Below are 70,745 nucleotides of genomic sequence, written 5' to 3'. Positions count from 1 at the left end.
GATCTGTGCATAGTCACTGACTTCCTGGTAGCTGGAGAATTTCATACACTCCTCTACCACAAATAAAACTGTCAGTGGAGTGACAAAGATCAGAAAGCCGGGCTTCATTTATTGAAAAGAATAGCTCAGACACAGTGATCCAGAAAATTAATTTTGTAGGTGTTTGGGAACTTGGTTGTTTAATAAGAAACTGGTAAAAAGAGAACTTTTGATAAAAGCCCTGAAGCCACCAAATATTTACCGAATTTCAGTCTTATTTTGTTTCTGTCTATTTCTGAATTATCAGAGAGGAATAACTTCCATGATATAAAAGACATATCTTAAACAGGAATTAGAAACAAAACAAAGATAACAGGCTTTCCAAAAAGTAAAAGTGTCTGAATTTCAATTGCTAAAAGAGCAAAAGAGAGATTGCAGAATGTGGAGCAGCCACCCAGTCTGATCAGACCAAACCCGGCACATTTATTAGAAACCCTGTTGCATTCGATTGCCATAATTTGCTTTCTTTTGTAGTAAACTTTTGTTAGAATTGGATTCTTAACATAAAAACTGAGGGCAGCTTCAAAGTAAATATTACTAAAAGTGTTAAATGAAACATGTTTGAAAAGTTTTTCTCTATTCCTGGAATACTTTGCCGATAGGTAAAACTTTGCTGCTTTGAGGTCGGTATGTGTAAGCTTAAGTAGGAGTATTTTGAAATAGAGCCATTTATAAATTTAGTTGGGCATCAGCAAGTAAATAATGACAGAATTTTAACTCTGTGGCATCAGTGTGACTTAGCCCCATATTCAGGATGAGTACAAATGCAAGCCTGTATAATGAAAGCAGGGTAGGTAGCAAGCTCAGGGACGTGTGCCATACAAGAGACCCTTGCAAAGTGAGTTCCATCTTAGTCTGTTATAGAGGAGGGAGGGACACCATGATCTAATTTAAATCACTTAATGTATGTGGGAAGCACTCCTCCTTGTGCTTTTTAGAGTGCAAAGACTGCCAGTTACCGAAAGGCAGTGCTTGGTAAATAAACAAGAATCTCTCTCTCTGTTTATCGTGTTTTTTTCCAATATGCATTAAAAGCCTCTGTGTCTCCTGTATGCTGCAAGCTGAGGGACAGTGGAAATATTTGGGAGGAATTGCCACCACCCGCACCCCACTATTACAGTTAGAGGTGTTTTGTGTGGAGTGCTTTGTCATATCAGTGATGACAATACTGATGTGTTGTAAAAGGTTTCAAGGAGGAAAAAACTGAGTGCTGCAAATCAATGTGAGAGTTCCCCCTGCTGTCCTGCGAACTCAGCTGCTGTAACACAGTGTGGCATCTCTGGGGCAGGATGCTGTGGGGGATGGAAGTAATAATGCACTGCTGCAGTACAGCTTTGGAGATTTTCTCTTTTCTCTTCCTAGTTTGTTCCAAGAGCCAACATGTGGGTGGTAATGTATGCCACCTTTTTAAAACAGGGTAGAAAACAAAGCCTTGTTTGAGTTGCAGGGCCTCGTTTTGGTTGCAGTTGTACAAACAGTTTATGGTGAGTTGTACTCTGTTTTTAATTCTTTCTTCCAAATGAATAATGAATTTTTAAAATCTGTTTCAGCAATGCAATCAACCTCTTAAGCAATGTTCCTGTTTCTTGCTTGGATGTTCTCATTAGTCCATCATCCCAAGAGGAATCAGATATAAAATACAATGGTATGAATATGGGAGCAATTCAAATTTTACTGGATTTCATGGAGAAGAGAATAGACAAGGTATGGGCTGCAAAGAGTCTTCACAAAAGGGGTCTCCCTCATTAAAGGAAAAAGTACAGATACGTAAAACTTCTTCCAAACCTTTTGGACAGTATTTAGCACAAATATGGATGTGCTGGCTTCTAGATTATGGAAAGTCAAACTTGAGAACCAATTCCTGTGAATATCTGAAGCGTACTTGCTTGTGACAGATGTTTGGCTTTCTGTTTATATCTATGTAAACTTCACATTTTGGCTGTCATATAGGACTTCAATGAAGGGCTTAGAGGATTTGAAAAGGAAATTTTGCTCTTAAGAAATTGTTTTGTTTGTATTTGTTCTTTTTTTAGGGAAGCAGCTATAGAGAAGGTTTGACTCCAGTTCTCAGTTTATTAACTGAATGCTGCCGAACTCATAGGGATATCAGGAAGTTTATCAAAGCTCAGGTAAAGTAAAATACTCATAAAAATTCATATGTGAAGCTAACGATAAATGTTTTTGAGGTTTGTACATCAGAGCAGGACTGATACTTTGAAAACCCACAGAGTTCTCTGCAGTATTGTTTTCTGTTAGATCTCTGACGAATATCAGCTACAGAAATAATTTTCCGGTCATGTAAATCGATAGATACAGTGGCCTGAGTTCCACAATAAGTTTTGTAGAGCTGTGAAATAATAACATTAGGGGTTCTGTGACTCTTGTGTTCATGTGAGGTACCATGGATTATGTGACATAGGCACAAAGGACAGAGTGGTGCCTGTTCCCTTACATCCAGTATGTAAAAAACCCCCACATTTCAGTGCAGTTAATAAAGCTTTGCAAAGCTCTGTGGTAGCCAGTGAGTCTACAGCTATTTTCATGGGTTCTGCTTGTGCTGGAGTTTGACATCAGCAGGCGGGAGTCATTGGAACTGAAACTTGTCTGTCAGCTGTTCAGTCAGAGTAAAACTCTGTCCCTGAACAGAGGCACACTTCATCACTTGGTCTCTTACAAGAGCTGTTTAATACAGTACAGGCACTGGGTAGGCTTTTCTACAGGAAAAAAGATTTCCAAGCCATGATCTAAAGAATCTCTATGGCTTGGTGGTGGGGTGTGGTGGGTTTTGTTCTGATGCTTTTCCTGAAGTGGAATGGAGAAAAGTTAAAAGATGAGCAAGGGAGAGGCAGCTGAAACCAGCTGAGGAATATTTTTTCTTGTAAGCTACAGTATATTTTGGGTTGAATCTTAGATGCTGCTCCCAGATCAAAGTGGTGCCCAAATTAATCAGTAGAGTTTATAATGGAAAAGAGCATATTTTGCATATTTTTTCTACCTCTTTCATCTATACCAGGAAATAGGTTTTGAGGAATTTAAGAAACTCCTTTTGGGTGTTTATTGGTTTTGTTCAGAGCAGTTCTTTCTTAGGAGACTCTTCTAATCTGTTAAGTAAAAAAAAAACAACAAACCAATAAAAAATTTAAAAAAAAAAAAGAAAAGTTGCAGAGCCAAATGTTCTGAAGTTGGAAAATGAAGCTGTCTGTGTGTTTTTAGGACATCTCGGCATCTAGATGTCAGGATATAATTGCACACTGTCTCTTCCCACTGCCTCATATAGGGCACAGAAAGGATGGGTGCTGCTAACGGCATGACCGGATGTTTGATATTTTGAATTACCCTCATTGTTAAGTGTTGGCCTTGGGCTTTATTTATTGTGCACTATTCAAATCCTGATCTGAAGACAGAATGATTAATTTCCTCATGGACTGTCATGGCACTCATCACTGTGTTAGTATTCGAGTATTCTAAAAACATTAATTCATTCTTACAATGCTCTGTGAAATGGCAGTCATGGTACTATTCCCATTGGGGACAGTAAGCAGGGACAAAGTAAAATGCTTTTGCTGATTGTTTGAATACTTAGTTTGAAAAAGCCAGGGTCTGTTTTTTCCCAAGTAGTCAATACTGTAGCGTTCATATGTTTAAGCATCTGTTCCCAGTGAGTCCCATGTCAGTAGTAATTGTGCACTAATTTTGCATAAAACATGTAATTTTTACATTAGACACCTAAAAGATAAAGGACCTGCAATTTCTTCTGAGGATTAGGGACGCCTTTGGTTTCACTCCCTCATTGAAGATTCATTCTTCATTCCCACTCAAGAGCTGTAATTCTTACAGGAGACTTCAGACCATTAAATATCTTGTATTACAACCCAGATTTGTTTGCAGATCATATCATATCCCTTGACTGTGAAAAAAATTACAGTAGGTCTTGAGTGCATGTGCAGGAGGAGGTGGAAGTTAGGTTGCAAAACCAGCCATGTCTCAGGCACCTTCTGCCTTTCTTGAGGGTTGAACTTAAGAACATTAAGGACATTTAATGAGAAAACAGTGTGTTTGAGGAAATGCCAAATAGCGTTTGCTCCAAAATCTTTTTGAAATGTAGCTTCAGCTTTTAAAAGAGTGTTCTCTGGGAGCAGTACACATTTCCTCTATACATGTAGGGCTAATTTTTGAAATTCATAATTCATGGTAGTCGAACTTGCCATGTGACTTATTTTCCTGCTTTTTCACTGTAAGTATACTCATTGTTCTGCATAAACTACACATTATGTTAATATTGTAAGTTTCCTTAAGGTGAGATTTTTAAAGCTTTTACCAGACACTTGAGGAAAACAAAAAACAAAGAACATGAGGTTACTACCACCTGTTAGCCAACTATTTTGGGGCAAACATTTGTGGTCTTAAACTCCTAATAGTTGTCTGTTCTTTCTTTAAGTTTACACTTGGGACTGAGTCCTGTCTGCCCAGGATGACAGACCAGAAGGTCTGAATATGTTAAGAAGCAAGACTCATTACTAGTGCATGTAAGCATAGTTGGGTTGGGTTTTATTTTATCTTTTTGAAGGAGCAGAGCTTTTTGTATTTTCTTGTTCTGTTGGCTGTGTTTGCTCTTGCAAGGACTGGGTAGCTCATTGCCATGCATTCCATGCTGGGGTTCCTTTTTGTGTGCTGCCAGGTGCTGCCTCCGTTACGAGACGTATCAAATCGTCCCGAGGTTGGCACGACGGTGAGAAACAAGCTCGTGCGCCTTATGACACACGTCGACCTTGGAGTAAAGCAAATTGCAGCAGAATTTCTTTTTGTTCTTTGTAAAGAAAGAGGTAAACACTACTTTTTCTTCCCCCTTCTTACATAAGGTCTTGCTGTGATATATTTGCTGTAACTCTTGATTGTTGCAGTGCTATGCTGGGGGAAGTTTGTGGGTGCTGATAACTGAATGACTTTTGTGTATCACTCCTTGCAGTTGACAGCTTGCTAAAATATACAGGCTATGGTAATGCAGCGGGATTGCTGGCAGCAAGGGGACTGTTAGCAGGAGGAAGAGGAGATCATTGGTACTCAGATGATGAAGATACCGATACAGAAGAATACAAATCTGCAAAGCCCAAGTATAGTATTGTTTTCAGTTCTGTATATCCTGTTGCAACTTAGATGTTTTGACATAATTCTTTTTTGTTTGTTTCACCTTTTCCAGAGAGGCCACTTTTAGAATTACACATACTTGTATTAACTGCTGTCTCCTGCTGACTTCATTGTCTAATTATTGAGAAAACAGCCTTTAATAGTGACCATCATATAGTCAGATGGCTCTGGGGGTGGGAAATGAACCGAAAAACCCTCTATGAGAATGATTTAGCTTCAATCTGAATAATTGTCTTGAATTCAAGTGTGCAAAGAGATTTTTGAGCAAATTTTAGAAAAAAAAATTGTGGGGCATATCTCTGTAACAAAGAAAATAAAGGTGTCAAATGTGGGTGAAGATTTTAAGCAGGACTTTGTAGAAAAGGAACAAGTCAGTAGGTCTAGTTTCAGTCAGGTTGCCTGGTACTCACGTTTTCCGGAAAAGTCAAGTAGATCCCATAAGGAACTATGGAAGGAGTAAAATAACTTCTGTAGAAGTAATACATCAGGAATCCAATATATTTGTTTGAAGGATGCAGTGAGCATATAGAAGCTCTGTCTGTTGATTTTTATTAACTGTAATTGATTTGGTGTTAGAGGTTTCAGTTTGTCACGTTACATCTACAATTTGATGCCATTTTAAGCAGGTATTGAAATTGTCAATAGTGGGCATCTGAAGCATGTTATTTTTCTGCTTTACTCTGTTTCCCTTGAGCCATACATACACGATTAGGTATGTCATGACATGATTAGGTATGTCATGGGGTGGCTGTGGCTTATTGAAAGATTCTTACTGAGGAACACAAATGAAAGATGGGATTAAATCTGTGAGAAGTTACAGGATTTATATTGCTTCTGTGGTAAGAAATAGATTCTATACCAGGAGGTTTCTTTCTATTTCTTCTTGCTCTTTTGTCTCTGCACTTCTTCCAAAAGCCTAACATCCAGTTATGTGCATATGAGTGAAACTATGACATCTGTTTATTTAAAGCTGTCAGTTGATTCATGCATCTGACTTTTCTGTATCACTGTTAAAATTTGCAATTAAACTGCTTGAAAGGGTAATTTGCCCTGGAAGTGTTCTTTAAAATTTCTTCTCTGCTTTTGTTACCATTTCTGTTACTGTTTCTGTGTCGCTGTTCTCTTGGTTTAAGCATGAAAATACAACTAGCATTGTGAATACTCAAAGCAATCTTAATTTGATTTGAGCAAAAAATCACAGGAAGAGAACAATAAATAATTCAACAATGGTTCATGAATAACAAAATGTAACTAGAGCCTCTACTTTTAAAATTAAGCCTGTGCAGAATTAGTTCCAAACATGTATCTGTCATCCTGTTCCCCACCTGTTCCCCACCTGCTGATGACATTGTGATGATTACCTTCCATTTTGCCTTTACTTCCAAACCAAACCGCTTGTGTATCGATTATTATGTAAGGAGTGCTGGTGGACTGTGTATTTCTGGGTAGCTGACCAGAAATTAACACAGTGAATCAACAAGAAGATAATGTCAGGATTCACAAGAAAAGGCTACAGAAAATGTGTAAATCTGAAGGCTGACTATTTATGGTAAAAACTACCATGTGCAGTTCAGACTTAGTTCAGTTTTAGTCTTGGTGGTTTCTGGTAGTGTGTTCCTCTTTCCTCCTATGAAGACAATAGACAATTTACTTATTTCTATAGAAACGTTAACTGTATTGTTTTTCCACCTCCAGCATTAACCTCATCACTGGTCACTTAGAAGAGCCCATGCCCAATCCGATGGATGAAATGACAGAAGAACAAAAAGAGTATGAAGCTATGAAGCTTGTCAACATGTTTGATAAACTTTCCAGGTATTGTACTCTACCTGCTTTTGAGGGACACAGCTCATATCCTGGCTCTTTACTAAGGTCTAGTGCTTCGAAATAGTCCTATAATCAACTTCTTTGTCAGATTAAGACCACGTTAACTGCAGGGAAAAATGCTCAGCACTTCAAAGAACAGAGAGATATGTAGCAGGACTTCAGATGAAAGCTCTTTTGGAAAGGATTGGACAGCATGAGAAAGATCTGGTGGTGAGGGAACCTGCTTCCTAAATAATGTTAATAACAAGAAGAATTTCACCTTTTAAAGTGGGGGAAGCAATCCAGGCCCTAGACAAGCGTACTTGTATCCAAGTCAATGAGCAGCATCTCGTGGTGACTGCTTATGTCTGCTGCTTATATGAAGAACAAATACAATGTGAAAATAGTTGTTACCAGAAGCAATGGATTATATAAATGGAGCAATGAAAAGGGAATTTACAATTAAGAATTATTGTGCATTTGTTAATGCACAAGGCTCGGATTACACATGAGCCTTGTACAATTTGTTTTAAATGCCTGAGGTAATGCTAGAAGAGAAAAGGGTATTAATGTGACAGAAAGGTGTACATTATTGGTACAGAAAACTGATTTTTATTTCCTAACTTTCTACATACAAGAAGGGAACAGACCTGTGCTGTTAGCTATAGCTATGTTTTCTCTTTGACTCAAGATGTCTAGAACTTGCTGGTTTTTCTTCCCCCGTCCTTGCAGCCTTATTGGAGCGATCGCTTAGAGCTTTTCTGTGTAAGCCAAGTTTTATGTTCTCAAGGAACACATGATGTAATACTGATATTTACCACTGAACTGAGCTGTAGGAAGTTAGGTAAATATATGTGGGCCATTGTTCGAGCATGGGAAACCTCAGCACCTAGAAAAGTGTTTGTGTGTTATGAGAGTCAGTTGATATTCAGATAACAAGTTGTGCTGAGTGAAATTCAGCAAAGCCAAATATTTTTACACCTCTAATGAAGATGGGGTGTGCAGCAAAGGGTAAGGAGAATCTGGATTTTATGCTAGTTGCCAAGACAATTATAGGCAGGAGAGAAGGCAGGGAAGGATCACCAAACAACTGATCTGAGACTGTCAGTGACGTAATTGGATACTTTTTCATGTTATTTGCATGTTACAATCTTTTCAATAGAAAAAGAAAAATGCAGTGCACATGTGATCTTAATTGAGCTGCTGTGTAAAGTGCAATGAATGCTGTATGAGCTAGAGAATTAAGATGCTGAGCATTAGGGGTACCACAATAAAATGACTAAATGGCCTAAAAGTTTTTTAAAAGGAAGATTGAGACGGGAGATAAACCAAGACTGAAGACAAGTCAGTTGCTCCCACCACAGCAGTTACACAAAAAGTCCAGTGGCCTCACTGAGCATAAGAGCCTTTTCAGTTTGGAGGACTGGAGACACCTGCTGCGTTGCCAGCTACAAACTGACAGTCACTAAGCAGCTGGTGCCCTGTGTCACTACTTATCCTCTCCGCCAGTAGCATTGCTGGGGAGTGAATGGAATAGAAAAACTTTGGAAGTAAGTTACCTTGGGCCTTCTGTGTCAGTTACACCCACCTGCAGTTCCTTCTGTGGTGCTCAGGCTGCAAACTCCTCTGGGCTGGGACTCTTTGTTGAAGGCCTTTGTGTGGTTTGTAGTACAGCGATTGCTGTAGGACAGTGTTGTTGATGTGACCCCTTTAGGAGCTGTGATAACGTGAATAAAATCACTTGACTGTTCTTCCCACCCTTTTTGTTTTACTGAAAATTGAGAGCGGGGGAAATGCTGGCAGGAAAGGAAAAGAAACTGAGACTTGGTTTAGGGAGCCTGTGGGATGCTTTTAATGAATGTAACTGAGTGCAATTGTGGGTTTTGCAGATGTTACATGAAATGGGAAGTGGCCAGCCTTGTATACAACAAAGAGTAACATGCTGAATAGTAGTGGGAGTCCCTCCATGTTTTTGGAGTTCAACATTTCTGCCTCCAGCTTGAGCTTTTCGGTGCTGAGAGCTTTGAGAGGCTTAAAGCTGCCAGTGAATGTACTTGGTTTGCAACCTACCAATTTAAACTAGAGGTTGTTTTGATTGAGTCTTCAGTTGATTCTGGGTTTTGAATTTTGCTTTGAGGCAGACTGCTGGTGGCAGGTTCCCTACCGTAGGAGGGGATATATACCATGGAAGTTGGACACAGAACCAACAGCTCCTTCTCATCTTGATTGAGTTTATGTAAATTTGTGTCACTTGAACAAGAGCTGAGAGTGAGTGTGCATGAAGCACAGCAAAACTGATTTGGTTAGTACACTTGTGTTGTCCCAGGAAAGGAAGCTAAGCTCTAAAGAGCTAGCATGAGTGTACTGGAGAAAGGTGTGGGGATTAAAGAAAAAAGGTGAAGGACTGACAAACTTGCCTCCCTTCCTGATCGATGAGGATAATCGGGCCGGTCTGTCACTGGCATGTTCTAGATTTGGCTTTGACTGGCTCCCTGTTGCTTGTGAAAAGTTACCTGGTGATGGAATGAACTTGGAAAACAAATTTGCAAAATAATACTGCTTCAGTGAGAAGTTACAGCCTTCACTGATGGCTGCCAACATTTCACACTGTACCCTTTGCACAGGTTTTTTGAAACTGGAAGGAATACAGTGACATTTTCTCCCTTGGTCCAGAAGATGTCAGTGGATTTTAGCGCTCCAGTTTTCTCTTTATTTATTATTCTTCAGTGCTGATGCACCGAAGAACCGACACTGCTGTGAGGTGACATAAAACTGATCCACACTTTTGGTCATTTCAGGTCTTACTTCCAAAAGTTTTCTTCTCTCTTAGGTTGTTGATGTTTAGGCTTGTTCATGGAGTAATTGACCGCTGATGAGAATAAATTAAAATTAATCACCTAGTTTTGTTTTTATCAAAAAGTATGAAGGAAAGCTGAGTGTTGTTTGTGAACGTAGATTTGGGTTCTACAAAGGCTTTTATAGAAAGTAATAGTATGCTCAAATTTGGCTGGATGAGGTTACTTTTTAAAAACATCATATATATTTTTATGTATATATATATATATATACACACACACACACAAACACAAAAATCAGAAGTGTAAATGAAGATGAAAAATCTTGATTACTACAGCTCCTAGGAAATATAGATGTTATTTAAGTAGTTTGCTAGAGACCTGAACTTGGCTCTGAAGTAATTCTATGGACTTTGCCTGCAGTAGGGGTTGATAACTACGTAGTTGATCAATTGCAGATTGGTGACTGTAAATCAGTGTTCTCTCTGTGATGCACATATCTGAGCTTTGAAAAACTCCCCAAATCTGAAAAAAGATTTAACCTTTCATTTTTGCAAAATATCAAGTTAGCCACCTTTAAATCATCATTGTGTGTTATTCTGTCTGGGTTTATATCATAGTTTATTGGAAACAGTCTGTGTTAATTAAAATGTCTGGAAAAAATGCCAACATTTTTTTCTATTATAAATGATAGGTAGAATTGTATATTAATTGACTAATTTAAAATGTCAGAATGCTTTTTTCCAAGCCAACCTTGTATTTATAGCAAGAATCCTTTTGCTGATGAAATGGTCTCCAATTATCACAGCTTGGGTTTTGTTATACATTGAACAGAAGTCAACAAAACGAGTATGTAAGAGAACCTGTCTAAATAAGCAACCATACTCATTAAAAACACAAAATTAATCATAGGATGAATGAAGAAGGCAATGTTACATAGATTTTTTTTTTCCCCCTCCTCTTTCTAATCATAGAACAAAACAATGTTACATGAAAGGATCGGAACTATTATGTAGTATTCAATTATAGGGAGGTGAATAGGTCCCGTTCTATCAAAGGAGCGGGCTGGTGTTTGCATGATGGCTGTTTCATTACAGGCACTGTCATTAGGGCCCTGTGTCAATACTGCCTTCTAGCACATAGAGCAGGCAAGAAAGAGTTACCCTTCCAAACAAGGGAGTGATTTTTGAGTCGTTATCAAGCTAAATGGCAAGCAGGAAGCCAGAACTTCTATAGATACATTTGAAGGGACTCTTGGGAGATCTGGAAGTGGGAGAAGAGAATGCATTTTACCAACTGTGTCATTATGGCGTGTTTCTAAGTACCCTTGAATAGAATGCTTTGTTTGCATTAGAAAAATAAATGTTGCAAGAAGGTGTATTTGAGTATATGTGAGGTCACATAAGGATGTTCACATAGGTATAAATATGCACATGGTGTGTTTGTATATACCTCAGAAGTATTCCCACTGCCACCTGCTGGGCTGAAGCGATCCCTCTTCTGCCCTATAGATGGACCATAAACATCCAGTTTCTGGGTAGTGAACCATCTTCTGAGGCAATCCGTGCCAGTTTCCTGTGCTTCCCTTGCCACAGTGTGACACTAGGCACATCCTCAGCTAGGATGAGTTTTCAAAGCTCAGCTGAGGTCTCTAAGCAGTCAGTGCTATGTGGGCGCATAGCTGAGGCTGGCAGAGCTGAGACCCTTCACACCAGGTAAGGATCAGCTCTGTGTGCTGCTGAAGTTAACTGAGAGATGCCCCTTGCAAACTCACCCAGAGTTCTGTAACTTAGCAGATCATTGATCCAAACTTCTGAAGCTAGCTTTGTAAGCAGCCCAGATCTTTTCATCTGTCTCACTCTGTAATTTTTCCTCTTTGAAAAACAGGACTAAGCTTGTACAGTGTTCAGTCATGTCTTCACTGGTAAAAGGATGCCATTTTAGGGCTAGATTATTGTTAGGAAGAAAATAGGCTGACCCCTGTTTCTCCTCCTGCCTCTTCTTCATGTGCCCTAGAATATTTCTGTCTTCATACGGTTCAGCTAATTTAGGTAGCAGCTGTCTGAGGAAGGATGTATGGGGCTCAGTCTCTAGGGCTTGAGAAAGAACAGCAAACTTGTAACAACCATCATTCACCCCATTCAAGGACTTGCAAAGCAGGAAGCTCATGCAGGAGGGAAAGGTAATTGATAAACATCCTTGTTACTCTGTAAATGTGAGATCAGCCCAGGTCATGGTTGAAGACCAGAGAGGAGGAAATGCATTGGGAATGAACCTCAAATGCAGTACAGCACAGACTGTGATGGGGCACTCTGACACCAGTACAATGAGCTGAGAAACAGGCTTCAGAGCATCAGGAAAGAAGACACAGATGCAACTTCAGTGACTCAGACTTTGACACCACATTCTCATGCAAAACTTGGTGCATTTATCCCTAAAAGACCCCCCAAAAAAACCCACAGACCAAGACTTGTGTCCACAGATGTGTCTTATCTCTTGCATCTGCTCTTCAGTGTCTCTGCAGATGATTCACCCTGAAAGAAAATGTTTCTGTAAAGTTCTGGAGTGTGTGTAGCAGGATGTAGAAGTCAGGCATGAAAGGGAAGTTGCAGAGAAAGAGCTATTTCTTTATAATTGTCAAACGATGAGAGAGAACTTCTTGAGAATATTTCCAGATACCTTGTAAGTACCCTCATGTGAGGAGAGGGAGGTTCACACAGAAGGGCACCTTGCACCTTTGTTTTCCTGTGCCTTTCTTTCCTCTTCCTTGAACTGTTTCTTTATCCTTTATCCTTTTACTAATCATTGTAACTTATTTATTAATAATGAATTTTAAATAGCAAGTGAATGTGGTGATTCTACAACTTCTGGCTGCAATGTTAAATGTTGCAACCTAAGATTTTCTGTTGTGAGGGCAGCTTAGAGTTCTCAGCTTAGAGGGCAAGCAAGGGTGGGTTTTTTTCTTTCTGACTATGTTTTTACTTTTCAGACTTAAAAAATAGGAGCAGGGGCTTACTCTGTAGGTTGTTCTCAAAAATGACTATACTAGATCACTACAGAGGCTTGAACCTGATTAAGTGGCACTGAAGAATTGTTGTGAGACTGATGACAGAATTCAAAGGACACTTGTTTTATATTGTGGTGTTTAAAACTTAAAAGCCAAGGTTTTTTCCTGTAAAAAATGTCTTCGCTATTAGACACAACTCCAAAGCACTCCGGCTTTGCCTTTGGGGGACCCCTACAGCAGGCAGGGAGAGTTCTGGTCCTGCTAGGACACTAGATCTGCAGTCGTCGTTCTTTGAGCCTCTTGAGTCTGTGTTTGAGAATTCTTTTGATCTCTCCTTGCACACATCTCCAGCAGATACTTCAGATACTTGGGCAGAATCTGCATCCTAAGATCACACTGACGGCAAGTCCTCTTCCTTCAGGCAGGCCTGCAGTACAGCAAGCTGTCTCCCAGGCTGTTTAAAGACAGAGCCCACCCTCACACACAGGCAGACCCCAGACTCTGCTCTTTGGGTATAGTCATGACAAACCTCCTTCCCTGGCCCCAGTGTCCCACCCAGACCCAATCAGCCAGATCACCACTGTTTCTCCATATCCAGTTTCTCTGGTGCGTTGCCATGCGGTGGGCAGTGGGATCCATGAGCTCATCACCGCAGCACCCGGCGGCCACGGCTGTGCACAGGAGCTGTGTTCCTCCTGTTGGACTCGCTGTTCCTGAGCAGTAAAGTCTTGGGACTGGCTGTGCTCTCAAGCAGCAGCTAAATTCCCTAGTGCACATTGGCCGTGTAATTCCGGTGCTGCCTCCCTTGCTGCTCCCCTGCTTGTGTTCCCGTCACGTTGCCAGCTGCGTGCGAGCCATTTGTGCCCCGTTTTGTGCAGCCCACGTAGTGCAGACTGGGCAGAGAGCTGGTGCCATGCCTTAGCTTCCCCACTGAGTGATGGAGTTTTGTTGTCTGTGGCTCGGGAGGGTGGGGTATGTGTGTTAAATCCAGGGTTTCACAGGGCTGCCGCTCAGGCAAGGGGTAAATTGACATCAAGCCTCCGCTCCTTTATTTAAGGTGACTCCTGAATATTTAAGGTATTCTCCAGTATTTACTTTTTTCTGTGGAAAATCAAAACGTTATCTGTGCCCTTACAGCTTTTGCCATAATCCACATATAAATGAGGTGATAAAAAGTATGGATTAAATAAATCTTTGCTAATACTTTTTGATTGGCTTAATCAATAATTAATCATCTCTTAGATGAGGCTGTAGCTTGTGGAGTAGATATAATTGGATTAACTGCTGAGAGGCCTTTGGAGCTTTGGAGAGATTAAAATGGCTGTCAATCCTGTAATTAAACTGCCACAAACAAAAGCAACAGCGTTAGAATCAGGCAGCTTTTTTTAAGTGAATCAACAAGTCCTTACACACCCTTGGTAGCAGTGTAGGCAGAGGCTGTTCTGAGTTACTTCCTTCGACAATGCAATGAATGTGTATCAAATCATCATTTTAATCCCCTGGATGTGTATCAGCCAGGATGGCAGGTGGAATTTTAGGAAGAAATGGCTGCCAGAGAAGTCTTAGAAGAAAAGCTGGCTTGTGTATCTAAAAACAGTGAACCTGCTCCTTGTCTCGAGCCTATTAGGCACTGACTTTTCACGGTGTCTTTAATTGGCGAAGTAGGTTTGGCCTACATGAATCAAGTCTTTATCTGTCCTGCTCTTCCCCTCCCACCTATTTTGGAAGGTTTTTTATTCCTCTCCCTTCAAAACAGAGGCCTTTAGCAGAAATAACTTCCTTTTAGCAGCTTGTTCTGCATTAAAGCATGTACTGTATGTGGCTGTATTATACACGTGTGAATTGATATCTCTGCATATGCTAATAAACTGTGTTAAATCTCTTACAGAGACGAGCTTATCAAACCAATGGGAGTGAAGCCGGATGGTACAATGGCTCCTTTGGAAGAAGCAGTCAGCCAGTACCATACCAACAAGCAAGACAGTTCAGATTCAGACTAAAGCATCACCTGCTTCATTCTCCTCTAATCCACACTTTTCCTTAGAGCCACATCTTTTATCTACCATTTAATCCTCACATTAGGCAGCATCACATTAACTGTTCTATTACTGGGATATTTAAATGATGGATCCTGTGGTGTAACGTCTCATTTTTTATGATGTCTGTTTAAAGAACAGATCAATTTATTAGTTTGTTACCTTTATTAATTTAAAACTAAATATATTTCAAAGGGATAAAAAATGAAAGCCTGCAATGTAAAATAAGATGCAAACACTTTAATTTTCCAGAATCCTGTTTCCTGAACTGTTAGACTTTCCTGGTTTTGATTATTTTTTTTTACTGTCTGCCAGTCTCTCCCTTTACATAATTGTCATTAATGAAGTGCGTTTGCTTAATGGCATTAGGAGCAGCGGGTGTTAAAACTTAGAAGCCTGACTGACCTCGCAACGCTGCTTTAACTGACGCTCAGCAGTGATTCCCGAGCTACCCTGTTTAAAGTATCTTTGGATTCCTTACTGCTCCACACCTCTGTGGTTAAGCTGCTGCTGAAGATTTTACCAGTATGTCAGTCACTGACTGCTGCTAAAATTACCTTTAAATTGGGAACAAGATGATACATGTTGTGTGTACTCCCTCCCATTAAGACCACATGAATACACACACACACCCCCTCCCATCTTTGGTTAAGTAAAAACATCCCTATTCAAAACAGCATTCAAGTACATACACTTAAATGCTGCGGTGAATGGGAGTGGGCTGAAGTGAAGTGCATGTGCAAGTGTTTTACTGAATTGGGCCCTGCTTTTGGAGATTAACGGGTGTGCCTCACTTGAAGGGAAGTCAAACTAATCAACAAAGAACTGTTTCCTCTTAGGAAGAACGGGGGAAGCGGTGGGATAGAAAATTGGAAGGTGGGAAGGAGAAGAAAGTGTCACTTTGAACTCTGTACTCTTTAAAAACAAAGATTAAAATTTTAGGCGTGTTGGACTGCTGTTGTTGCCTCTGTCTGCTTGGTTTCTCTCGCTGTGTTTCTCCCAGTGTGAATGACACAAAGAATAATCCATGTTCTAGTTTGTAATTTGTTTTGGGGATTTTTAGTTGGTTGGTTTGTTGTGCTCAGAAGCATACAAATCATAGAATCACAGAATTGTAGCACTGTCTGGGTTGGAAGGGACCCTTCACATCATCAAGTCCAACCATCACTCTAACATGTGTTATACTACATGCATGTATCATAAGAGAAGTCAAAGACTACGTGAGGGTCTGCATCCTCATTATAAAAAAGGCCAATATGTGTCATTAATTTGGTTATTCTGGAACCAAGACTTTAATTTTGGACCAGGCAGACTACAGGCAGATGTGGAAACCACTGGCCAGCTGCAGTGGGCTGACCATGAGCCACTCATGGTTGGTGAAGGTTCTCCAGCTTGTCTTTGTTTCCTACAACTTGACGCTGGTTCCCTGAACTAAGAACATTGGTGTTCAAAGACCACCAGGAGCACTTGGTACAACTCCACCCCGTGGCTTCCCACCTGAGGAGCGTACATAGATCTCCTTAGACTTCCAAAAGGACTAAAAAGAAAGAATGCACTACTGTCACACTGCTGTCTTCTCAGCAGTAAATTTATTCTCCCAAAGGACGCTGCCCAGCCATAGCAAGGCTTTTAAAAAATAACAACAAAAGCAGAAAACCAACCAAGGGAATGTAGGGACAATATCTCTGTACATTTCTGCAAGCAGGGACCTTTCTGAGTGTTATGTCATTGATGTTTTGGGTTATACCTGTGACCTGGGGTGGTACACTGTCTGCCACATCCGCATGGATCATCAGAGTCTGCACAGGCAGGAAGAGGAAGCTACTCTTCCCTCACAGCAATAGCTAAAGCACAGCACATTGATGTATTGATAATACTGTAATTGTACCTTTTCATTTATGAATCCAAAAGGGGGAGGAAGGAGTTGTCCAGGAGCAAAAACATGTGCTTAGCTGCCTCTAAAAATGTAATTCTGTTTAGCATCATCTGCTGACTTCTCTGAGCCCAGCACAGACAAGTATTAAGGGCACTGCAGGTGCAAAGAATGTATGAACCGCCTTGAGGAGCTGAACTTAACTAGCTCTATTAATGAGGAACTGGGTGCCATCTCTGCAGAGGCTGTTTCTCAGGGCTGGAGAATCTGTTATTTCAGTAACGGGCTGTATGGGCTTCTATGCAGGGGTGAGAAACAGAACAGAATCTCAGTTTGTTGCTTTACAAGTTGTAGAATATGCTCCTACAATTAGCTGGCTAAAGTGATTAATAAAGCAATAGTGGCACCAGGGACCTCATTACAAATGGTATAGCATGAGGCTCTTGTGGTCTGGCTCCTGCCAAGTGCAATGGGCCAACTACAGTTGTAATAACTAGTTCTTCTGTTTAGTTTATCTTGGAAAATACACGTTCGTAGTAGGATTTACACACATGAGATGCTGCTTCAAGTAAAAAGGAAAATTTGAAGAACAAAGATGGAAAGTTCTGCTCAAATACTCTACCTCAAGAGTGATTTTCACACCTGGGTTGTCTATAGTGGGCATAGAGGTTGTTCTAGTTGAATTAATAACTTCTACTTGTGCAGCATCCCAAATCGTCTCTTGTTTGTGGAAGGAATGCTGAAAGGTTTTTGGCTTCTTTTTGAAATGTAACAAGTCCATCCTTAGCTGCACTGGCTGGAAAAAACTTAGGACAAAGTTCCTCCAGCACAACAGTGCATCTGCTTCCTTGTGTGCTGTATGATGTTCATTTTCTCTTAGAATCACAGAATCAGTAAGGTTGGAAAAGACCTCCAAGATCATCTAGTCCAACTGTCCCCCTACCACCTGTATTACTAACTCAACCATGTCCCTAACTAGGTCATCCAACCTTTCCTTGAACACACCGAGGTACGGTGACTCCACCACCTCCCTGGGAAATCCATCCCAGTGCCTGACCACTCTTTCTGAGAAGAAATTTCTCATTTCTAACCTGAACCTCCCTGAACTTGCAGCCATTCCCTCTTGTCCTATCGCTACTTATCTGCGAGAGGAGGCTGACCCACAGCTCACCACAGCTCACCACAACCTCCTTTCAGGCAGTTGTAGAGAGTAATGAGGTCTCACCTCAGCTTCCTCTTCTCCAGACTTACAGTCCCAGTTTCCTCAGCTGCTATTCTTAAGACTTGTGTTCCAGCCCCTTCACCAGCTTTGTTGCCCTTCTCTGGACACACTCCAGGGCCTCAATGTCTTTCTTGTAGTGAGGGGCCCAAAACTGAACACAGTATTTGGGTTGCGGCCTCACCAGAGCTGAGTGCAGGGGGATGATCACCTCCCTGATCCTGGGAGCTTCAAAGCAACCATACACACATTAAGATGTCTCTTGGATTGGGAGTCTGAAGTGAAGTGAGTATTTGGGGGTTTAAAAGAAAAAAAAAATGCTCCCTGGAATTCTTTGCTTACTGTGAACCTGAGATTTACTCCTGAGTTTATTTTCAAAGCTGAACCTCAAAATATTGGAGGTTTGGGCAACTGAACCTTATTTTAACTGGCCAGTGAGTCTGGGGAATGCTACCTCTTTCATCCCCAACAGAGCACAGAGGTGCCGCAGCTGCATTTAAGTGGGTGCCCCAAGTTCCTGCTCAGACCCTGAGAACCTGCTGCAACCTGCAACGGTTTAATGCCTGGTAGTCCGAAGCTTGCAGAGCAACGGAAGGTCAGCTGCCTCCCCTGGTGTCATCATACACGTACCTGTCTATCACATTATGTTCCGTGTGGTATGAGCTGTTCCGGACTATGTGATGTTTGATCACATATCAATGTGATCACATTGATATTTCATCACAATATCAATGATATTTGATTAATTATATCATTGATATAATCAATAGATTTTCTGGTGGAAACAGTAAAGGTGTTTGAGCTGTGTACCTTTCGTTCCAACAAAGCCTTTCACAGTCACTCCCAAATGTAAAAACTTGTGTTTCAATCTTTATTTTGGCACCCACAGTCCAAAGTAACAGAGTTCTCATTAAAGCTCGTCAGTGATTTGGAAGCTTTGCTTTTCTTTGTTTCTCATTGGAGTTATGAAACAAAAGATGATGGGAAATTGCTGAAATTCGTCAGGATACTTTGTTCTTTTGCAAAATAGCTCAGACATACTGGCCTAAATGTTCATGAAAACTTCCTGGCAGGTATTCTCAAATGGTAATTGAAGCTTTATGTGCCCCAAAAGTGGTTTTCAGGAAAAAGGGGCACTTACAATCCCTGAAAATCATGAGAAAATGACCAGAACTTTAGAGAAAATTGCTAAAGAGGAAAGCCCCATTAGCTTCGGTGTTTTGAATACACCACATGGTTGTATATAGCTTGTAGCCAAAATTCTTTTCATTCTATATCTTGCCTTTTTTCCCAAGTACCTGAAAAATCAGCAATGGCTTAAAGAAAGAACAACTGGGTAATAGTATTTTCTTCAAGCAATAATTTCCCTCTACCTGGGTGAAAAATTGGTTGTCAGAGGTGACTTTGTGGAAGAGAATATTACAATGACGCTGTCACATTAGCTGGTTGCCAAGCATCCTAGTCTGAAAGAGGAAAGTAAACCCTGAAGTATACAAGGTCTCAAATCTCCTGAAGGAGCATTCCACAACATTGTCCTTCACCTTATTACCACAAAACAGCTAATAAAATCCTGTGCTTTAATAAGGCTGGCTGTAAAAAGACTGTTCCACTGTTCAAACAGTTGAGAGCCAGACTTTGCTGGTCTTTGATGAGCAGCAAGTTAAACAGCTGCCCAGGTCAGATTCTTTTCTGGCCAAGCATGGAAAAAATGATGATTCAGTGGTAGAACAAAGATGTAACTCACTTTCAGGGAGGGGAAAGGAAAGGGAAGTAAAGGAAAAAAAGAAAAAAGCACAATTTAATCTGGCAAATGAAAACCTTTGTTAAGGTAACATCTCAGTTACTTGGATGGCTCTGGCTCTTATGGAAAGTGATAGGGAGCATTTCCTGGTTTCTTCATGGAAAAGTGGCTCTCCCCAAAATCCATGTTTTCTCTCTCTGCTGATGCTATATTTAGACCAGGAATTCTGGAGGAAAGTGATGTTCTTTCAGCTTTGACATGTATCTTCCAGCTGTGTGTGCCTGGGACTGACAAAGAGCCTGGAAAGATATGCAGAGTCACTGCTCCCCAACCTCTGCCACCAGCTGCCTGGGGATGACCTGAGGGCAGGGGAGTCCCTTCCTGGTGGAGGTGGGAGCTGGCAGCCTGCCTGTCTCCTACTGCCTGTCAGTAATGTGGGCAGGCACAGGCTGCTGGATGAGATGCAGGTGGCTGCGTGGCACGGAAAATGGTGGCGCCTACTTGCAATAAAGCTGAGTCATTTTCAGAGCTCCTCCTCTCACCATCAGCTGTCTGCAGGTGAGTCCAGTTAATCCCCTGCTTTTACCTGTTAGCCCTGTGACAGGCTGCACCTTTGTTAGGGTGTTGCCTTTGGCTGCTGCACGTCTGTCCCTCATTTTGGAGGCACGCCATGCCTCTGTGACTTGCTTTCCTTCTTGAGAGCTTCCCTTCCTTGCTATGTCCAAGTGGGAATGAGGAAAAGGGAGCCCCACAAGAAGGGATCAAACTCATCTGTTAGGAAGGAGGTAGGAGCAGCCACGTCTTCTGTCTGTGCAGCATGGGAGGCACTTTCAGTTCCACGGTTAGACAAGGGTCAGGCTGTCCTGCGACTACTCCCATCTCAGTGGCCTCTGGCCAGACCTGAGGGCTTCAGGTGCAGTCTGACAGGTGTGGGGGAAAATAAAGTCCCACTGCCACAACCAGTCCAACACCATCATCTGACAGTGTGTGGCTCAGGTCACCTCCCTGCCCCGGCCGGGAGCTGCAGGTCCAGCAGGACCCAGTAAGCTCCTCAAGCACTTTCTCTAGAGCAGGCATGAGGGCAGATTACTGAACTGCTGACGTGCTTGGGAATCGATCCCTCTGACAGCATGCCAATCTCTGTGGGGTACCTAGGCAGGCTTTTAGAGGTTGGTGGGGAAGGAATTATTCAGACCACCCATCTTAGCTGGCTAAATTACGCGGGTAGTCTCTTCAAACTCCTTCTCCAGTCACGGATGAGAGAGAGGACAATTCAGAGTAAGGCTAATTTGGGTGCACTGAATGACCCTCTGCAGGAGCTTTGCTTTCCCTCCCTCGACTATAGAGGGAGCCTGGGGAGACCAGCTGGTTACATTTAACTGCTAAATTGGTTGCCAAAAGATGGGTGGTGAGAATTCCTTCCCGTTTCCCTTTTGCCGTGGGCCGTGTTCTTCCCAGAGCAGGATGCTTGCTTGCTCTCTTTCCTGCAAATTCAGAGAGTGCTTGGTGCAGTGGGATATTGGCCCCCAGGAACCACCACAAAACAAATGCTGGGTTGCAAGAGTTGATAGGTGCTATATATTGTGTGTAGGATTTCATGGACTTTTGCTTGAATAGATCCCGTAAAGCAGCTTTGCTTTTGGGAGCCTGTTTAACAACTTGCCTTGGTATAAGCCAAGTTTTACATATGTTCTGAAATTTAAAAAGCAAAGTGAAGCCTCAAACAAAAATTATAATTAGGGAGGCATAGATAAGAGAGGAAAAAAACCTTACAAGTTCTCTCCAGATGTTCCAAAGGGAGAAGATGGTGAAGGCACTCAAAATAAACCCTGCCCTTTCCTCTTTGCCTGATAAACCCATTACAAATTAAAACAAAAGCAGCCAAGAACCACAAGCTTTGGGGCATCTGTAAGCTCTCTTTCACCTTTTAGAACTTGTAACAGATGCTGATTCTGGACATTAGTCTTTGCCCAATCAAAAAGGCCAATTCCTCATTCTGGAAGCTTAAAAATACACATTTCTGCCATATAAAAACCAGCAAGTGTAAGAATCTAAGCCTGAACCTAAAATACCAGAATTCTAAGGCTTCAGGATTATTTTATGCACAAAAAGTAATTTTGTCTGGTAAACCAGTGCTGTGGCACATCCTGCTTCCAAAGGCATTTGAAAAAACAGTTAGTTTGTTTTTTTCTTTTCCTTTTTGAGAAGAGAGTAATGACTGCCTGCATTGCCTCCTGTTTTCTCAGTCCCCAAATGTTCATAACACCCTGTTGGGGACGAATAATTCCCATCCAAGTTGTAAAACACACTTATAAGTAGATGGGAAAAGCATGAACAGAGCTGTACGGAAAACAAAACCACCAGGAACAAGATCTTATTTTGCATGCTTCTCACTGTTGTATTTTTGCCCCAATTAGCATATTTTAAAGACAAGCCTTTAAAAAAAAATGGAAAAAAATTCTGCTATCTGCCTGAACTGTTCTCAAGCTTTGAACTTTTTCATCCTTTCTATTGATTATGGCCAAGTGACCCATATTTAAAAAGCATTTACAATAAAATTATAGCACTTTCTTTTGTGCTGCCGGCTTTCCCAGTGAAAAGCTAAAATGTTTTAAAATTGTCACTTTTTGACAGAGGTAATGGCTGTAATATATTTAGTCTCTCCCCCCTTGTTGTGCTTAAAATGGCTATGCTAATAAAGGGCACAGCTGTCGATACTTTATGGCCTGCTGGGGGGAAGAGGGGGAACGAAGGCAAAAAACAGATTGACTGTGTGTCAACAAATGCAGCTGGGAAAGAAAAAAAGAAGCCCCTTGAAGGCCCCTGCAACTTAAAGTCCAAGATAAATGATGTCCCTATGCTTAAAAAAAAAAAAAAAGAGAAAAAAAATGGAGGTTGGAATTCAATAAAGGGGGACTGAAAAGGAAACTGCTTAAAACTGAAAGCCTTTTCTCTGCCTCTAGACAGCTTACAAGAGAAATGAGCAAAACTGACCACAGAAAGAGGGTGAGCAGCCAAGAAAGAAAACAAAAGCCTATCCTGGAAAATATATTGCGTCAACGAATTATCTGAAGTGTATTATCGCCTGCGGGCGGAAAGCGCACAGTTTAATGGAGATGCCACAACAAACTTTTACATGCCGCTGCCTTTTGGGGAGCAGGCTGCTTTGTGCCCAGGCCAGAGGGGAGGGGAAAGGGGAGCACTAATTATTCATAACAAATAAATACGACTGGGACATAACAGCCGGTGGGGTCCTGGTGAAAGTTGCTCCTTGGAGAATGGGGCTGAGCTGCCCCTGACGTTCCTGCCTGGCACAGCAGCCTCACCCCCAATGCACCCCACTTTGAGGGGTTTTTCGCCTGGAGTCACTCTGGTATGAGCCTCTCTGGCCTTTGGGAGGCACTGTGGAGAAAAATGTTGCTTTTCCCCTTCTTGGGGACAGCAGCCTTAGGAAGAAGCACCATTTTGTGTCCTGGCAGCCTTGCAAGGCCTCCCACCATTTACCGCAGTGAGATAGGCCCCAGTGCCCAACACAGCATGGCAGACACATTCCTCTGTGCCCACCTGTACCAGCAAGAAATGAGGCTCTCAAAGACTGACTGCTCTATCCAAACCCCGGGGCATGGAAGGCCAAAGGGAGCCATGCCCCAGCAGGCTGGGGATGGCAGAGGGAGGCAGGCCATCGCCTTTGGGTACCCCACAGGTAATGGCTGGCCTGTCCTTGACACCCTGGCAGTGCTGCAGCCAAGTTGATAGTGAGAGTATACCCCAAGGATGTAAGATGATGTTTTGATTGTGGTGGTTTTGATATTTGTTAACTACTGGCCTGTGGGTTTTTTATTCACAGCAATATATGTGAGGACCTAGTCCTGTGCTTCAGCTAGAAGTGCTCCTCAAATGGCTGTCTGGGAGCTGGAAGCCCTCTAGGCTGTCCCCATGGAGGGCTGCAGCAGGTCCTGCCCCACCAGCCGCATGGGACCTGGGCATACCATGGAGAGGCTCAGAGCCTTAAATTACTGCAGTGAGGAAATGGCAATATTGGGTGTAAACCTGCAAGAATTGGGCAGTTTTCACGCCCCGGGTCATGATGCAGCTTGTTTACATGGAGGCAAACCCATAATAAAATAATGAGTGACAGGGAGCCATTTGTTCATTGTCATTTCTTGGACAGCTATGGAAGATGAGGACAGTTTTTCCCAGCCTAAGGCAAGATGCCTGTGTAAGTATGTCTTGTGTTTCCTGCAGGCACGCCAAGAGTGCGGCTGAGGCTGTGTCAGTGCCACCATAACTCCTGCATCTGCCTGGTGAGAGCTGGGGTCTAGAAACTTCTGCTACCTCTTCTGGGTCTAGAAAAAGGCTTTCTGGCAAATAAAGGCTTGGCAGCAGGAGAGGCCAGGAGAGCTGGTCAGCCTGCAAACAGCCTCTGCTTCTGCAGTTAGTGGGTGAGGAGCTGTAGTCTGGGGTGGGATGTTCTGCTTTTAAGGAACCACATGCTCTTCTCTTTTACCTTCCCACTTCTGTCACACTGTTTTAATTTACTTCAATGTTAATTTATTTTTCATTCAAGGCCTTTTTGGTTGGTTGGCCCTATTTGGTTGGCTGTGCCCATTCAAAAACACCTGGAAAAGGTGGTAAGATGGACAAAAGTGTTGTCTGTTTTCTCAGTTTCCCGATTTATGTGTGTGTGTGTGTGTGTGTGTGTGTGTGTTCTTTCTAACCTCTGCAAGTTCTCTAAGGATGGGAGGAAGGGAAGATAAGTAACCAATGACAAGGTGAAATCAGGAAATCAGCAAAAATCCTGAAATGACATGAGTCATGTCAGAATTTTTCCTAAAACATTGAGACATTCAAATTGGCATAGAAAGTTCTCATTTCCTTCTTTAATTGTTTGGGAGAATTTAAAAAGACCATAAATTTTACTATTTCTGCTAGATTTCACTTGTACCAGAAGGTGCCATACCTCCAAGAGTTTCCATGTCTGTAGGATGAGCAAGTTGGCATCGCTTTTTTTTTAGAAAAGTTCACTGTTATGAGAAAAAGTAATGCCAAACTTGGTGCAGTGCATATAGTATGACTGACCATAAGTAGCTCAGCAGTATCTGAGCTCTAAGTGCTGCTGGAGAACATTGTCTAAAGGAAAATGTCCAACAAAATTTGCTGGAAGACCTGGGGCCCTGGGGGACTCCATGTCTATATCCATGATTTGGTAAACAACCCGAAAGTGATGGGGATAGCATAGATTTGGTGTGTCATGGTCAAAGCCAAAGAGTTATGCAGGGGCTCCATAATCCCATAATGCACAGGGAATGGGGGGGAAATGCTGTTAGCCATGAGGAGTTGATTCTCTCTGTACAGTGCTGGTGAGACCGTGGCGATGGCCAGCTTCAGTGCCCATAACCCACGTATCCGTAGAGCCTTGAAAAACTCAGAGATAATTTACGCTCGTGCTCCTTAGCACACTGAGAGGAAGGGTGAGGGGAGGCTGTGTGGGGGCCAGAGCAGATGGTTTTTGTAATTTTTGCTTTGCAGACCACCACAATTTTCCTGGGGATGTGCAAACCCAGGATAGCGGCTGCTGAGCTCATAGACTTGCTTTGTTTAATTATCATTTGCAGACTGTTTAATAGGGGCCTGGAGACCTTAGGAACCACTGGGAGCTAGAGGTAGACAACTACCAAATGTACCCATAGGAAGAAAGTATATAAAGCTTTGATTTATTTAATGAAGCTGGAAAAAAAAACCAATAATATTTTATGTGCACAATTGGGCATTGAAGTGATGGTCTGTGAGGTCTGGTGGGCTTTGCCATCACTTGAATCTCTTCAGCTGGCCAACTCACGTTCAAATCTGGACTTCCATGCTGCTGCTGTTGGTGTTTCATGTGCTATTGGGGGTCTGCAGGCCCTCAGAACACCTGTGTTTGTACAGATGCCTGTCTTCCACAGTTATTTTAACAAAAAGAAATCCCAGCAAGCAGTAAATCAAATTTTACCTCTTGTTTTAATTACTATTTAAGTTCAGGCACCTTTGCATGTTGTCCTCATTGCTCAGTCTATCAGTTTTAAAGGTTAATGTCTTAAATATCCCCTGTCTCAGCCATAGCCTCGTCTTTGCAACTGGTATTTTAATTCTCTTATTTTCAACTCAGTTGGTGTGTGGGTTCATCTGCCTCCTTCCCAGGATCTTGTGGTCTCTGCTGGTCTCCTTCTACTGAGTGTGGGCAATGGGTGGGTTTCTCAGAGGTATCAAGTCACCTAAAGTTTTACTAAAGGATACAGGGAGAGAAGAGGGTAGGGTTCAAGCATGCAGTCAGCCTTTCTATGGCACCAGAGGATGCACACAAAAAATAAATTAATAAATATCTTGCTGCAGGTAGGGCTTTGGGCCAAGCTGGCACCTGCTTAGGTGTTATCAGCAACTTGGCACAGATTTGTAGGAAATGGGTTTTTCTGATACTTTTGTGCCTGAGCAGAGGGTTTTTCTAAACAATTTCTTTGATAATTGTTTCATCCTTCTAACAACCTGCTTTCTGATCACACCATCACTGTGTGTAGGTACACGTGTTTCCCTCCTTTCCCTGTGCCCCCTCTTGTAGCTTTTAAACTTGCTGGCCAGTTTAAGACCTATCTGTCAGCACAGAAATGGTGTCAGAGATACAACACTCCTACATGTTTCATGAAAATCTGCGCCCTAGAGAGAGAGAGAGGTGCAAAATGAGCCCCCGCTGAGGGAAAGGCTCCAGTACGTGCTTTCAGTGTGCTGGAGAATTTCCCAAGTAAATATCCCAGCTCCGGTAGCCCCCAGGTCCCCATCACACACACACATCTGTAGGAGGCCAGATGTTAACCCTTCCAACACGCCGTAGGAGTTCTGCTATACTGCCTCAGACTGCCTGATCCTCCTCTCCCAGAAAGACAGTTCCTGGCTTTATCTTGCCAACTGATGTTTAGAGGAGAGTTTAATGATGCTTATGAGATGTTTAGAAGATGTGCTAGAGCTCAGGGCTTCATCTAAGGTAGGTGTCTCCTTGTTTCTCTGCTCATCCCACCCATGAGATCCATTTCGGGAGGCATTGCTCGCTCTCCAGTGGTGTCTCCATTGACACCAGGGCAACCTGCAGGGGATCAGGTGCATAAATTTCAAACAGCTAAATCCTTGAGTTTAATTTTAATGCTGCCTTTAATTCAGGCAGTTAAGCCCTAAGACCCACATCTCAGCAGATGTGGTTTTGTGAGGGGATGAGGGTGGTTTTCCCTCCATGCCACTCCTGAGCTGTCTGGCGAGGTGGGAGATGCTGCAGCCCAGCAGCCCACAGTCGCTGAGCTGTCCTTGCCCATGCCACCACTTTGGCAAACCCCTATTTCTGACTGGGAAGGGAGCTCCCACATGGCACATTGACTCACCAGCTGAGTGAAACACACACAGACCCACATGTGGGTGCCCATGTGTATTTTTGGCTTTGCTGCTAACACTTCAGAGTGAGTTATGAGATGTCTGGGAGAGGAGGATTTGATCTAGGCTTGAGTCTCTACCACCAAACCAAGCTGTGGTTCAGCACCAGGCAGGTTCTTCAGCCTTGGGCTTGCCCTTAGGGGATGCAGCAGCTGCTGGAGCAATGTGCAGAGCGCAGTCTCCAAATTACCTTCTGCTTACCCTCATATTACCTAAATGAGTCTGAGCACGTGAGGACGTTCCAGATCTAATCCAAAAAGTTGAGGGGGTCAGAAAGCCAGTTGGATCCTGACAGGAGGGATGTTGGTGTGAAGCTCTTGCTGGGTTTCTGCTGCTCAGAAACCTTCCTGGCAGTCCCTGGGTGGTGCTTGCTTTGGTGAGGGACTATTTAAAAATACTGAAAGTGTAAGTTACGTAATAAGGTGTTTGGCATCACAAGGGGGACCTTGCAAATCTGGCCCTGAGGCATTTGCACGTAAAAGAAAACTGCAGCTTCTTTCAGCTGCAACCTAAACTTTCTGCCGAGTTAAATCTCCCCAGCCCTGGGCTGATCCCCGCAGCCCCTCCCGGGTTTTCAATGCATCCAACAATGAAAGTGAAATCCAATCCCATCCAATTAGAGGAAAATGAATGGCTCATCTACAATAAATGGGCTCTGAATAACAATAAGCCAACAAGAGAGCAATGAACTGGAGACAGAGTACAATCTTCCTGAATGTTAATCGGCAACTAACTCCACAAGCTTCTTAGAGGTGGAAAGAATTGGAGGAAAATAGATTAGGGAAGCTTTAGAGCACATTGCCTTTTAACTGCTTAGGCCTCACATTTTTACCTAAATACGAGAATGTTTTTCATGCTGCCTTTTGCAGAGTGAAGGGGCTGAGGGTGGTGTGGGGTCGGTGTGTGTGATTGGGGGGTTTGTTCTCAAAGCTGAATGTTTCCAGTTTGTTTATAATTTGACATGGTCAGTCCTACTGTATACCCTTTAGTATCATCTCATTGTTCTATTTTTTTGAAAGCCCCTTTTAAAAATTGCAAAGTGAAAGGGCAGAAGCCTTGGAAAATATTTTCTGTAGATGTTTTGGTGAAGGAGGCTGAAGGGATCTAGAAGTCAGCCTGAGACTGAAGAGGAGCTGGAGAGGCAAAAGAGAAAGGATAAGGCAAACTGCAGTTCAGTGGCTGAAGTGCAGACTGTACCCAGCAGGCTCACCCTATGCTGCCCACTCTCTGGTCCCATGTAGACACCTTTTCTCACTCTCAAGGCTAGTAATACCTGAAATACCTGCAGAGCAGCCCTGCTGCTGCTTTCCACTGCACTCAGCCCCACAGGTAATTTTTGTAAAGCCAGGGAAGATGCAGGAGCCCAACTAAAAGGCCATGGAGTCTCACTGGGCAGTCTGGGCATCCAATCAGGCCCCCTTAGATGAGGGCAGGTTAACCCAAGCACCCACTTTGGCCATGGTGGCAGAAGGGGAAGAAGTATGTGGATTCTCTGTGAAGAGAAGTGCTTCTGTGCTGGTGATGTGCAGTCATGGTGCTGTGGCAAAAGGAAGCACATGGCAAGATCTGGCAGCTGACAGGGCTCCTTGCCTTGGAAAGCCTGCACCTTCCTGGTTGGCAGTGTCAAACCCCAACATTTTCAATCCTTGTAGCTACAATATATATATATGTGTGTATACACATATAGATATATATAATATACACACACACAAGCTATCCCTGCTCATTCCTGAAGAAATCTGTCAAGAAATTTCTTGCAGTAATCATGAAAAGTGTAGTGACATGAGGGGAAGGTGTCATTGTTGACTTTAAAAAAGCCCTGGAAGTTATGAGACGTGATAACACATGCTGTGATGCCCAAGTTTTCACAGAGGCTGAGAACAATGTGTTCCCATCTGTGCCAAGGGCATCCAATGCCTGTGAGGATGCTCTAATGTCCTGCTGTCCCCTGTTCTTTTTTCACTGTCTACTTAGGCATGCTCTTCACAATGTCTCCCTGAGGAGTGGGCCCTAACAGCACCTAAGAGAGCTGCAAGGATGGTATACATGGCTTTTCTTTTCTCTGCTGGAGCTGAGGACTCAACTTTTACATCCAGCTTGTGCTACCAGGGCTGTTTTTTACCTGCAGGAGGGAGGACAGGTCCCTGAGCAAACCTGAAGCTCTGGCTGAAGGCCAGTGCAATGTGGTAGAAGGTAAGTAAGGTCAGCTCCCAGCTCCTAAACTAAGTGGTCCTGAGCAAACTGTCTTCTACAGCTTACCTATGTAGGGTCAGCATACTTCAGGGATGCAAAGGCTACAGTGTGGGAGCCTTTAGAGAGGTCACTGACCCCCATCAACATGAATCCCAAATGTATAGGAAAAAAAAGGAATGGGGTAACTTTTAAGTCAAACAATAAAATAAATCTTTCTAATTTATTCTATCAGCAGAGCTTATTGCTTCAAATATGTTTCCTGCGTTGCATTCCTCATCGCAAACGTCCTCCCAGAATCAGCTCCAAATTCAGTATCCCAGAGCTGGGATCCATAGAGGACTAAAGTATGTTCTTCCTCTGTATGGCAAGATGGGAATGAAGAGAGGTCTCATATCGCCCCTTCCCTCTCCTGATTTGCTGTACAGGCAAAGGATTGCTCAATGTATTCCTTCAGAGAAGCATGAATCTGATAGGCATATAGATAAGCTATTATTATATGTGTGAAGCTAAAGGGGGCCTGGAAGGGAGAATTATTCATTTATTAAATTAAATAGCAATTTGGTCTCAGCAGCATTAAAATACATTTCTAAAGGCCATTGTTTATTTGAACAAAGAGGGGGAAAGGAGCTGTTAGAAGCAGTTTACACAGTTCAAATATGAGGGGTTGTGTGTGTTAACAAGACCAGCATTGGTGCTCAGCATGTAGCATGGAAAACACATTGGCTCTAGAGTGCTGGACACACTCTGGCCAGCACGTGGGAACAGGATTGCACCCTGCCAAGACTCAGCATTGAGAGCAAGAAATGCAAAGAGGAATTTCAAGTTAAAAAAAAACCCCAATTTCTAATAACTGACTTTAGACTGTTGGACCAGGACAAGGCACTGGCCAGTAGAAGCCCCTGGTTTTGACCATTTGGGGACAAAATACTGTTCCTTTCCCTTCCAGCCGCCTTGAAGCACTATCATCCTTCCCCAGTCTCCCCTCACTCTCTCAGCAATAAACATGGAGCATTTTCTGGAGCCTCCCACCTTGTTTGGTTTCTTGGCTTCGGTTGTCACAAACTGCAACCACCTTTCTTTGGTTAGGTGGGGATTTTCAACACAAGAGATTTGGTCTGCAAGTCCCAGGAAGAGTTAGGAGTACTTTGCTCCCCAGATAAGATGCAGTATCACATTTAGCCCAGACCCAGGCACCTTAAAACCATTCACAATCCTAGCAATGTAGCCTTTTATGCAACATCTTGGTTTCAGCTGCAGTAGAGTTGACTTTCTTTCTGGTAGCTGGTATAGTGCTGTGTTTGGGGTTTAGTGTGAGATTAATATTGCTAACACACTGCTGGTCTAGTTGCTGCTAGGTAGTCATAATGTCTGCATGAAGTCAAGGATTTTTCAGCTTCCCACACCCTGCCAGGGGCACAAGAAGCTGGGAGAGCACAGCCAGGACAGCTGACCCAGACTGGCCACAGGGATATTCCATACCATATGGAGTCATGCTCTGTATATAACTGGGGAAGCTAGCTGAGAGGCAGATTTCCTGCTTGGAAACAAACTGAGCATCAGACTGTTTTCCTTTTGCCTGTGGTGAGCAATTGCATTTGTGCATCACTTGCATTTTTTGTAATTATTGTTGTTATTCTGTTCCCTTGTTATCCCACTAAACTGTATCTCAGTCCATGATGCTTTTTTCCCTTCTCCTCCTGATCCCCTTGGGGGCAGGGAGGTGGGCAAGCAGCTGTGTGGTACTCAGCTGTCAGCTGGGGTTAAACCACGACATGCAACAACTGCATGTTTTCATGCCCCTTCTATGGCAAAAAGGGTATGGCACCAACTGGTTAGATTCCTGGATTGTAAAACCAGATTCTGGTAATTCAATTTAACCAAACCAGAACCTCCTGTTCTCGTGGCTATGTCTGTGGAGACAGTGGTACTGCTCATGTAATAATTTGCTACTTCTTGTTTTGGGGGGGTCACCGTGGAGGTACTGGGTAGGGTAAGGAACAACTTTGATGAAAAAAACAATTTTTGGTGAGAGTTTCAGAGTAGTCATTTTCATTTAGAAGAGAAATATCCTGTAAAAACAAATTCCCTTTTCATAGGTGCTCAGCACTCATCATCTTTCCATATTTTGGCAGAAAGGGGAACCATGTCTACTTGTCCTCATGACCATAACACCTGCAAAGAACCATGGTCCAAGGGTTGACATCCCATCTCTTTTGGCACTGGACCACCTGTCCCACAAGGACCTGCACCAGGAGGGTCCCTGCCCCTACTTCACATGGTGGGCAGCCGAGATGCACCATGGATGGATGGCTTCTCCCAGCCAGGAAGGCTTCTTCACCAGGGACCTTAGTGACAGTGCTCACACATCAGCCCTGAGGTAAGGTGGCTGCAGTTTGGAGACTGAAGTCTTCACTTGTGCCTCTCCCTCATCCCAACTCCCAATTTCCCTGTGTCCTCTGAACAGCAGCCTGGCCTGAAGCAAACTGGCTGCAACATTGGCAGAAAAGCACTTCAAGAGCTTGCTTGTGGCATAAAGCTAAGCCTTGCTGGGCTACAGGGAGGGCTTGTTCCTCAGACCTTTGCTCACAGCAAAAAATCTCAGTGCCTGGGACAAGGTTTGATGCTCCAGTGGCCATGTTGGGAATGCCCAGATCCAAAGCATTTTGGCCTGAGGATCTTGTGTCTCCCCTCAGGTCACTTGCTGAGCTGAGGACCCCCGTCTTCATGTATGACTCAACCCTGACTGCACTCAGTGCATCCACTTAAAATACTTGAAAAGTGTCCTTTAGGTACTTCCATCAGATGCATCTTAATTTGGAAACTAAGAGCCAAAAACCTGTGCTTTAAACCTTGTCTGGTCTTGGCACCTCACACTTCTTCACCAGGGATAGGTTTGCCCTGAGATATTGTGTATTCCCAGCCTGCCACAGAGGCTGATCCCCAGCCCAGCAGAGCGAGGCCAGTGCTGCCCTGGCACTCTCACAGGGCTGCTCCCACTGGAGGGCCCGAACAAAGCGCCATTTGAGGCTGGCTCTGGTGCCCCACAGCTCCCCACAGGGATCGCTTCCATTCCTGAGAAAAATCTGGCAAATTCTTGCTTTATCCATCCTGATGTTTGTGACTGTTCTCTGTGAGAAGGGGAAAGTCGGCAACTGAGCGAGTCAGGTCCTGCAGGCTCTCAGCAGAGTGCTGAACACCAGGTACCTTTCCCTTAAGGAGCTTTATGGATATTGCAGAATTTGTGTCTGATAATTAATGAATAACTCCTGCTACCTTAAACTACTTTTGCTCTTCTCTCTGTGCATCTGTCATCTGGGAAATTGAGCCGGGGGGAAAAAGTGTTATAAGTAGTGTAAAAATTATGGCCAGATAGTTCTTGGAGGGGAAGGTTGTCCAGATGACTTTTCCAATTGCCATGACTCCAGGGGTATCAGCTGTTTGAAACAGAGTGCTTACTGAGAAGTGTTTTGTTTATTAAGTAATATTTTGAAAGGAAAGCACCTGTTTTAGCAGAACAGCTGGCTGAGGGGAGACTTGTTCTGACAGTGTTGAACTGCATCTTACACATTGGGCCAAAAGTGGCCTCAGATAATGCCACTGTGAGGCCAGTTGTACTTATCCCACCTCCACCCAGGAGAGGGTGGGATTTAACACAGCTTTGTCTCTTCAGTTACCCCGCAGAAAACTGTAGGCAGATCCACACTTTTGTGACTCCTGTTCTTCAACCAATGATCTTGGAGACTTTACAAAGGGAGTCGAGGCTCAGGGCAGAACTGCAGGTAACACTTTGGGTTGAGGTGTCCAACAGTCACCGCAGCATCCAGCTCCTTTTCTAGCTTTGGGCACTCATCATCGCTCACATTTATCTTGGAAACCCATGTTGTTTGAATTCAGGTTTATTCCTGACACTGTTTCTCAAAGCCTCAAAAAACCTCTCTGCAATCAGCTTGCTTTTATTTGACTGACAGTGGCTGATACTTTGCTCCTCTGAATCTCACAGGAGAGTTCAGCTCTCTGGCCCAGCATCTGTGTCCCAAAATTCTGGAGCTACCATAATGCCATAGCACTCCCACAGCCCTGCCATCAGCAGGAAACCCAAACTCAACCCACCTTTTCTACAGCTCCTCTATCACCTGAACTCAGAGTGCATCATTATTAGCTGTAGCACTGCAGAAAGGACTGGCTCAGGTTTTCATACACACCTTCGCTCTGCTCAACTTACCCAGGATTTAGTCTGTAAACTCCTGACCCACTCCACTTTCCGAGAGTCTGCAATCCTGCCGCATCCTTAGAGGCTGCCAGAGTGTAGCACAGTTCATTTGAATTTAAATAAAGTACTGAACTTTATTTTGAGACCTAAATTTAAGTTAGAGTGTGATGAATCTATGAGTTCACATCTACCAGGCATGTAGAGCCACTAAGCAATAGGAAGCAGATCTGCCCATGTTTCCTGTCTCTCTGGGTTTATCATCTGGGGAGCAAACACTGAAAAAAACACCTCTGCATTGAAACATCTCCCAGAACTTGGACCTCACTGAAAGATTTTCACTGACATTTCTCTGTAAGGAAAAAAGCGGCTCCTTAAGCAATATAACCTTGTTTGGTTTTCATCAGAATCAAACTCTTGTTAACACAGAGGGGCTACCTTAACTGTCTTAGATTAAAAAAAAAATAAAAAAAGAGAGAGAAATAAAAAAGAAACAAAAGGGAAGAACTAAAAGAGCATGGTTCCATTTCAGCCTGTTTTTTGGCAATTTGGGCAGAGTTTTGCTGTTTTGGAAACACAGTCAAAACTAAAATTTCTTTCGCAGTTTGCTATAGGAAAAGAGCTCTCACACTTAGTGGGTCTAGCTAAAAATTCTCAGTACTTTGTCAGAGAGAGAAAAAAACAGCCAGCCTGTCCCTGGAGTTATACAGGGCTCCAGATTGGCAAGACTCACCAGGTAATCCTTTTTCAGCTGAGCCTTGCAGAGAAACTATCAAACCAATCCAAGAATAATAAAACCAGTAATTACAGGCTTTCTCTGCCTACAGAACACAAGGATTTTAATGCCTCTTGCAGGGATTTAGCATACATGAGAATGTGGCATGTATTTTACTGTTCCTTTTTGCTCTTTTACTTATGAAATACTGGAGTTTTCTAAACATGATGCTCCACTCTCAAAGACTAAATCCTGAGCTGGTAGAAAATGGGATAACGTAGCTAATTCCCTCTGCAGCTCTAGTGATTTGCACCAGCTGCAGATCAGCCCCGTTACATTACCTAGGTGCAGAGTGGGGCTGCTTTAATTCTTTATTCTTGCTTGATACCAGTTTCCAAAATAAAACTGTCTTACAAAGTGCATGTTTACAAATGAGTCAAAACCCGTTACACTGAGACTATTTCATTGTAAGCAGGTTAGATCAGCTTTCATATGATAAGAGCTTCTGATATCAGTGTGTCTTTCTTGTGCAGGCTTGAAACTTGCAAAATCTCCGTGTATTCCTTTGAACTCCCTTGGGAGATTAAAAAAAAACCCAAACCTCCCGTTAACACTCCCTCATTTCATTTTTAAAGGTCATGCTTAGAGCTGGCAGTTGTTATAGGAGCTGTCCTCTGTAAAGAAAAGTCTTAACTAGCCAGGCACAGACTTAACCTCACCATCGAAAAACTAACATTGTCACTAGGATATGGAGAAACCATGGTGAAGAACTAGCAACAGCCAGACCACGGCAGAATGAGCAGTCGGCATCTGCTCGGTGGGCCTTTATCATGCAGTGTTGTATGTACGATTCGAAATGCACAGAACGATTGTTGAAATGATGTAGACAAATTGACTCAAATTAGTTTAGCATGGGCCATGCAAAGTTTAAGCTTGTTGAGCCCAGACACATAGCAACAGCCGCCGCCGCGCTCTGGAAGACGGTGCGTGCGGAGTGCTAGCAGGAAAGGGTATTCCAGCCCACATTCGTGGGGTTGGCTTTTGTGCCTGCCTGCTCCCTTTCTTTAAACTTTGCCTGGCTCTAGAGAGTCTTGGCAGAAGCGATCCCTGCTGAAGACTACACTGGCACTGATAATTTTATAGAAGTACTTATGAGCTTTAATGTCATTTTATACTTCCTTAATCTTTTGACTGTTACTTAATGACAAACAAATCCCCAAAGAACTGGGGAGGGGGGGAAGATTAAAAGGATTTTGAGATTGTGTTCTCTGCTTTCAGTCAAACTGTCCCAAATCCTGCCAACACAATTCTCCAGTGCCCTATGACACCCCTCCCCAGACCACCAGGAGTGAGTTTCTTATTGTATTTACAGTAATCTAATTACAACAGTTCTTCAATTCACAGCCAGCTTTGGTATACAGACTTTAGCAAGAACTCTCAGTGCAGATTGCAAACTTTAATCTTTTAAACTAACACACTCCCAGAACACCCCCCCAAAAAAAGTTCTGAAATGCCTATGCAAGCTACTAAGATGTGTTCCCCCTCCCATGTCCACCAACGCCTCTCTCATCTTTTTGTAAGTTTTCTTTGGTGCCAATTTACTGCCTAAAGGTAATGCAAGAGTTCCTAAGGGGAAATGTTCTGTACGGTTATACAATTATGGCAAAAACAGGTTGCCTGCCAGAATATGTCCTTTAAAAAAGGTATTTTTCTAAATATTTGTAGTTTCCTTCATTTTCCCTCTCTGTATTTCTGTAGTTGAAGAAGCAGTTCCTTAGAGGAAATAAAGACTGAACATTTCATTTAAATACAGTCCCAGCTTAAAATCGTCACTGCCCAAAATCATTACATGCAAGTCTTAAAGCTGACTAATGTTATTTAGAAGAATCAGATGACAAGAGTCGATGGAGTTTGTACATAATAAAAATGTCAAGAAAATGAAGACAGAAAAGATTGTTTTACATGAGAGAAAATATAAACCAAACCAGGAATTCGCAATGAATTAGCAAATCTGGCCGTTCTTAGTGTGTCATTACAGCCATCTAGCTATATACAGAAGTACTGCACTATTTGGTTTCATTTCCAGGACAGGTTCTCCACTTACAGCTTTTACAATAGAACTGGGTTTACCAATACACATCTCTGGAAATGTGAGGGAGCTTTTCCCTTCTTCCAGCCTGCTGTTTGGCTCCCTGAGCTGTGTCTAATCCCAAACTCACTAAAGTTAAAAAAATCTTCACTCCCAAAGACACTGGGAACAATTTAGGTCTGATATTACTGTAAAACATAGGTCTTCCCCATTGCTGTGTCCTTTAGAAGATGTAGAGAGGCAGAAATACATGTGTGCTCATGTTTCATTTACAAGCATTTCAAAGCCTTGGTTTGGCCTTTCCTATCTGGTTGGTTTCTGTGAAGCTCATCAATCATTTTCCTTTCTGATACGTACCAGCATTCCTTTGGCGTATCAGAAGTGGTTTAATACTTAATTCTTCCTGTTGGTATTCATTGCCATGCAAGCTGAAATGAGCTGGACAGTGAAACCTCAGCTACTTCCTACTGTTTTCTGTGAACCTTGAAAAAATGGGGACATAGAAGTGTCTCTTCTGGTCTCACATTCGCTCTTGAAACACTATTTCTAATGCACCTGTGTGCTCATTCCCTCTGAGCCAACTGGCCATGGTAATACTAGATAAATGAAGCAATTATTCAGTTTCTAAAAATCTTTAGGTTTCTGGAAAATGCGCATGCTCTGTGCAACCCAAAGAACTCAGAATAATGAAATGGCTTTGAAAAGGTAATAATGAAGGAGTAAGAGACAGCAGCTGCTTGGAAACCTCCCAACTTTCATCAAAGTGTTTTGGAAATGACAGATTGTATGTAGCAGTTTATTTCTGTGAGATCTAATTTCAATTTTAATCTCTGGGATAATATATCTAATCCTCAAAATCCAGTAATTGTATCAAGTTGGGCAATGTACAGGAAATGCCCCCACCCTTATAAAAACAAAGTTCTTCACCAATCGGGGAGATATTCTCGTGTGAGTGACTTGGTCTCCCCTAATAAAGGGAAAACATTGTTTTGCTGCAAAAGGAAGTGTGGAGCAGGGAAGCCTGAAGTGTACCAATGCCATCTGCTGGCTTCAATAAAAAATGTGACCCTCCGGCAACTGCTGCTGCTGTCTTTGAAGAGGGCTGTGGTCTCCTCTTTGAAGAGGGCCGGGTCTCATTCCGTGTACTGGCATGAGACAGTCACGTTATTCCATATCTAAGCTCATGTCTCAGGAAGATGAGTCAAGCTGCCTTGATATGTATGTCTCTGCTGGAACACCAGATTTATTTCATGCCTTTTGTCATGGGTGTTTAGTCAGATGAGGAATAACAGGCGCCTGTGCTTGCAGGGCTGACTGTCGTGTGTAGACGTTCAGTCCTCGTGTAACTTTATACCCATTAGTCTGCTGGGTTGTTTCACGTCCAGTGCTGCATGGGAAGGGTTCTGCACAGCAAAGCCAGCTTTAGCCCAGGTGATTTCATATCTCTGGGTTCCTAACTAGCTTTCCTTTTCAGGGCAACAGTCTGTCTTGTTCCAGAAGGGAATCCGGAGAGAATGAGCTGCCCAGAATGGCCCAGGGGTGAAACACAGAGCAATCCAACTAGGCATAGAGGAATTGCCACAGGAACCCTTCTTCTTAGGGTTCAAAGTGCAAACAACAGCAAAAAATTCTGTGTTTTTAAATGAAACCATAGACTAGAGTCAAATCATTTGCAGGGGTTAAGCCATTATGAATTTTAGATATATTTAATGAGTAATTTAGGGCCTGTCTTCTCAGCACACACCTACAGAAATTGGTAATTGAGCCTGGAGCATGCTAAAAGACAATCTTTTCCTGAATGTGGTCAAGCCCATGCCTTGTGTTAGTGCTGGTAAAGACCCATAACACATTTTTCCTTACAGTGATGGGCCAAAGAATCAGGAAACAATACCTAAGTAGTTATTTTTCTTCACCATGGCTTGTCCTCTTCTGGGCTGAACTCGAAGTCCAAGTGTGGAGGAGGATGGTTCACTGCTAGACTCAGCCCTAGGTTTCAGCAGAGCCAACAGAGTGTGAGCCCTGCCTTTCCTGAGCTGCTCACATCTCACAGGAAACATGGCATTAGATATTTGCCAGATATAACCCAACCTGTCCTCTCATTTCCTTTTTCTGGACTAAATCAGAGAAGCAGCTACTCCTTAGGGACATTCTGGCTCACACATCATATTCTTTGAGGAAACACCAGACCAGAGTTGGAGACAATGCCTTTTATTGCAGCAGTACAAGGCATAACCTTTCCAAATTTGACGCAGACCTCCAATTCACAGTACTTAAAACCACCAAATGTTGAGTAGGTTTAACTTGCCTTTACTTACCTTCTGCCTCCTGAGCTGTTAAGATTTACAGGCAACTCATACTCTCTCCACAGCATCACTCCAGACACTTAAAGATGTCAGCACAGATGGGACAGCACCGACCAGGGGGTGTGATCTGTGTAGAGATGTAATGGATTTGGGTGTTTTTGCTTAGAAATATGAAGGTGTTTTTAGAGAGTGGGGTTGTATTTTATAATCAAAATTATCAAATTGTCCTTTTATAATCAATGAGAAGTCAGAACATTCCCTTGCTACATGTTTGATAATTCTCTTGGATCTATCTATTAATAAATGGCATCCCTCATGCTCCCCATAAAGTGAATATGATGCACTATATTTATCCATGGATGATCCATTCTTTGGAAGAATGGATCATGGAACCAGTTCCATGGTTCTACCATGTCTTTTTTATTTTTTATTCTAGGTACTTCATGTTGTTCAGAAATGACCCACAGCCCAGCAAGATGAGAAGACTGTCACTATTTAGTGCCTGAACTCTACAACAGGGTCAGAGCTGCCAGTGTGGGTCAGTGATGCGATATGACTAATGAAGGGAACAGGATTGCAGAACTGCCAAGCCAAGCCACCGAGTGCACTGAATGATGAAAACTCTGCAACACCCAGCCTACAAATGCCTTTTCACCCTCCCACTCCCCTTACTGGCAGCACAGCAAGAATTTCCAAATCAGCCATGGCAGTACCTTACAGAGCCACAGCTCCCACCACAGCAGTGCAGGCTAACCACACACACCACCTCTGACACCCAGCTTCTGTCTGCTCGATGAAAAAGAGCTGCACTGAGATGTTCCCTTAGCAAGGACAGCAATCCCATCATTTCTTTCCAAAAAAAAAAAAAAAAGCTGAGGTCTGTGTCTCCTACACACTGTTAGCTGCAGTACAGGAAAGAGTCAGTGCCATCAAATCCAACTAACAAATTGTACCATCCTCTCTGGAATTATTTGTATTCTTTTCTTGAAGAGAAAAAAGGGTTATATTAGAAAAATAGGGAGAAGGAAGAAAACTATACTCCACGTAGTGAAGCAGCACACAAAACCCACTGTGCAGAATTTAGATCTAGTTGTGAATGGGATTGTATTCAACGGTGTTCGGGGGGTTTGGTCCAGGGTTTGTGGAACCATGTGGCTTCCTTTACTTTTGAAAGTTCTTTTTATCCCCTCAGTATGCCAACTATAGGTATGGAGCAATTGGACAGACATCAGGCACAGTATTAGAAAGCTGTAGCATCATAAAGTGGTCACTTTCCAGCGATGGCAACATTCTTCTTTGAAGCAGGTGATTTGCAGTTCAGAATTGGAACGAAGGTACCTTTTCTGAGTGTTCCCACATCTGTTTTTAAACTCTCAGTTTCATATTTGTCTTTTCCCGTATAGGCATAAACACAGTAACTGCAAAAAGAGTCTCTGGCATGTCACTACTGAGGTATGAGCACCTTGAGGACCAGTGGCAATCTCTTGGCTCTCCTCATTAGCAACTAGCACTGATGAGACCACTTACTAGACCTTGAGACAAACCTTGCAGTGTTTTAGGGTTACGCTGCCACCCCTGGAAGGTACCAAGAACACATGAAAGCACTTGCTTATCTATAAACTGGTAATTAAATAGCTGTAACAGACTATGGAAATATCTACCTGGTTTTCCAAATGCTTGGGTGTCTCATCAGCCCACTGGGAAAAACAAGGAAGCAGAGGAGGGAGTTGAATGTCTAACTAAACTGATGGAAGAAATGTGTTTGGCTCTGCAGAGACCCCATGTCAGACAAAGCAAGGAAAGAGGTGCTCAGAGACCTCACAGGCCTGGGGTTTATCTTTGTAACCTCAAAACCATGGAAGGACTTCTTGCCATGTAGATCTGTAACTTCGATAATGTTTTATTTCATAACAAAAATGGAGACATGGTAGAGAGAGACTTGAGGACTGACTTCATGCTTAGCACAGCTTGTTATTTTAAATGTCAGTCTCTTGGGGGAGGTTCCCATGCCAACAATTTTCTTCAGAGGTTGGATACTGTGAAAGTGAGTGAACACACACCAAACCCAAACTTCCACCTTCATAAAACAGAGCAAAAAGCTACGAAAATGCCCTAAGAATTAGAACACACATCTGGGAAACAGCAAGGAGGACATTTTATTTCAAACTGGATAAAAAACTGTCACAAAAGAGCTCTTGTGCTTCTATGCAGCCTGCCACACCTATGAGACTAAACAGCAATGTTATCATTTATACCTATTTATTCAAGGCAGGGATCTGACCTTTCCAGGTTCAGTTGTTTCAGCAAACTTTGCTCATGCTACTCATGACTGCTTGTATTTGTAGAACATGCAAGATTGGAGCATTAAATAATTGGTGATGATATAAAGAAAATGTGATAGGAGGAACAATACTGTTGATTATCTTTTTTTTTCTTCCTTTAAGACACTGAGAAATTGCTTCAATTATTTTCATAATTTTCCTGTAAAAGGTACATGTTTTAATCAGCCACTGCACTTCCACAGATACAAATCTTTTCTATGATCTTTGCAACAATTCTTAATGGAGTAAATTGAGTCAAATAATATTATTGCAATTATTTTGTTCCAGGCTTGTCAATGTCCACCTAATCATTCTCTCAGTTGCCTGGAGGAAATGCCACCCTGCAGGTTGAGCAACAGATCCAGACTGCTTCAGGGGTTGGGTGGCTTCAGTCTTGTCACTTGACCCCAAAATGACGCTGTGTCCTGACCTATAAAATGAAGACAGTAAAATCTATTCAGCTTAGTAAACACCAGTGCAACATATGGTTGAAAGCAGTATGTAAATTTAAAATCTTAATTAAAGTGAGGCAGAGGGCCAAGTAATCACAAAGCATATGCCACTTGAAACATGCTCATTAATAGTTCTGCTGCTGGAACCAGTTTTTTAATGGCTCAGTAATGAGTGGACAGTACAATCTGTAAACCCAAGGTTGTTGATAATTTTTAAAGTATATAATTATATTGTGATAAAGGCTTGAACTTGTGTGTGCACATGTAACCAAAAAAAGATTCCTCTGAAGAGTTAACAGCTTAAGACTTAAAATGTATTCTTGCTTATTGCCAGTCTGTATTGGTATAACTCTGCAGTCAGCTCTGTTATAAAAAGGAATGGTGGCACCCAGCACTGTAGGGGCACTTCAGTAGGTTTGGTTTGTTCCTCTCTCAACCATCAACTGAAACACTGGACAACAGATGCGTGCCTCTGACCTCCCCTCGCATGCTACACTTACCTCGTACCTCTAGCAAGCAGTTCCATTTTTTATGAGATGAGATGCATCTGCAGGTAAGACATCACACTTAATTAAGCACATCTCTTCATATGCAATGAAGACACTATATATATATATATATGTTTGAGTTGAGTATGCTGCTCTTCAATTCTAACCAGTTTTTGTCAGTCAGATGTTGGCCACTGGTTTCACTACAACATACCTTGGCTATTAATCTCCTCTCCCTGCCCTCCTTCCTTCCAGCACATTACAGACCTATGTTATATGTACAGGGAATCCATTTTCAAGCCCCAAGGTAGAATTATCTTTCTACTTGGCAAAAGCACGTCTTCCCCAATCTTTCTGTTATACCACAGAGACGGATCTGTGATAGGGATGTACTCGCATCTATGGCAGACAAGTTAGGAGATGGCACCCTGTAACATTCAGTTCTGGCCTTCACCCTTGGCTGCTCCACTTCATTATCGCTAGAAATGAACCAAATAAAAGAGCACATGCAGAATCTCACGTGCTTTCTCGCTGTGCTCCTCATTCAGGTGTCCTGTTGAGCAAACAAGTGCAGCTGGCGTTTGCTGTCCACTCGCATGCCTACACACTTCACCAGACTTAGGAGGCTGACGCTCTCCCCACAGCTCTGGCTTTTCACAACAGCTACCTACAGCTACCTACAATGGGAAACAGAAACTGCAGGGCTAGGAGTTCAGGTGGCACATGCTGCATTTTAAATTGAGTTGTGCACCGAAAGAGACTCACTCCTTTCAGGACTGTTTCCAAGGTCTACATACAATCCAACACAGTGAAACTCCAACCCTGCCTGCAGCTCCCCACAGCTACTGCAACAGTAGCAGTAGCCACAACCATCATAATAGAATATAAAATGTATATATTTTGATCTTACTTCAATTATTTTCTGCATCTGTAATCATAGTGCAGTCACAAAATCTAAAACCCTATAATCTAAGTGAAGGAACCACTCCTCTACAGAGGAATGCTTTATTTTTTCCATTTAAAAATCACTAGGAAGCTGCCTATTTGCTATTTCCAGGGAAAGCAGCTTATTTGTTTTGTATAAAGACTAACTTATACTAAAGAAGTCTTTACTGAATATACGAACAGTGTACCACCTTTGACAACATTTATGAAGGAAGCGTTTGATGCATGAAAAATGAAATGAGAGCAAAGTCACAATGACATCTTTGCAATCAAAACCTTTTCTTCAGCTTGAACGTTGGTTCAGAGAAGCAGCAGGGGTGCTGCTGATTTCTGTTGTTTGCAGAGATGTGCACCTGAAGTTATTTCAGTTATTGTACCTGCCAGTGAGACTCTGCTCTCGACGGCTGTGGTTTTACGAGGAAATTGGGTCTTTCCGTTTGCTTGGCAAAACACTTCACCAGCCCAATCCTTCTATGTCATCCTAAATCTTTCAAAAGATTGAAAAGTTTGAAAAAGAACAGATTTTAATCTCTGTGATGCCTTTAACTTTCAGTTACTAGGAGGCAAAACATATTTCAATGCTGTAAAGTTCATGGGTGATTGATTATTACAGAGAAAACATTCAAGCAGCAACTCTTTCACTGCCACATGAAGCTACAGGCTTTGCATTTGAAGCAGAGCACCCCACGTAAGGAAAGCGCTCTGTATGTGTAGCTCTTAGGGCAAGGGATGAGCAGCAGCTATAGGAAAATCCCCATATCTCAAAGACCAAAAAGAAGGGAAGTGGAAGGCGTCATCTGTTGGTACCAGGGAGGCAAACACTGTATGAGTTCAGAGAGTTGCTGACCTGTCCTCCAAGGTGGAAATCAAGATCCCAAAGCAGGACTCCTGTGTGCCTGTGTAGTAGTTCCAAAGAACATGACTAATTCATGCACCCGGTGTGCCTGCCATGTCCTGGAAGATCCCAAGGCATGCTCCCATCCTTGGTTTTTCACTTGGATTCCCCGCATTCACGCTTTCACCTGTTCAGTGCCAAACTAAACATGGCTGGTATTCGTTCAGTGGGTCAGGAACGTTGAGTCCCTGTACCAGAAAACTCTTCCAAGGCCCATACAGAGTTGTTCTGATGGGTCACATTGATGCTTCTGCAACTGCCCAGTGATGTCCGGCTAGATCTGCAAGCTCTGAGGAGGACAGGACTCTTCCAACCCCATCTCACACCTGCAATAATTCAGAGGTAAAATGCTGAAGCTGGGGCTGATAAAGAGCCTGGAAAAGACCTCTTTAGACAGACCTCTGTGGAAACAGGTTGTTGTTTTGTATTTTCCACATGGTAGCCAAGTTCACAGAAGAACTGGTGATTTTGGAGGAGTCCAGGAAAGACTATCCTCCTGCAACATCTTCACAGGCAAACTTATTAAAAGAATTAGATGAGTGGACAGTGAGGTAGGCTGAGAACTGGCTGAATGGCAGAGCTCAGAGTGTTGTGGTAAGTGGCAGAGAGTCTGGTTGGAGGCGTGTAGCTAGTGGTCTGCCCCAGGGGTCAGTGCTTGGTCCGATCTTGTTCAACATTTTCATCAATGACCTGGACAGGGGGATAGAGTGTACCCTCAGCAAGTCTGCTGATGATACAAAACTGGGAGGAGTGGCTGATACAGCAGAAGGCTGTGCTGCCATTCAGTGAGACTTGGACAGGTGAGAGTTGGGTGGAGAGGAGTCAAAGGAAATTCAACAAAGCCAAATGTAGGGTCCTGCACCTTGGGACAAATAACCCCAGGCACCACTACAGGTTAAAGGTTGACCTGTTGGAAAGCCACCCATGTGTCCCTGTGGCCCAAGCCAGTGGCGTCCTGATGTGCATTAAGAAGAGTGTGGGGAGCAGGTTGAGAGAAATCATCCTCCCCCTCTACTCTGCCCTGGTGAGGCCACATCTGGAGTTGTGTGTCCAGTTCTGGGCTCCCCAGTTCAAGAAAGACAGGGAGCTACTGGAGAGACTCCAGCGGAGGGCTGCGAGGATCAGGAGGGGACTGGAGCATCTCTTGCATGAGGAAGGGCTGAGATAGTTCAGACTGGAGCAGACTGAGAGTGGATCTGATTAATGTTTATAAATATCTAAAGGGTGGATGTCCGGATGGAGCCAGACTCTTTTCAGTGGTGCCCAGTGTTAGGGCAAGGGGCAATGAGCACTAACTGGGACACAGGAAGTTCCATCCGAACATGAGGAAAAGTTCTTCACTGGTGAGGGTGACAGAGCACTGGAAGAGGCTGCCCAGAGAGGCTGAGGAGTCTCCTTCTCTGGAGTGATTCAGAACCCACCTGAACATGACCCTGTGCAACCTGCTACGGATGATCCTGCTTGGGTTGGACTAGATGATCTCCAGAGGTCCCTTCCAACCCCTGCCCTTCTGTGAACTACATACAGGGTTACAGTGTGATGTATCACTATATGATAGAGTGCTGGCAGCCAAACTCCTGCACCCTGCAGCATCTCAGTCAGCCATGGCAAGTCTGCCATCCCTTTCCTCCTCTCCTCTTCCCTACCGCATCTTCCTTCACCTCTGTGCCCCGGCCCAGCAGCCACAACGCGCGGCCCACACGGGCTCTTCGGGGGACCGGGCCGCGCGTGGCCAGGCCTGTCCCTCTCCCCGGAGAAGAAGATGCCCGCGGGGGCCATGAGGGTCGGGCCGGGGGCCTGTGTAGGCCCTCCGCGGGCACGCGGCAGAGACGCGTGGCGCCGGAGGATGGGGGCAGGGAACGGACGCCGCGGGGGCCCCCCGGCAGCCCCGGGGCGGGGAGGGGGCGGGAGCGGCGGCGCCTGCGCGCCCCCCGGCCGCCGAGGGGGCCGCGCCGCGCCGGGCGCTGGGGCGGGGTCTGCGGGCGCCGACGGGGCGGGTGGTGGCGGCGGGCGCCACGTCGGCAGCAGGGAAAGGTGCAGGAGTAAAGTCTGCGGCGGAGCCAGCTGAGCCGAGCTCGCTGCGTGGTGAGTGAGGGCTGGGCGGTCGTCGCTGCCTTGTTCCGCCGTTAGCCGGGGAGCCGGGCGGGCAGCCAGCCAGCCAGCCAGCCGGCCGGCCGCCCGAGCGCCCTTCCTGCCTCCCCTCTTTTCCTCCCGCGGAGGAAGGGAAACTTCTGAGGGAGGAGGCGGGAGGGGACCCGGCGGAGCCGCCGGCGGGGAGGCGGGCCCCGGGAAGTGGGGCTACCGCCGCCACCTGCCCCCGGCGCTTGCCGGCGGCCCGGGGCGGGCGCAGCTCGCCCGCCTTTGTGCTTCCTGCCGCGGCACCGGGGGGCGTGAGGGAGGGAGTGCTGGGCTGGCCGTAGCGGCTCCGCCGCGGCCTTGGCTGCCACGTCAGTGCCGCCGCCCCTGCGCCGAGGTGCCCGGCGGGCCCGGCCCGGCGGGGGTCGCTGCCGGGGGTCGCTGCCGGGCCGCCTCCTGAGCTCCGCCGGGGAGGCAGGTAGCTGCGAGGGGAAGACGTGGTGGGGGTAGCGGGGCCTTGGCCCGCCCTACGAGAGGGGTGTGGGCCGTCGACGTGCCGGACTCGGCATCTCCTCGGGTGCGGAACCGGGCTCGGGGGCGGCCGCCGCGAGCCGCCGCGCTCCCCGGGCCGGACGCCGCGCTCCCCGCGTCCGTGGCGGAACGCCTCCCGCCTACCCGGGAGGGCGCCCGAGGAAGCCGCGCTCCCCTTTGCCTCGCTCCTGCCCGGGCTTATTCTCCCCTTGAACTTCTCCGTGCAGCTTTGTTTTGGGTTTTCTCTGTATAAACTTAGTTTTACGCGGGTGTTCCCTGCAGTAACCTCTCTTTGTTTCATCTGTTTCTTTCAAGTCCGGCTTGATGGAGCAGAATCTGAAGGAGTTTATTGTAAACTGCTCGGAAGCAGCTTAGCTTTCAGCATTCGCCTAGCCTAGGCGTTTGGGTGGTGTTGGCCTGGAAATAAGTCTTTGTTATTTTAGCCTCGCAGCTGGTCCTGGTCATCGTGCAAAGCTCATAGATGGCCTCTGCGGATGAGATTAAACGCATCCTTCTGCTCACTTAACTGGACTGAAAACAAGAACTCTGAATCGGGATGTCTCTCCGTAAGGGTGATAAATACCAAAGACACATAGCCTGCTTCAGTGTGCCTGGAGCACTGCTCCGGGCAGCACGTCTCCATGTAACTGGAAGGGTACATGCGAGATTCTGTGATTCTGTGATTCTGTGAGATGGCTTGGCTCATACACACATCAGTTTTAAGGCTGCTCAGTAAATACTAGCTAGACTTTTTTTTTTAAAGCTTTCTGTTAAGCTGTGGTTAAACATTCAATAGAGTTCCTGTTGCCTATTGAGTGTAGAACTGGACTGTGTTGCAAAAGCGCAGACTGAAAGGTGGTCTTTGTCTAGCAAATGAACAGGTCTCAATGTCATGCAGGAGCCTACAGACAGGTGGTGGATGCTAGGGGAGGTGTTCATTCTTTCATTAACGGGTGTAAAGGAAATTCTGCAGCTGCTTTATCACCCTAGCTGTTAGTCACTGACAGGTTTTGACTTACAGATCTCCTGGAGGAGGAGAGGTGAGGTGGGTGTGGAGCTCAGGCTTTAGGCAAGCAGTGGAAGAAATGGGGAAGGCTCCGCTTTAGAAAGCTGAGCTAGCAGGAGGCAGAGGTTGGCAGGACGAGTAAAACAAAGCAAGTTCTTGGCATTTCTGAAGCTGTACCCTGTCCCTTACTGGAATTTACCATTTAATTTCTAGAAATCAGTTTTGCAGGACTAGAAAAGAGAGCTCCCCTTTTTATTCACAGGGTTACTGCTGCCTTTGATTTGGTATTTTGTGAATCTTTGCTTTGGAGGAAATTCGATTGCAACATCAGGTGTTCCCTAGAGCCTCTCTGCAGCCTGAACTGCACTTGAGTTGTGAGTGGTGGAGAAATGCTAGGTTCTCATATAGGCAGATACAATGATGTCATGTCCTGGGCAGAGCTACGGGTTGGGTTGTGGGTTTGGTTTTTTTTTCAGGAAATATGCCTCCTTTAATCATGGTGTGTGTTTGTTCTTTAATGCAGGCTGCAGTATCTTCCCAGCTGTGTGTTGAATCCTGCATACTGTTAGGCTGTTGTGTATATTTCATATGATAGACTTGGTATCTATCTTTATTGGGGGGGTAGGGTAGCCCATCCTGCTACACTGGAAACTTCTGATTGACTTGCTGTAGTCTTTCCCTGAAAACTCTTGCCTCTTTTCTTTTTTTTTTTTTTTTGCCCCTTGCTTCCAGCTGGCCCTGTTTTGTGTGTAATCTGAAGTTTGAAACTTGGCTGTTAAACAGAAGGCTTGTTGAAGTGTCAGCTATGCTCTTAGTTTTTAGCTACATGCTTTCTACGTGCCTGGATTTGGTTTTTTCTACTGTTAAGCGTCGACTGTTGCTTCTTGCAGCAGTTCAGTCAGCTGCTTCCTCAGCACTAACTAACCGAGAAGCACATTTCCGTGTCGGCTGTGCTCTGAGGGCCGTGTCTGAGAGAACCAACAGCGCTGAGACTCTTACCCAGAACATGTTACAAGCCCCGCTCCAAGGCGTAAAGCAGAGAAGATAATAGTCAGGGGTTGCTTGTGCAGCTTGAAGCAGTACCCTGAAAAGCAGCCGTGGGTGGGATTACCTTTTTGGCTTTGTGCCTATTTCCCTGTTTAATTTGGAAAGTAGAGAGCTGTTACTCTTTCCAAAACATATTTCTTGAAGTGTCATCCATAAAACTTGTTTTTTCAGGTACGTATGTACATGAAAGACATCAGATTCATTTTGAAGTCTGCTGTGGCTGCTGGAAAAGGGGAAGGAGAGCTGTGCACATGGCAAGGGTGGTGTTGTTTTCCATCAGCTCTGTTGCTGAGCTTTCTCTCCATAGCTGGTGGGCAGAGGGAAGATATTTTTTTCTCGGTGGACTAAGGCGAGGTGACCGTTTTGTTTGCAGTTCTGTCAGGTGAATAGTTCCAGCACTAGCATCTGCTGCTGCAGCCTTCTGGAGCAGCATTACACTGCCAACTGAAATTGGCCCCATCCTTGGGTAGTTTCACTGCTACCCGCAAATATCTGAGCAGTGGCACTGAAACAAACCAGCCTTTACTGGCTGCTGCTTGGGCCAGGTTTGCTGTGCTGAAACAGTAGGGCTTTTTGTCTGTGAAGTCAGAAAGACATCAAGAGCATCATCTGAAGCTCAGTAAGTGGAGCACGTGTCTGTAATGGTTAGAGACCACTTCTCCATGGCCAGCTAAAATTTTACACAAACTGCTGTCCAGGACCTGCAGGCTCATTAAGGAGCGTCTGTGTCTTAACATTGATTACCACACTTCATAGTAATCCTCGTGACCACATGCAGTGCAAATAAAATCATTTCCATTGCCCAAGTACACAGAAGGAATCTGTGTTTTGGTGGGATAAGTCTAGTCAGATTTTTCACGTATCAAGGTTGTGCTGAGTGTGCTTTTTCCCTGCTGTGGGGCTTTGTATTCCCACCATATTCCCATGGCAGGTACATGACATTAGCACTGTTACATAAAATGTCATTAACCTTCTGTTTCTCTCGTAGGTGTACGCAGAATACTTGTGTGGAAACAACTAACCAGACAAAGACAAAGGAATATATTTGGTGAGGAAGTTTTGTTTTAATCAGCTTTGATGTGAATGCACATGTGGCTGTACCATTACCTTCAGAGCTCCCCAGCACACTCATACAGGGTCCTGTTCCAGCAGTGGTCATGTTATAAATAGCTCTTGAATTAAAAATCCTCTTCTAAACCACTTCTTTACAGCACAAAGTACACTTTCTTCTTCAAAGTGTAAAACTTTGAAGCTTCCTATCTATATCATGTTCTGACAATGTGAAAGTGTGTTTTCTCTTTAAAAACAATTGAAAGAGTGACTCCCATCTTTTTTCTTAGTATCAAGGTTAATACATATTTTAATATATTGTCAAAGATGACACACAATCACCTACTCTTGAATGACTAGCCCCCTCACAAGTGTACAGGAAAAACATCCCACTGACAGCAGTTTATGTGGTGTCCCTGTTTGAAATCTCTGAAGTTCTGGTTTTGCTTCCAGCTCTTAACGTAAGAACATAAAAAGCTTCCCTGTTCATCTGCACGGATGAAGGAGACTGGAGGGTGCCACTGATAAGCTAGATGTCTTCATGAATGCCTGTATGAGTTCTGCCAGGATTTGTAGAGATCCCACCTTGCTACGTGTGATCAGTTCATGCAGATGTTAAAGGAAGCCAGAGATTTTTCCCCAGTGACACAAGACATTGAATTTGGCATCACAGGAAGAAAATGCCAAAGAAGGGCATTCTTTTTCTTTTGCCAACCCTATCATACCTTGAAGAAGATTCTGAAAAAGACATCAGAACAGTTCCAAAGGTTTAGGCTTTTGATAAATCTCTGCCTTTTTGTGTGTGCTTGCAATACTGGGAGTAATGGTGACTAATGATTCTGTGTGTAAGGGACTTTGAACATGCAGCTTCCAACCTCAGTTTCCAAAGTTCCTTAATACCATGCCTGAATGATCTAATTCTCTGCACAAAAGTCTTATCCTTGCACCTCCAGATAGATAGCTGAGTTGTAATCTTTATGTGGTCTCATGAATTTGCTTGCTTCTCTGCGGGGACACACCTTCAGCAGAGAGCGTGAAGAGGAGCCTCCCTTAGGATACAGTCTGGTGACCAAGGGCCTGGTGCAACGTGGGATATAGGAGCTTGGATCTGATTAGACAAAGGAGACATTGAACTGTGAGTGCTGTCACCCTGATGGTATTACATAAAAGATTGTCAGTGGTTTCTAACTTAAGTTTTTAAGGAGGGAAAAAAAAATAGTCTTCCTGCCATCTTGGTCTAAAGACTGGATGAAGTCATCTGCCACCAAGCAGTTATTCCAGGCCTTTGACCTCCAGTCAATAGAAATACTCACCTTAAGTCTCTGGAGGGGAGCCAGGTTTAAGACATGCTCCTGTGCATAGTACTACCTGTTCACCAGATATGCCACAACCTGTTTGGCACACAGGATTTTGGATCCCTTTTCAGAGGCTCTCAAGTCTCCTGACGTGTTAAATTGGCTACACGGATGTGTGACGCAGGCTGTAACCTAGATATCTTAGCAGAAAATTTTAAGTCTTTTGTTGAATCTTGGTCTTGATTCTGCGTTTCACTGGAGAGCTTCTACAGAAAAACAAAAGGACTCCAGTTGTGCTTTGTGAGCTGTCTTGTGAGCTCTCTGTTTTGAGTCAAGCTGTGAGCCTTTTCTGACAGCGATATGATTCCGTTTTCATTCGCAACAATGCAATGGGAAAACCAGAAGTAAAAACTAGCACAAGCTGATTAGGAGCATCCCTGGAGTGCTTCTAGGCACCTGTGGAATGACACGTCATACACTAGTCTTCAGCTTTCTGATCTGCAGGCCTTTGAAGGTTGCCTTCTGTGTAGAACAAATCTGGTCCCAGCAGCAGTGACTTACTCTCCCTTAGCTGCTTTCTCAGGCCCACATAGGACTCTGCTGGCTTCTGAGGTCTGGTATCAGCAGGTTCCTGATGCCTGACCTGTAGAAGGCAGACAGCTGTGGTCTGTGTAGCTGTAAAAGTGAAGTATTTCTGTGGTTTAGGAGGAGTTGTGTGTTAAATCATTGCATGTGAGTTGGTATATTGTGTAACTGTCTAACTTTAAATGGAGTTGGGGACAAGAATTAAGTACCCTCGAGGTTCTAGGTAGCAGGGGAGGGAATACCTTATCTTCTCACTGGTTTTTTTATGTCTATAAGTCTATAACAATAGACTTTTATTGTTATTTACACTTTTGTTTTAATATGTTATTGCTGAACTGGAAGTTGCTGTGAAACTCCCCTGCCTATACATCCTTTTGCTCCTTTAGGTTTTGCAGGAACTGCCAACAAATCTGAGAGTGGCCAACCTGGGCTACAAAGCTATGAAGGCAGCTTCTCCCTCCCCTGTTTGCCCATCTTCATTCTTTCCACTGGACAGGTCTTGCCCTAATTAAAAACTTGTGTGATGCCTGGCACAAGAGACCCTCAGTGCTTCGTTGGGGCTGTGCTGCTGTCAGTCCTGCTGTGTCCAGTACCTTCCCAGTAGTGGAAAACAGAAAAACTTGTGTGGAGCCTTGGAACACTTTCTAGTGTTCTGCCATGGTAGGAACAGGTAACTTACTCCAGCTCCCCTCTAAACTTGTTGATAATCCCCAACACTATTTTGGTTTTCCTCATGAGATGAAGTAACTTTTCTGAGTCTCTTAGGAGGAATTGTTGACAGAAACTTTTGGAAGCTCAAACAAGCAATTACATCTGGTTTTCTTCTGAGTTACATGCAGCTAGATACAAATACGTTACCAGAGGTAGTTCCTTATGAAAATTAATTTCTCTTGTTTTACTTGGTGTTTCCCTGGCCTCTGCTTTAAAATGATTGTAGTCACTTTTATTCTTTTGTTTGAAGCAAGGCTTGCTAGGTTGTGACTTTAATATTTTTTTTAGGATCTTCCCTAATGCAACAAACAAGCTCCTGAATTCCTGATACAGCAATCATCTTAACGAACAAAATGGTGACATATTAAGTAAAGAGGCAGTTACTTCAGCATGGTCCAGATGTTTAGCTAAAAGAACATCAGGCCTTAGGCTGTCTGCATTCTCTTCCTTCCAGTGCTTGATATTGTTCAGGTTGGAAACCAACCACTGACATGTAACTTCACACAGTGAGGATGAAATGTTTGCATTTCTTCCAACCTGCATTAGATTAAAGCAAAGAAATCACCTAACAGCTGAGTCCAGCCCTTTCTCAGAACCTAGTTGCCCTCCCCTGCTCCCTGTAACTGGTTAGGCTCGCTCTTTCTTCCCTCTGACCTGTGGCAAAAAAAAACCACCCAAGGGATTACAGAACTGATACTTCTCCAAATGGCATCTTAGCCTCATGTATTTAGTCTTCCACCTTGATGTGCTGCTGCTCGCTTCTGCATTTGAGTTTCTGGCTCTCAAGAGGTACTTGTTCAGCATTGCCATCAAATCAGCCTTCCTGGCAGTCGGGTTTTTTAGCTTGTTTTCCTATTCAGCCTCTTGTGCAGAGGTACCCATGTTTTCTGAGTCATGAACTCCCTTAGTGCTGATTGCAGGGACTCTTTAATATTCAATTTAAGATCACTTCGCATCCAAAGATCTATCATTTAGTGTGTGGGTACAGTCTTTTACTGTGATGTTTTGACTTCATAATTGCACTGTGAGGGCTTGAGCTGTTTTCTAGCTGAGTCTTCCCACCCTCGAGTTCTGCTTCTGCCTCCTCATACCTTCTTCAGATCTCATTCCCTGTTTTCTCACCCCAGGAGGTATGGAGCCATCTGGGCACAGCTAGCAAGGCTGGGATTATTTTTGTGGTGGTTGGTGACTCCTGGAAGAGATTAAATTATTTAAAGGTGTGCACATACGTGCTGTGAGAAGGGAACTAAGAGGTCACTGGCAAGAAGATAGAAGGATGCTGAGTGGTACAGTGCAACTTGTTTGGGTTTTTTCTTCCTTTCACCTTGGTGCCTGCTGAGGAGGAAAAGTAGGATTGGCAGGTTAGCTCAGGGGATGAGGCAGGACTGGGCACTATGGCATGCTGTGGGAAGCCTGGACTAGATACTGCTTTCTTCTCCTCCGAAGAGACAGGGTAGTACACAGAGCATTATCCTGTGCTTCTCCCGAATGTTACGGGCTGCTGCTCTAGAAATCTCTAGGAAACAGCTTTTTGGTGTAAAGAAATTTTTTTCTGAAATGTTTTCTTTGGAAAGCTTGTGTTTTGAGAGAACAGTCTAGTTCTGCTGCTGTCACCACACCATGTATGCAATACTGCTCTAAGATGTAAGTGGTTTATGGCTTCCTGAGGAGGGGCAGAGAAGGGGAAGGTGCCAATCTGCTCTCTTAGGTAACAGTATGAATCTGAGAACAGGGAGGTTTAGGCTGGATATTAGAAAGAGGCTCTTTACTGAAAGGGTGGTCAGGCACTGAACGGGCTCCCTGGGAAAGCGGTCACAGCACTGAGCCTGACTGAGCTAAAGAAGCATCTGGACGATGCACTCAGTCACATGCTCTGACTTGGCTGGCCCTGTGTGGAGCCAGAAGTTGGACTTGATGATCCTTATTTGGTCCCTTCCACCTTAGGATATTCTGTGATTCTATATGATAACTTCTTCCATTTTGTTTGCATGGCACTTACTCAAATTACGTGGCAAGGACTTGTTTGTTGAAACTGCTGCTTTCCAGGTACTGACAGGTCTTACAGGTGTGCTGCTGTTTTTCTAGTGCCCACCACCTCTATGATCACTAGGCTTTTCCTTTTTAGTACATACACATAAGCTGTTGTATGGCAGCGGCTGTTGTATTCTCACACTGGTTTTCTTCACAGTATGTCTTTTAGTTTTGAGATGCACTTGGTGTGGACCAGCAGCTCTTGTTAAGTCTGATGTGATGGAGGGCTCCTTTTTCAAGTACCAAACCTGGCAGTAGAATGCAAAAGCACAGTGTAATAACAAAAAGAGAAGTAGTTTGGCAGGAGCCCCTAGCTTACCTAACGAAATAAATGATTTCATTTTAGCATACCTAAATGTGGAGACTGGCAATGAGCAACACGCCATTCGATAGGAATTTTAGGTGAAGCCGTTTACTGGGTGAAATCACACAGATTATATACATTTGTTACTGCAAATGTGGCAAGCTAAAAAACTGCTAATTGATTACACACACTGTTCACACCACACTGATTGGTTAGTAATTATAACGATTTCTGATAAACATATCTTATAGCTAAATATCGTTAGTTTACCTTTGATGCTTAACAGTATCTGCACACCTGCTGTTTTGACCATCTTACTATGGCTGGTTCTGAACATGTTCTGTTACTCCCAAGTACCTTCCCATAACTGCTTCTTGGTTTAGGGTAGCCTGTACCCCTGTCATCAAGGCCGCTGTGTTTTGAGAATGTGATTATTAAGATCCTCTCAGCACTGAGTAACTTCCCCTGTCTTATAGGAACACGAGGATATTGTCAGGGCCTATGTCTTGGGTGAAGAGAGCTAGGCCGCCGGCAGGCCTGCTGTCTTCCCCGATACCTAAAGTAATGAAAAAAGTCTCTTCTCTGTGGAACTTAAACTATGTGAATCCCAGACACAGATACAGACTGGGAGAAGAGCTTCTTGAGAGTAGCCCTGCTGAGAAGGACCTGGGTGTCATGGAGGATGAGAAACTTAACATGAGCCAGCAGTGTGCTCTTGCAGCTCGTAGGGCCAATGGTATCCTGGGCTCCATCAGGAGAGGAGTGGCCAGCAGGGACAGGGGGGTGATTGTCCCTCTCTACTCTGCCCTCGTGAGGCCCCATCTGGAGTACTGTGTCCAGATCTGGGATCCCCAATACAGGAAGGATGTGGAACTGTTGGAGAGGGTTCAGAGGAGGGCCACAAGGATGGTGAGAGGGCTGGAGCACCTGCCCTACAGAGAGGCTGAGGGAACTGGGCTTGTTCAGCCTGGAGAAGAGAAGGCTGCGGGGGGACCTCATTGCCGCCTTCCAGTACCTGAAGGGAGCTTATAGGCAGGAGGGGATTCGACTTTTTAAAAGAGCAGATAATGGCAGGACAAGGGGGAATGGACTGAAGCTAAAGGAGGGAAAGTTTAGATTAGATATTAGGGGGAAGTTTTTTACAGAAAGAGTGGTGAGGTGCTGGAACAGGCTGCCCAGAGAAGTAGTAGATTCCCCGTCCCTGGAGGTGTTCAAGGCCAGGTTGGACGGGGCCCTGGGCAGCCTTGTGTAGATCCAGGCCTGGAGGTTGGTGTCCCTGCCTGTGGCAGGGGGGTTGGAGCTCTATGATCCTTGGGGTCCCTTCCAACCCAGACCATTCTATGATTCTATGAATTACATCTGTGCTTTGCCAGAAATGACGTATAGTGATGTGACTTTCTTTTTTTAGGCAATAATGAATCAAACAGACAAAAATCAACAGGAAGGTCCGTCATACCTTCAAGACGAACCACCAGAAGGTATGTATTGGTTTTCATAATACAAAGCAAATTCTTAGAAGTTCATCACGGGCTCAGTTCTCTCAAAAACCAAAAAAAACCCACAACCCAAAAAAATCCCACCAAACATATCTGCAAGTTAAACACTTTACTGTTACTTAAATGAAAGTTAAGCAAAGCTAGCCCTGAGCTAGGCCCTAGTTACTGTTCGCTTCTCACTGACTATAGTAAGGCCACTGAATGTAACTCAGCAAACTGATACTGATAAATTATAGAGAAGATAGGCAGATGCTGAAGGACATGATTTGCAGGCTAGTTTCCAGAGATATGAATTGGTCCAAGGGGTATTTATTTCTCTCATTCATTACGTGAGGGGAAGAGCCCAGCTTCACTCTTGGACACCTTGCTGAGTTCACAGTGCTTGTGACTCTTAAACAAGATGCATTTAAAAACATACAGAACTTTATTACTGCTTTTGGAGACCCTTTTGCATCACACAGTTAACTGGGGTTCTAACTGTTGATTTAATCTCATGGTTTCCTAAAAATGAACCCTTGCCTTCGTTAATGCAGTGGTGTCATGGTCTCCTGAACCAAATTAATCAGTTATTAGATCTGCAGAGGAAATGCAGCTGCAAATAAGCAGTGTTACCTTCCGGGCTGTGCAGCGGTGGGACTGTGAAGGGTCCTGTCTGCGTAATGTGCCTGGAAGCGTACAAGATCAAACCTGTTCTTAGCACACAGGTTGTCTGTGTTCCATCTTCGCTGGCTTTAAGACTAAATGTGTTGGATGTAGATGTCAGTGAGTCTGAATTCCTCTTGTTTCATTGCTCTTCAACTTACAACAGCTCTGGTTGGTTGGTTTGGGTGTTTTTCTCAGCTTTTATATGGTGTATAACAGGACCATTTACTTTCCTTGAACAACAGGATTATCCACTAACTGTAGCAAAAGGGGAATAGCTCACTCTAAACAGCTGTTAGTCAGGAAACACAAGTACAAGAAAATGAGAGGAAAGGGAGAAACAGCTTATGGTACAGTGCTTCTTAAACTCTATTGTACTTGCGCTTGTTACAGTATCATGGTGTGAGGATAAAATCTTTCTTTTTAAGCTTTTATGGGGTTGTCAGTATCCCAGAAGCATTTCTGAAAGCAAATGCCAGGTTGGAAACTTTTCAAGTCTGATTATTAAGGTGCTTTTTAAAATATTATTTTTCCTTAAAAATGGACTTGTTTTATACATAGTAAACCTCATGTATAGAAAGTGAGCAGTGATCTGGCTAGTAAACTGCAACTGCTGATTCTTTCTTGAGGAGGGCAGTGAAACAAGTGAGCATTTTTTATCTTTCTGGAATATTCAGCAGGTTGTCCAGATGCAGAGCGTAACAGCTGAGTCTGATCATTAGTAGGTATTGCAACGTTTTGTTTCAAATTCATGAGCAACTGAGACTTAACTGTCTTCTGCACAGTATCTTCCTTCAGTATGGCAATAACCAGTTTAAATATGAAGTAAAACTAGATGAAGTAAGTTGTTACAGTTAGAGGGAGTAGAATAAAACACAGCCCATCTTAATGGAAACTCCATCCTTGAAGAGGCCTTTTTGATTTGATTCTTCCATGCGCATTCTTTAAGCCTTATGAGTTCAGTTAAAATGTTGGAATACCCTTGAACATCTCTGTTTTAAATGTCATTCAAGGGCCTTTATACGTGATCTGCTTACACAGCCATAGAAAGATGGCCAGATGTGGATGGAAGGTAAACAGTTCAATGCTGGCAAGGAGATCATCTCTCTGAACAGGCTGCCAAAAAAAAAATCCTTGGAGGAAGGGCTCAATTCCAAGGTCAATCTCCAATGTTTCATAAAGATATAAATTCCAGTTCCAGATTGTCCAAGTCACACTTGACAAGTCATTTAAAAAATACATAGGTAGAAGAAGCATTTGTGCTCATGGTAGTGCTATTCTAATGCTTTGTTTTCTGCTTTGCAAGTAGCACCAACCTTTGTGATCTACATTAATTCAGATTCTTGTTTGCTGTTTGAACTCTTTCAGCAAGAAGGTGGCTGCAAGGTACCACGGTAGAGCCATTCCCTGAACGGGGAACTCTTCTCACTAGACTTAGGAGTGATCTGGTTTACCACCTTCTTCGTGCTGGTTAGAATTATTCTGGGCACACACATAGGAACTCCAGAGTTCATACTCTTAACAGATTCTGAGCGCTGGGTCAGTCCTGGCAGTATTGCAAGCTCATTGGAGGTGCATGGGAAGACCTGATTTTTCTTTTCCCCTGCCTCTCAAGACTCATCATCCTCATCCAAGCATGTTCTTTCTGCTAATGACTCCCTCGCTTCTTTATTTCATGTTTGCTTCTTCCCTGGCTCTGGCCCCTGTGGCTCCACTTGTTCTTTTCTTAGTTCTCCCTGGTTTTTTTCCTTAAGAAAGGGAGCCGCTTCATCATACTTAATGAGCTTATTTGGCCATTGGACTTCTTCCCTGCCTTTTGCTACACACATTACAGGAAAGACCTTTGGAAGAAAATTAAACTTGTGTACGTGATGAAGAAAGGAAGAGAGTTGGCATCGGTATTGTCCTTCTCACACTTCTTTTGACTGCTCTGATTGCTTTTGTTTGTAACATTCTTTTCCTCTTTCCTGACCCCTGCATACAACCCTTCAAAACTCATCCTCAGAACAGGAATTATTAAAGAAATACCTTTGTTTCAAGGTGAGGCCTCTTCAAGGAACAGGGGTTTGGGTTTGTTATTGTTGTGTTTTAAATAAAACTTTTGTTTCTCCAGGAACTTTTTCCAGTCCATTAAATATTTGAACAGCAATCAAGCTCCCCTCCTGTAGGTTAACTCTTTAAAATGGAGGGGGGACCAGGAGTAATAAAGTCCAGAATGGGACTGATTTGGCCATGAGACCTTCCAGAGTCTGCAGGGTGGTGGTGCACACCTAGGAGAAAAGTTTGTGACATCAGACTGTGTGGGAGCTGCGTGCCCGATACCTGTGTTTTCTAAACCAGCATTGAGATGTGTCCTGCTGCAGCAAAGTGTCTTTTCTTCTTCAGAGCTGTGGTACGAGTGTCCAAGAACAGTGGTCATGCAACGGCTGTTAGGCTAGACAAGGAAGTACCGAGGAGTAAGTCTTATTTGGGATCATAGCACTGTGACTGATCTGCTTGTTGTTTCCTCCCTTAGGTTCGTTAAAAGACCACCCACAACAGCAGCCTGGCATGCTTTCTCGTGTGACTGGTGGCATCTTCAGTGTCACAAAGGGAGCTGTTGGTGCCACAATCGGGGGTGTTGCTTGGATTGGAGGGAAGAGCTTGGAAATTACCAAAACGGCAGTCACATCTGTGCCTTCAATGGGAGTGGGGCTAGTCAAAGGAAGCGTTTCAGCTGTGGCTGGAGGCGTTACGGCTGTGGGATCTGCTGTTGCAAGTAAAGTGCCTTTAACAGGGAAGAAAAAGGATAAGTCTGACTAAAATAAAAACTGAGACATACTTGATACTCCAGGATATTACATCGGTGGCGTTTAAATCTGCTAAGATTTGGATTGTGAGAAGCCATGTGTCTTAGACACTGTATCTTCTAAAGAGCTGTGCAAGTAACTTGGTTTCACCTGAAAAGGACAGAAGAAGCTTGCGCAGCACAGAGTATGAAGATTTCGTAGAGCCTAGATGGAAGCTTTGTATCTGGTGAAATGTTACACTTGATAACTACAGGAGTAAGTGTATCTGAGGGATAATACATATTGGAATATTCATTTACTGTAAGTCTTTTGCAGTTTTGGACTAAAATGTGGACATAGACACTTGGTAATCTCTGCCATACCATCAATATGACAAGATGTTGTTTACTGTTCTCAGTGGTTTCTACATCCCGCTAAGGGTCCTTCAGCTGCGGAACGACATTGTTGGACGTACCCGGTTAGTTCTGGTGAGGAAACTATTGGCAGGCAGCCTGCAGACCACCAGTGACCACACTGAGCCAGTGCAGACTGGAGCAGATAGAACAGAGGAGAGCAGAAGTGGGAAATGAGTGGGAAGTAAAGCGGGAAAGTTTAACGACACAGTAGAAGGGATCATAAAGAGTAAAGTAACTTAATGCCTTATTAGAGAAAACATTTTACTAGGTGAAGCTGTGTGAAGAACTGTCCTGCCATTTCAGCGCAGGCCACAGAATGAGCTTTAGGCTCTCTTTATGATTCCTGGTATCTGAAACTTTGCCAGTTTTTACCGAAAACACGATTGTTCTATCTCAGGTGTAGGTATTTAGTGATGTGTGTCTATCTCCTGCAAGTGAAAACTTTCTTCTAATAAACTTACAGACACTAGAAAAAAATGAGGGCGTAATGGGAACTGGGCTGATGTTTGTCGTCATCTAGCACAACTGTCCTGATGTGAAAGGAATTCCTTTTTGTAGTTGGAAACCACTGAAGAACCGGGAAAGCTGTCGTCTCATCCATGATGTGCCAGGTTAGCTTCTGTTTAAGCAAACACAGAGAATTTTTCACTACATCTTTTTCTCATCCTTCTAGTTTTGATTTTTGAGTAAAATGCAATACTTTTATTTAAAACAAACCAAAATAGGTAGATGAGGCCTTATAAAAAAAACCACACAAAAAATATCATCCAAGTAAATGGTGTACTGACAGATTCCAAATGTTGACACACCTCAGGTGGGAACATCTGTAGGTCCTCTGCAGTGTGAGGCAAAATGCACTTGTAATACACAGCTCGAGGTTGCCTTAAAAGAGGTGGTGTGGGTGATTTTATTTTTTTGTACTGACTTTGCAAATAAGTAACCTCTTGGGAAGCCCGCAGGAGGAGGCTGTGAATGTTGTGTATGCAGTATTTTCTGAAGAGTTGTGTTTCTACAGAAAACTTGTAAGCATGTAAGCTTACTTTTTCAGGGGCTATGGTTGTACAAGAAGGATATATAGGGAGACTTTTTGGAAATTAAAAATATCAAAACGTATCATTTGCCTAAAACTTGGTCCTATATTCATGGGCGTTGAAAGTAGACTCTGTAAGTTATGGTACAGTCATTGCCTAGTCTTTCTGAGCCACAGGTACTTCCAACTGCAGTCTGGAGCAACTTCGTTGGGTATCAGTAATTGCTGTACATGCTGGTAGCATAGTATTCATAAGCACAGGGAGGGATCTGGGGCTGTGAGGAGAGCAGAAACCCAGCCAATGGCATTTTCTGCTCCTTTTGCTAGTTGTACCAGCTGCTTAGTTCTGTTCTGCTGCGAGGCTGCAATGAGGTAAGTATATGCAATAGATGGAAGACATCACCTGTTTCGCATAATCAAAAGTTAATCACATAGAATATGGTGTAGTTTAAGGATACCAATTAGCTATAGAAATGGGCTGGCTTAGGTATCGGAGGCAATCTACCTGCAGCAAGTAAGTCAGCTGCTCTCTTGCAGTTTCCAGTGCTGACATACCCCCAGAGTACTATGCTGAACTCTAAGAGTCACCTGTCTGGAGCAGAGTGAGATTTGTGACACTCAACTAAACCCTTCCTGTTTTCTGAAAGCAAATGTTGAACTGGTCGTACCCCTTTTTACATGACACTCTAATTTTTATACTATGAAACTTGATGTGAAACAAGTGTGGTCCAAGGTAATCAACGTTAGATCTCCAGGAGCTGCCAGTACTTCATTATGTTTTGTTCCTAACGTATCCTGTAGTTATGACGTCTCATTCTTGTAACTGCAATGCTTTAACATGGCATATGGTTTTAGTTTTCAAAAATAGCTTTGTCCTATACCCTGCATATTTTCTATTCACTTACGAAACTTGCTTCGTCTTAAAATCTTGTTCTGATTCTGTCCTGACTCTTGTGAAACATTAAACTGTTGCTGTTTCAGACATTTGAAAGCTTCCTTAGTTACTCTGGGGAGAAAGGCATACTTGGGTCTAAGTCTTCCCACTGTATCATGCCCCACAGTGTCCTTTATCCACATCTAAATAGCACCAGCCAGCTCCTAACAAAACCTCGCATTGGCTGTGCATAGACACAGAATCCCTGGTACTGTTTTGTTGTTTGTTCCCCCTTGCCCCCCAAACGCAGGCTTGAGGATACCTGATTTTAAGATCATAGTGAGCTGAATGAAATATGGAGTCTGAAATTTTTAGGGGGAGGGGGAGTTGTTCTTGTGTTTGGGGATTGTTTTTGTTGGGGGTTGCTTTTGTCGGGGGTTGTTTTTGTCATGGGTTTATTTTACTTTCCTTTTCCCAGCCCCCGTTTCAGAAGGGGAGATGTTTATGAAGACTACTTGTGTATGCCTGGCTGCTCGCTGTAGCGCAAGGCCGTGCTGCAGGCTTTTATCTGCCAGACTTAAACAGTGCAGATGGGTTCACATTCACTGTGAGCAACAGCAAGGGACGAGGAAGCGGGTTTCAGCTGTACGACGTTTTGGTACTCGGGAGCTTCCCTGAGGCTTTATTATAAATTAATCCTGTGAAGAAGAGAGAAACGAGTCCCCGGCAGAGAGTTATGAATAAAGGATTGAATGGATTTGGGTCTGCTGGTAGAGAAAGGGAGTCTTTCTGCTGGTGTTTTGAAAGGGGAGGAGGAGGGACTGAAACATTCAGAATGGAAAATGAGTTTGCGATAACTGGCTGTGACTCAATTAAGGAAATATGTCACTTTCCTGTTTTGTCTGTTGCCACTGGAAATACTGTGAAGTGATGGGAATAAGCTGTTTCAAAAACTAGATACCTGTAGAAAGGCTGAAAGCAGATTTTCAGGGAAAACATTGTTTTATGTCATGGTTTCCTTTTCATCCTAAACCGCAGATCAGTTCTGTGGTTCAGCATTGGGGATTGTATTGTGAATCGCTGCGGAGAGCTGAAATGCCCCCTTGGGTCTGAGGGGAAAGATGCTTTTGAATTCAAATAATACTGTGCTCTGCTCCATAGTTGAGTGCTGAAGGATGTCAAAAAGTGGCAAATGTGAGTTCCTGTGAATTTAATGTGGCTGTCTTCCCAGTCTCCTCTTAGAAAACAGTAATGTGTTCTGAAGAGTCAGCAAAGAAATGGCTTAGGAAGGCAGCCTGACTGTCACTGTGCTGGTGATACGTGCTCCTGCTTGAATTCTCACCACAGTCACAAGTGCTCTCATGAGAGCGGCATTTACCCCCGTGAGCTGCAGTCACGTCGGCACTCGCCTGCACGGCGGTCAGAGACCTTCAGCTGCCAAGACTTGGCACTGCTCTGACCAGATGTTTCTAGCCCTTTCCAAGCCTGCAGCAGGCCATATAAAATCATCATCTTGCAGCTCACCCTCTAAACTAGTAATTCAATACCAGCTTTCCTCAGCAATTCAAACTTCTCTTTAAGAAAAGGAACCCTGCACTTGCTGCCAAAATGTCTGCTAAAAATGGCCTTGAAGAATGGCCCAGAATGAGGGGGGGGAGGGTGTAACTCTTTTTTCCTCATGCTGTCAGGAGGGAATGTGTATGGAACAGTTGCTTAGGAAAGTTTCTCTGAGAAAGTAACTGGTGATCCTAATTCTATTGAGATGAGCGTCAATGATTCCACTATTTTATATTACTATTCACAGCCCATAAATGAAAATAAATACAAACCCCTGACAACTTAAACACTGCCAAACAGTTCAGATAGTTACTATTTTGAAAGCCAGCACTTGTCAACAATTACCATACAGTGATATGGGAGAAGCAGTGTCACCCATATATTTAGCAACTGGCAGCTGTTTGCAAATCTGCTAGTCATTTTTAATATCACCAGGTGTTTACAGACCAGAGTTTTGTTACACCTAATATAAAAACACGACTTTTTCCTCTTTCCTACTTTCATCTGAGACTCAACTGGAGTCTCTCCCTCAGCCTTGCTAGAAAAAGAAGATACTGAGAACTAGACAACAGCAGTTATAGTATCTCCTGCCCCAAACCTTTTTGCAAAAGGAGGACGTTTTGAAGACTCAGAACTGCAGAGGAAGTTGTCTTGTTTCTCTGTCACGGTTTGTATGCCAAGCAGACTAGGGCCTTATATCAGCAGTCATCAAATAAAAGTACTATGTCCTCCCCTGTTTGCAGGCTGCGCTCTAGCGAGGCTCCCATACCCAAGAAGTCAAGCCTGCTGCAGTTCAGGACCCAGGAGCTATAGCTACTTATGTCAGCACTAAGGAATGGAACTCTAGAAGAGGCTCCAGAAGTCAGTGATCCAGTGGGCTGATGAACACTGCTGGACAAATTGCCCTCCTTTTTTCTTTCTTGGGTAGGGATTGCACTAGTCCCTACCACAGGGTGGACAGTGCAGTGACAGAGCTGAAAATCCAAAGCAGTCACTGCCCTGTTAGCTAAGGAAGTGTAACAGAACTAAAGAAAGGTGAGAAGTACCCTCTGGGGGGGTTAAAAAGGCAACCTTTATCATAACCTGGTGCTGTTACATTATTTGAAAGTATTACAAATGTACAATTGTGTAATGAAGCTATGCCTAAGACCTGCTCTGGGATCAAGTACAGGACAAAGACTATAATCTGGTTAAATCTGTTTTGGATCTTCTCAAAGAACTATCTCTTGGATAATTTTCTTTTGCATAATGCAAAGGGCAGCACTCCCATTAATCTTCAATGTTTATAGGAGCAACAGGGTTAAAAATTGGTCTCTCCTTCTTTGATTGTATCTTACCATAATTGACTTCAAAATCTTTCTTGGTGCCATTCAAGCTTTCTAGAGTTCCACTCTTTATATTATATCCCAAAGCAGAGAGCTTTTTAATTCTGTACTGAACAATTTGTGTTGTCAGCTCCAGCACCATTGGTGTCTCCCTAATCTGTGCTACAGAAATTCCTTCCCTCAGCAGTCCTTCAAGTCTTTCTTCCAAAACTGGAGCAGAATAGTACAGAAGCGCTGGGCATTTCAGCACTAGCTGTTTCAACTCTTGATCACTGCACTTAAAGACATTTTTGGAAAAAAGCATGCTCTTCTGCATAGTAGTAGGTGTAAGCTGAAAAATAAAACCTTTAAGTTTGGACAGCAGCTGTAGAACTTCATCGTCAGTGAAACCATTCTTCTGGAGAAATTCCAAGTTCTCCTGCATTGAGGTGGGGGTATTTAATAAAATAAATGGATTTTGGCTCAATAGTTTCAGTATCCAGGTCTTCATATTTGCATCAGACCCTCCTAAACTTAAATAGTTTTGTTGTAAGGTCTCTATCACGCTTTTGGTTTTCTCAACAGGATTGTAGAAAACGCTGGGTGCGCTTGTCAAGAACCTGGTGATTATGTTATTCTTAAGCCCCAACTCTTGGAAAAACAGTATGTTTGCCTTCTGGTTCTCATGATATTTGGTAGTAAAAAACGATTCTGGGAATTGCTCTATTAATTTAATCAACTGTTTTTCATTCTGGCATACTGATTGCCACAGAGCTCTTTGAGAGTTTATCTCTGCAGGGGTGCGGAGAACAGCCTCTGGGCAGCGTTCTAAAACACTGGCTACAGTGGTCTCATCTGCACCCATTTCTTGTAAGATACCAGCAATTTCTTGAACGTAGGCCACATCCTGGAGAAGGACCCATTCCTTTAGTCTGCGTATTTTCTTAATGTCGACTGACAATCTGTAGAGCCCCTCAATGGTTTTTTTATTTTCCTCTCTTGATGTTGTATCGGTTGTGTAACTGGGATGTGTTGGGAAGCTTCTGCTTGCTGCTTCAGTCCACGCTGATGAAAAATTCCATCCTGGGTTGCAGTACTGAGATCTTGTCAGAAGAGTGAATGTATCTTTTGCACCGTGAGCAGCAACTCTCAACATTGTGGAATTCGACCCTATGGAGAGAGAACAACCACCATGAGACAACACATTTAAGGCACAAGTTACACCTCATCGTGTTCTCAGAGACATTGACATTTAGACTGAGCTACTGTAAGGAATTACTCTTGTGGTTTTTGTTATTAGCACAAAATTCAGCTTTCATGCAAAATGGCATGAAAAACTTGAAAGGTTAATGCTCTGATGGATACCTCACTGGAAAAATAGCATGTGGAAGTGACAGATCTGACGTGGGGGCAGCGCTCTGCCTGTATAAACCCTTGCAGTCATACAAGAACCAAACTGTCAGCCGTTTCCTGCAGCTAACATTGTTAATTGCATTACAGCTCACTCACACCACATTAGAAGAATGTTTTGTGCAATTTAATTTGACAGTAATTCTACTAATTTATTTAAAAAAAACCCCAACTAGCTTAAAGATCTTTCTTAACTCTTCTGAATGTATTTGCTTAACTTCCCAAGCATTGTTTGGAGCGTGACTTGTTCCTTCATGTGTCAGAGGCCCCCCTGATGCTCTGTTAGCGGCAGTATGTGCCTAATGGTATTGTGAAATCATTATAATTGAGGAAAAAAAATCATCCAAACCTTAATGTATGTGTTTGTTTTTTCACTAGCTGAGTCTGTTAATTGGGCTCTGAATAAGCACACTGGTCTTTTGTGTGAGGAAGCAAGACCACCTAACATCTTCAGGCCTTCTCCTGCCTCTTCCAGTACCCACTTTACTACAGCTGCTGTCTGTGCTGACACCTGTCTCCCGGTCACCTCTCGCATTTCCAGCCTTGCCCAGTAGGCAGAGATTCCTTGTGGAATGGGTGCCTGGCCAGGGTGGGCTCCACAGAGCAGCCAGAGTAGCTGCAGGTAACCCCATGGCCCACCCCTGCTCCATCTGACTGCAGCCATCACCACTAGCACATGCGCTGCCACCTGCTCTGCAAGGGCCAAAGGAGCCACAGCAGCCAAGGGAAGGTATCAGCAAGTGTATCTTTAACTTCCATGGTGGTGTTTTCATAACAACCCTTTGGAAGCACAGAGCGTGAAAGGGAGAATTGCTGGTCTGTGAAATACACAAATTGCTGCTCCTGGTAACACGCCTAAAACTGCTCAAATAGAAAATGAGGAAAAAACCCACAACCCAACAATTTGTGTGTTTGACAATTCTATTTATACAGTCGCTTTCCCCTCTCCCAAAGTATAGCACGCTTCAAAAAGTACCTACGTGAGCACTAAGCTAAATTGTGTTTTGGTGGTTCGGGTGTTTTAGGAGAGAAAAGACTGCTATCACCACACAGCCTGACTGCCTACGTGACAGACCAAGAAGCCTATTGCAGGAACAGCTACATCTGATCCCTAGAACCTTCTTTACAGCCCATCTTTTAAGAAAATACATGGTTTGTTCAGAGAACTTAGGTGATAGAGCCTCCATCTGGATGCCAGGTAAGGTTAAATATTTTCCAGGCGTAAAATAGTTTATCTCAAGAAAGTGTACCTTTGCTTTTAAGTAGATGTTTTTCAGCTTCTGAAAGCTGGACTCTTGTTATGTTTCTACATCATAAACAAACAGAGTAAGACATAATTTCCTCTGTGCAAGCTCATGTTATTAACAGAAGCTGTTTATCGGTAACTTGGCTTTTTTAGTAGTATTTCAAATCTCTGAGGCAATATCAGATTGCCTAACAAAGCTGCTTGTGTGATAACGCTAAGGCTAATGACTTTATCTTCATAAACTTTTGTGACCTGAGGAGTGTTGTCCAGCAAGCTCCACCAGCCGTTTCTCCCCACAGCCCTCAACGCCCTGCAAGCGTAGATAAATCGCAGCCCTGGGAAAGCGCTCATAGAAAAGCGACTGTTCCACAGACTGCAAACTAAAGCCTCTCCTCCAGAGGGAGCGGCACAACCGCCTGTGTGCAAGCACTCGGAGTGGCTCCACTGAACTCGGTGGGTCCAGCCAGAGTTAAGTAACTGGGCTTTCTTCATTAATGCTCAGCTCAGCTGGAAACTTCCAGCAAAATAAACTATTGTTAAAATTGTTTGGGATGTCAGATGATACTTCCAAAGTACAAACTGGAAAAATAACTAACCATGACTTTTACTTCAATGTGTAATCCTGCTGTTAAACAAAATTGCCTTGTGAGTAATGCAGTAGCTTAACATACAGTCATTTTATCCATTGTAGAGCTTTTAAAAAATTCTGGTACTGTAAATTGTCTTCTTTCAAGATCTGACATGGAAATGATTGTTATGTTCACTTAAAAGAAGCTATATGTTGTTCGAGAATGTTTGACATCATTGTTAATTCTTTTTCCTGTTGATAGTGAGGATAATCCATGCAGAAACATAATACTATAAAAGGAAAGAAAACCTTATTTGCCAAACTATGTTTGACTGGGGTACTCGGGAGCCCTGGTAAAGCAGTAAGCAAAATACAACATGCAAAATAAGGTTAATGAGTTGTAATGTCACAGTGTTCTACAGAAGATGATTAAGAGTTAGGATCTGGTGTACTTCAGAGTCCAGAGATGACAGTATCTCATTTCCAGGGTATGTAACCTATTCCAGGAGTTCAGAGTTCTCTTAAAGCTCATGCTGGACTGTTGTTCTAATATGCAGGACCCCACTGTAATGTGTTACATACTTCTACTGCTCTGGGGACTGTAAATCAATTGCAAGATTAAGGGAAAAAAAAAAAAAAGCAGCCATCTTAGGTGTTTGTTCTGCCAGCAGCACCTTCTTATCACCAGGTGTCATAGCAGCAACAAGGAAGCGAACCAATGTCTACCTGGGAGTTATCTGTGACTCTTTGCTAGCACACTTGCAGTGACCTGTATTTGCAGAGTAAAGAGGTGTTACAGGCTTCAGCATTTAATGAGAGTCCGGTGTCTTCTGTAGGAAATGGATACTAGGATCAACAGGCTGATTCATCCCTCATTTCATTCAGAGATTTTAAATTCCTCAATCTCCACTCTAAGACTCAAATCTCACTTTTCGAAAACTCACGAATCAGCCTCCTGCTCATGTCATTTTTCATGAAATCTTTCACTAAAAAGAGCAACAGTGCAACTGCTACTGCCATTCTCATCTCCTGCAACCAGGTCTTAGCAGGGTGTGTAGAGAATTTAATGGAACTCTGAATGCCTAAACTTAACTTTAAATTAACCAGAAACAGTAGGTATCTACCTTGGAAGTGAGCAGCGTAGATAGACCGTGAATAACTTGTGAAGGCACCTGAAGTGGTAATAGGTAGTTCTGCAGATTAACACATTCACAGTTCTGCACTCACAGACACAAAAATGAACCCCTGCTTTGCATCAGTAGTGGGAATGAAGTAAAGAATGATTACAAAAACTTGCTAGACTAATATAAAGCTTTATAGAAAAGAACTATAGAGGATCCTGGGATAATCCAGGTTGGAAGGAATCTTCAAAGCTCAAGGCAGGGTCTACTACGAGGTAAGCCCAAAGGCTGCTTTGTCCAGTCAGGTCGTGAGAGCCTCCATGAGTGGAGCCCACTCAGCCTTTCCGGGCTGCCTGTTCTATTGTTCCACCAGCCCTGGGAAAGCGCCTTCCTTATATCTAAGAAAAATATTTTTAAAAAAAAGCTTAAGGAAGCACCGCACCATTCAAACGCAAGGCCACAACGTGGTGCTTTCTGCAAGAGACAACGGAAAATCCCCCATCCCGGCGGCGTCACCTAAGACCGGCCAGCCCCCTCTCCCCTTGGGCTCTAGCTGGAGAAGGAGGCCGCTTCCCTGCAGCCGGCACGGGAGCCGAGGGCAGGAGCCCGGCGGGACTCCAGCCAGCCCCGGCCCCGCCGCCGCAGCTGCCTTCTGCTGGCAGGGACGGTCCCCGCTTGAAACGTCACTCGCGGCCTACACCGCGGACGCGCGGCTTAAAAACCACGCAGCTTCCCCCAGCGTCTCGCCCCGCTTATCTTCGGGCCGCATCTGCCGTCAGAGTGCTGGAGGCCGAATCTAACGTCATCCGGCCCGCTAACGGCGGCGGCCCGGCTCAGGGCCGTGACAAAGCTCCCCCCACCGGCCTGTGCTCGGCTGGGCCGCCGCTGCGGCACCCGCCGCCCCACACCCCCGGCCCAGCGGCTGGAGTCAGGCGGCCGGAGCCGGCCGGGACCAGTCCGGCACCCCCACACCTCCCCTAACCTGGCTCGCCGCCGCGGAGCGCTGCGCCGCCGCGCTGGGCCCTACCACCCGTACCGCCGGGAGGGGGAAGGGAGAGCGAGGACGTACCATGTGGCGGCCGCGGCGGGTAGGGGCGGCAGGCCGCGAAGCGCGGGTTGAAGGCGGTTTGCGGTACCTGAGGGCTCATCGCCTCGGTGCGCCACTGGCCTTGCGCGGTCCCGCCGCCGTGCGCGATCGCCTGAGGTTCTTGCGCGTGTCAAACCAGAGCTTGCTGCTGACGCCGCGGAAAGGCGAAAGGAGAACTCGGGAGCCTCAGTGGCCACGGAGCAGGTGTTCCTTACTGCAGCGCAGGGCACGCGGGGCATCGCTCCTCCTAATGTGCGCTCCGCAAAGGGCCAGTTACTCAGCTGTTACACAAGGCATATCTGCGTATTCATAACGCGTGCACAGTCATTGGGCTTCCAATTCTACCATTCTGAGAGCTCATTATCACCCACCCGCCTACCCCACCACCTCTTGGTGGGCTCCAAAGACATTTGATGGCCATTTACTTCATTTACTCCTCTTCATTACAGGCCCTTTTGGTGAGCTTTAGCTTTCCTCTTGCTAACAAAGCCACGGAGCCGGGTCTGCAGCCTTGAGGCAGCCTCCTGGTCTCCCTCCCTCTTCCCCTTTTTCACTCCCTTCTCAGAGACGAGGTGTTTCTCCCGAGGTAACACTGCACACAATGTGCCAGCACTGTAGTCCTTTAGGCAGAACTCTGCATGTCCTTTACATGGTTTGTTGCTGACCAACTAATACTTACCATGTTCCCCTGCTTCCTTAGGATTAGAAACAGTTGGAGGTGGTTGGATTTCAACAGCCTTCCAGAGAGAGTTAGCGTCATAAATAATTTTTAAAAAGATTTGAAAATCATTTCAAAGTATTGCAATAGCAAAGAAATGCAGAGTTTCAAAGCGGGTGACACAAGTGCCTGTGTTGTGACAGGAAGGAAA

The 70,745-nt window shown here is 44.0% G+C and overlaps 3 protein-coding genes across 5 annotated transcripts in view; 2 read left to right on the top strand and 1 right to left on the bottom strand.

Moving 5' to 3' along the window:
- RIC8B (RIC8 guanine nucleotide exchange factor B) overlaps nucleotides 1–15,785 on the top strand; it is a 22,453-nt gene extending 6,668 nt beyond the window's left edge. The window contains exons 3-8 of one of the 2 annotated variants that reach the window (XM_084268450.1): nucleotides 1,590–1,743; nucleotides 2,073–2,168; nucleotides 4,718–4,862; nucleotides 5,006–5,150; nucleotides 6,880–6,999; nucleotides 14,681–15,785. In XM_084268450.1, coding sequence (XP_084124576.1) covers nucleotides 1,590–1,743; nucleotides 2,073–2,168; nucleotides 4,718–4,862; nucleotides 5,006–5,150; nucleotides 6,880–6,999; nucleotides 14,681–14,792 — 772 coding nt within the window. In that variant the 3' untranslated portion in view covers nucleotides 14,793–15,785. The remainder of the gene's footprint in view (nucleotides 1–1,589; nucleotides 1,744–2,072; nucleotides 2,169–4,717; nucleotides 4,863–5,005; nucleotides 5,151–6,879; nucleotides 7,000–14,680) is intronic. The other variant, XM_084268451.1, reaches the window with a different exon arrangement.
- A 30,354-nt stretch (nucleotides 15,786–46,139) lies between these two features.
- Nucleotides 46,140–61,681, top strand: TMEM263 (transmembrane protein 263). The gene is made up of 4 exons (XM_084261528.1): nucleotides 46,140–46,275; nucleotides 49,370–49,429; nucleotides 55,766–55,835; nucleotides 59,011–61,681. Exons 3-4 carry the CDS (start codon nucleotides 55,772–55,774, stop codon nucleotides 59,295–59,297), a joined length of 351 nt encoding a protein of 116 aa, XP_084117654.1. The 5' UTR covers nucleotides 46,140–46,275; nucleotides 49,370–49,429; nucleotides 55,766–55,771; the 3' UTR covers nucleotides 59,298–61,681.
- Nucleotides 61,682–63,385: 1,704 nt separating this feature from the next.
- MTERF2 (mitochondrial transcription termination factor 2) lies at nucleotides 63,386–69,931 on the bottom strand. 2 transcript variants are annotated; one of them, XM_084277425.1, is made up of 2 exons: nucleotides 69,926–69,931; nucleotides 63,386–65,614 (listed from the first exon to the last, which is right to left on the bottom strand). In XM_084277425.1, the coding sequence occupies exon 2, from the start codon at nucleotides 65,598–65,600 to the stop codon at nucleotides 64,410–64,412; it is 1,191 nt and encodes a 396-aa protein (XP_084133551.1). In that variant the 5' UTR covers nucleotides 65,601–65,614; nucleotides 69,926–69,931; the 3' UTR covers nucleotides 63,386–64,409. The 2 variants fall into 2 exon arrangements, with proteins under 2 accessions (XP_084133551.1, XP_084133552.1); XM_084277426.1 differs by lacking the exon at nucleotides 69,926–69,931 and adding an exon at nucleotides 69,772–69,777.
- Nucleotides 69,932–70,745: the final 814 nt, after the last annotated feature.

This window comes from Gallinula chloropus, assembly GCF_964237585.1.
Source record: "Gallinula chloropus genome assembly, chromosome: 1".
In the NCBI taxonomy this organism is placed as follows: domain Eukaryota; kingdom Metazoa; phylum Chordata; class Aves; order Gruiformes; family Rallidae; genus Gallinula; species Gallinula chloropus.
The sequence above is the reverse complement of the archived record's forward strand: the minus strand, read 5'-3'. Positions and strand labels throughout refer to the sequence as shown.

What these genes read in the sequence shown, in the direction of transcription:
- TMEM263 (XM_084261528.1), top strand. Translation starts at nt 55,772, where the DNA reads ATGAATCAAACAGACAAAAATCAACAGGAAGGTCCGTCATACCTTCAA. An exon ending in TCAAGACGAACCACCAGAAG is followed by an intron (nt 55,836 to 59,010) that starts GTATGTATTGGT and finishes TTCCTCCCTTAG; the next exon opens with GTTCGTTAAAAGACCACCCA.
- MTERF2 (XM_084277425.1), bottom strand. Translation starts at nt 65,600, where the DNA reads ATGTTGAGAGTTGCTGCTCACGGTGCAAAAGATACATTCACTCTTCTG.